The sequence below is a fragment of the Mustela erminea genome, chromosome 6, assembly GCF_009829155.1.
Source record: "Mustela erminea isolate mMusErm1 chromosome 6, mMusErm1.Pri, whole genome shotgun sequence".
In the NCBI taxonomy this organism is placed as follows: Eukaryota; Metazoa; Chordata; class Mammalia; order Carnivora; family Mustelidae; genus Mustela; species Mustela erminea.
The window spans coordinates 105388758-105460846 of record NC_045619.1 but is presented as its reverse complement, the minus strand read 5'-3'; the positions used below and the strand labels follow the sequence as shown (position 1 = coordinate 105460846).

At 41.6% G+C, this 72089-nt stretch overlaps 2 protein-coding genes and 1 non-coding gene across 5 annotated transcripts in view; all 3 read right to left on the bottom strand.

Moving 5' to 3' along the window:
• LOC116594150 (maestro heat-like repeat-containing protein family member 7) overlaps window positions 1–964 on the bottom strand; it is a 22894-nt gene extending 21930 nt beyond the window's left edge. The window contains 2 exon segments of the mRNA XM_032349142.1: window positions 232–329; window positions 792–964. Coding sequence (XP_032205033.1) covers window positions 232–329; window positions 792–927 — 234 coding nt within the window. The 5' untranslated portion in view covers window positions 928–964.
• A 22932-nt stretch (window positions 965–23896) lies between these two features.
• On the bottom strand, window positions 23897–59842 carry LOC116594149. 3 transcript variants are annotated; one of them, XM_032349138.1, is made up of 21 exons: window positions 59798–59842; window positions 59502–59630; window positions 51799–51911; window positions 51434–51466; window positions 51093–51182; window positions 50037–50196; window positions 48868–48960; window positions 48287–48433; window positions 47762–47916; window positions 39191–39289; window positions 38545–38623; window positions 37922–38032; window positions 36708–36781; window positions 35248–35292; window positions 34293–34437; window positions 32196–32239; window positions 31339–31498; window positions 31056–31190; window positions 30773–30825; window positions 30060–30164; window positions 23897–23954 (listed from the first exon to the last, which is right to left on the bottom strand). In XM_032349138.1, the coding sequence occupies exons 3-20, from the start codon at window positions 51895–51897 to the stop codon at window positions 30096–30098; spliced, it is 1791 nt and encodes a 596-aa protein (XP_032205029.1). In that variant the 5' UTR covers window positions 51898–51911; window positions 59502–59630; window positions 59798–59842; the 3' UTR covers window positions 23897–23954; window positions 30060–30095. The 3 variants fall into 3 exon arrangements, with proteins under 3 accessions (XP_032205029.1, XP_032205030.1, XP_032205031.1); XM_032349139.1 differs by lacking the exons at window positions 51093–51182; window positions 51434–51466; window positions 51799–51911; window positions 59502–59630; window positions 59798–59842 and having other exon boundaries at window positions 36606–36781; window positions 47776–47916; window positions 50037–50125; XM_032349140.1 differs by lacking the exons at window positions 39191–39289; window positions 51093–51182; window positions 51434–51466; ... (1 more) ...; window positions 59502–59630; window positions 59798–59842 and having other exon boundaries at window positions 36606–36781; window positions 47776–47916; window positions 50037–50125.
• A 9203-nt stretch (window positions 59843–69045) lies between these two features.
• On the bottom strand, window positions 69046–69178 carry LOC116594619. Its single transcript, XR_004287324.1, has one exon. It is a non-coding gene; the product is annotated as a small nucleolar RNA SNORA70 (small nucleolar RNA).
• Window positions 69179–72089: the final 2911 nt, after the last annotated feature.

The window sequence follows — 72089 nt, the reverse complement described above, 5'->3', positions numbered from 1 at the left end:
TGGGGGAGAACAGATAAGGAAGGCGCATTAGGGCCCAGGATGTTTAGGGGAGGGTGGTGGGAACAAGCAGAAAACATCCCCCAAGGCAAGAGTTCACAGGCCAGGCGGCAAAAGAATAGAAAGGAAGTTGGGCTGGAAAGGACCATCCCCCTCCCCACCTCAGGGTCTAGAACCTGACGCAGATGAGAGGCTGAGGCTCTTCCCACTTAGTCTCTGGCACCGCCCTCTCACCTTGGCAATCTCAAAGGTGTTGTTATAGAACACGTTGGGGCTATAGACTTCACTCGTGCCCTCTTCTTCCCACAAGCCCTGTTTTTTCCTTCCCATCTCTGAAACAAAGACACCCGACCCCACCCCTCAGACACTCAGAAGGTGTCTCAGGTTGCCCGCTTTCCCATCTGCCCAACCCAAACCACCCACTGAACTGAGTCAGCTTAGCGTAACGTGCGGCTTGTAGGGAAGGGAGTAGAGAAAATGGGCAGCAAGATCACAAGGAACAGTGAGAGCCAGTGTCAAAGGAGCCCCCGTGTTGCCTGCCTCAGGTCAGAGACAGAGCGGGGTCAGGGTATAGGGCTTAGCCAGAGGAGGACAAACTAATTCAAAAGAACTGTTTGCTTAGTAGCTATTTTGTCCCAGGAGGGAATATGCTGGGGTCTAGGGGCAGGCTCCTCGTTGGAAGAAAGATGCTCAGGGAACTGCTTAGCTCTCACTCTTCTAGGACAGCGTGTGAGAGAATGACCAAATGGAGGTGGGAGGCCGGAGCAGAAGTGAAAAGAGGAGATTCTCCCTACGCTTTTGCAGCAGGAGGATACAGTAGAGGTTGTAGACAGCCTCTGCAGACAGGAAGCAGATGTTGTCCACTGGGTCCTGGCAGTGCATGGCCAGCAGCCTTACCAAACGCCCCAGCCGAGTGAACTCGATGTCCATCTGGGGAGGGGAGCTGGAAGTCACAGGTTACCCCAGCCACTCTCTCTGGCCGAGTCAAAGCAAGAAGAGAAGAAGAGGGGATGCATGAGAGATAGAAGAGGTGAGACTAGGTGAGGTTAATGGAAATGGACTTAGGTGTGTTGGGTCATAGTTTTGGAATGACCTTACACTGTCCCTCTTCTTTGCCTCTTGGCACGGCACTGGTTCTTGGAGCCTAGCTCAAATGTCCCCTCCTCTAGGAAGATTTCCTTTCACTTGTACTTCATTTGTGTTGTGATCTTTTATTCCTACTGTATTTGGAGTTTTTACAATCATTATCGCCTTCTATTTAAGTTTGTTCTATGCATGCCTCTCTCCCCAGTTGGACCGTAAAGCTCCACGATGCATAAATGTCTCGGTCATCTATGCATCCACTGTAACACCTGGCATGGTGCCTGGCACAAGGTGAGTATTCAGTAACTGCTTGTTGAAACGAATGGAATCAAACTGAACCCAGTGGAATGGAACCGAATTGGTGAGTAGGGAAAAAGTCCAAGGGAGAAAAGAGAGACAATAGGATGCACAAAAGAAAATAGAGGATGGGGCCAAGGAAATGGAAGGTAGGATGAGTAATTGAGGCTAGGTAATATGTGATGAAGTTTGAAGTAAGGGTAGGAATGAGGCCTAGACTCCAGGGCAGGCTCACACCTACTCCAACGTTTTCATTTTTGCAGTGAAGTCAAGAATACGGGCAGCACACCACATGGCCTGTTCCCTCTCATTGTCCTTTTGGGAATTCAGCCATGTGTCCAGAACCTAAAGGAAGAAGAGAATGAAATGAGGGGTGAGGGGTCTGTTCAGCTGTGTTCCAGAGGGTAGAAATGTAACCTGAACTTCTGCAAAGGATCAGGACAACACTTCTGAGAATAGGATTTCTTTTGCTTATAGGCTAGTTATATATGGCTTTGACACCAGAAGCTTCATTCTTCTAGCCCCCAATTTTGCCTTACCTAGGTGCTAGAAACATCTTCAATTAGTATCTCCTTTCAAATGAAGGCAGTGGCTCTGAAATTATATTGACTGTAATTCATTTTAATGGTTCAACATACACCAATGCTTCCCCTACTGTTTTCCCATTCTTCAGTAGAAAGGGAACTTGGTAATAACAAATTACAAAAATAACAAATAACAAATAACAAAAATAACAAAAAATAATCACTGTATTCACAGACTTCTGGCTGAATTATGTATAAATATGTTTAAGAAATATAATTTTGGATGATTTCTATTTGGAACACAATCTGTAAGTGTCTCACCATTGGTAAATTATGGGCCCTAAATACCACTGATCCAAAGATGCACTAATATGTCCACCTACAGCAATCCATCTGGCAATGATGCGTCTTACCAAACAGCAATTCATAATTGAAAAAGAAGAGTAGCAGATGAAAAATCTACAACAAATGGAAGAGAAGACTAATGCTGCATTGATAAGAAAACACATTCTTCTGAAGATATAAGCAATTCTAGTGGGAGGGCCGCAAGTCTTCCTCATAGCCAGACTCTGACGAAATGTCCCAGCGCAAAGATTGTGATCTCTAAATGCCATTTTTCTCTAAGAGCAATCATTGCTCCTTGGAGTAACAGTTCGTTCCAGGACTGAGACAGGAAATATACAAGATATTATACTGGAGAGCAAGTCTATGGAAGACTATGGAAGTCATGTTAAAGGGATTCAGGAGCCAACCTGAAGAGGCTCTCATTGACCAAAGATGGGATCATTAAGAATAATAGTTGTAACTGATCAAAATATATGAAGCATTTCAAAATTCATTTTAAATTCAAATGATACTAGAGAAACAACCCTTGGTAGTCATCCTTGGAGAATATTAGGAATTACTTCATTACTTTGATAAATGATAAAGAAAAATGATCCAGCATTTATCTTGTCTTTCTTAGATGAGCTATACCTCAAACTAAACAAATAACTTATAAAGGCAATTTCTCTTTATAGAAGAATTCCTGATAAAAATGAGTAAGGAGTGAAAGAACTACAATGTCATCATTTTGCAAAAATAAGTAGAGGTATGTTCATTCAACAGAATACTACATAGAAATAAAAAATGATCTGATGCTACATGTAACAACATGGGTGAGTCTCACAGATAAAATATTAAAGGGAAATAATATAGGCACAAGAAAGTACATATTATAAAATTCTATGTATGTGAAGTTTAAGAACAAGCTAAATTAATCTATGTGATAGAAGTCAGAATACTGATTATCAGTATCAGTGGTTATTCAGTGGAAGAGGAACCTTTTGAGGTATTGGAAATGTCCTATATCCTGATCTGATATTTATACATATGTAAAAATGTATCTAAGTATACACACAAGATTTTTACACTTTACTGTAGCAAGTGATATCTCAATAACAAGGTCTTTCTTTAAAAAGAATATCCCCAATTTTCAGCCACTAATGAATGAATGAATCAAAGCAGTGATCACCAAAAGTAATGAACAGTAATGCTACAATACTTTATGTGGAAAACCCAAAAGACCCCCCCCCCTGCATCCTCTCTGCCTACTTCTGATCTATCTGTTAAATAAATTAATAAATTAGTAAAATCTTTGGGGTGCCTGGGGGCTCAGTGGGTTAAAGCATCTGCCTTCGGCCCAGGTCATGATCCCGGGGTCCTGGGATCGAGCCCCACATGGGGCTCTCTGCTCAGCAGGGAGCCTGCTTCCTCCTCTCTCTCTCTCTCTGCCTGCCTCTCTGCCTACTTGTGATCTCTGTCTGTCAAATAAATAAATAAAATCTTAAAAAAAAAAACCAAAAACAAAAGACTCAGTCCCAAAACTGTTAAAATTCATATAGGAATTCAGTAAAGTGGCAGGATATAAAATCAATGCACAGAAATTAGCTGCATTTCTATACAACACCATCAAGACAGAAAAAAGAGAAATTAAGGAGTCAATGCCATTTACAATTGCACCCAAAACCATAAGATACCTAGGAATAAATCTAACCAAAGAGGAAAAGGATCTGTACTCAGAAAACTACAGAATACTCATGAAAGAAATTGAGGAAGACACAAAGAAATGGAAAAACATTCCATGTTCATGAATTGGAAGAACCAATATTGTTAAAATGTCTATGCTACCTAGAGCAATTTACACATTCAATTAAATCCCTATCAAAATACCATCAACTTTTTTTCACAGGAATGGAACAAATAATCTTAAAATTTATATAAAACCATAAAAGACCCCGAATAGCCAAAGGAATGTTGAAAAAGAAAACCAAAGCTGGTGGGATCACAATCCTGGACTTCAAGCTCTATTAGAAAGCTGTTATCATCAAGACAGTATGGTACTGCTTCAGAAACAGACAAATAGATCAATGGAACAGAACAGAAAGCCCAGAAGTGGACCCTCAACTCTATGGTCAACTCATCTTCAACAAAGCATGAAAGAATATCCAATGGAGAAAAGACAGTCTCTTAAACAAATGGTGTTGGGAAAATTGGATAGCCATGTGCAGAAGAATGAAACTGGACCTTTTCCTTATACCATATACAAAAATAGACTCAACATGGATTAAACATCTAAATGTGAGACAGGAATCCATCAAAATCCTTCAGGAGAACACAGGCAGCAACCTCTTTGACCTCAGCGGCAGCAACTTCTTCCTAGACACATCACCAAAGGCAAGGGAGGCAAGGACAAAAGTGAACTATTGCGACTTCTTCAGCATAAAAAGCTTTTGCACAGCAAAGGAGACAGTCGACAAAAGATAACCAATAGATAATCAATAGAATGGGAGAAGATACTTGCAAATGACATATCAGATAAAAGGCTAGTGTCCAAAATCTACAAAGAACTTAGAAAACTCAATGCCCAAAGAACAAATAATCCAATCAATAAATGGGCAAGAGGAGGGTGCCTGGGTGGCTCAGTGGGTTATAACCTCTGCCTTTAGCTCAGGTCATGATCTTAGAGTCCTGGGATCGAGCCCTGCATCGGCCTCTCTGCTCAGCAGGGAGCCTGCTTCCCCCTCCCTCTCTGCCTGTCTTTCTGCCTACTTGTGATCTCTGTCTGTCAAATAAATAAATAAAATCTTTTTAAAAAGAAAATTAATATTAATTATATTTTTTTAAAAGAAATGGGCAGAGACATGAATAGACATTTCCACAAGGAAGACATCCAAATGACCGACAGACACATGAAAAAGTGCTCAACACCACTCAGCATCAGGGAAATACAAATCAGGACCACAATGAGATACTACATCAAACCAGCCAGAATGGCTAAAATGAACAAGTCAGGAAATGACAGATGTTGTGAGGATGAGGGGAAAGGTGAACCCTCCTACGTTCTTGGTGGGAACGCAAGCTGGTGCAGCCACTCTGGAAAACAGTTCCTCAAAAAGTGGAAAATAGAGCTATCCTATGACCTACTGAATATTTACCCAAAGATACAAATGCAGTAATTTGAAGGGGTACCTGCACCCGAATGTTTATAGCAATAATTTTCACAATAGCCAAACTATGGAAAGAGCCCAGATGTCTACTGACAGACGAACAGATGAAGAAGATGTGGTGTATATATACAATGGAATATTATGCAGCCATCAAAAATTGAAATCTTGCCATTTGCAAAGATGTGGATGGAACTAGAGGGTATTATGCTAAGCGAAATTAAGTCAATCAGGGAAAGACAATTATCTTATGATGTCAATGATATGTGGAATTTGAGAAACAAGGCAGAGGATCATAGGGGAAGAGAGGAAAAAAACTGAATCAAGATGAAACCAGAGAGGGAAACAAACCATAAGAGACTTTTAATCTCAGCAAACAAACTGAGGGTTACTGGAGGGGAGGGGGGTGGGAGGGATGGGGTGACTGGGTGATGGACATTGGAGAGGGTATGTGCTATGGTGAGTGCTGTAAATTGTATAAGACTGATAAAACACAGACCTGTACCCCTGAAACAAATAATACATTACATGTTAATTCTTTTTGAAAAGTCTGAATACCACCAGAAGACAACTGGACATTATGTGCCTCTTAAAAGAAGACAAGACTACTTCTGAAGTAATCTTGCCAAAAATTCATCAGATTCATGATCTAGGTCTGATAATCAGAATCGGAATCTAACATATCCTAGATTTAGCAATTTATAGGAAAGATTTGGGCAGAGAAATTTGTTATGTGGCCCCTAAAGAATGTAATCTGCCCAATCCAGAATGTGGAAAATTCAGAGAACAAATGTCTAGGTTTCTTCAACAAATAAATTTCAAGGAAAAAATGATAGAAGGACGATCTATAGATTAAGAGAATTAAGAGAAAAATCAATCAACTGGAATTTCTGAATATTTAATGACATTAAGAAATGAAATTAGTTTCTTTCTTCCATGTTTTATAGTTTTCAGAGTACAAGTCTTTTTACTTCATTTGTTGATTCCTAGTTATTTTATCATTTTTTTGGTGCAATTGTAAATGAGATTGTTTTCTTAATTTCTCTTCCTGCTACTTCATTATTAGTATATAATAATGCAACAGATTTCTATATATTAGTGCATCCTAAGACTTTACTGAATTCATTTATCTGTTCTGTAGGTTTTTTTTTTTTTTTAATGAAATCTTCAGGGCTTTCTATATATAGTATTGTGTCATCTGCAAATAGTGAAAGCTTTACTTCTTCCTTACCAATTTGGATGTCTTTTATTTATTTTTCTTGTCTGATTGCTGTGGCTAGGACTTCCAATAATATGTTGAATACATGTGGTGAAAGTGGATATCTTTGGATTATATCTCACAGATACAATCAGATAACACTGACTTCATTGTAAATAACCCTGAAAATGACCCAAAGGCTGGCAGAACTACTCCACAACTACCTGTAAAGAACAGCCAGATCAAAGAGGATAGGAACAGGAGACATATGGTGGGGAGCTAAACAGACCTGGGGGACTGTCTACTGGAGGAAGGGATTCCTGGACAGAGGAGGGAAAGGAATAGACTATCACACCAGGAAGCCCACACAGAGAAGGCAAACCACATAACATTTGGGTTTGAAAACCAGAGAGGCCAAATTTCCTCAATTCTTACAACCAGCAGACCTAAGACCTGGAATTTTAAGCATCAGCAGGACTTGCCTGTGGGAGAGCTAGAAGGGTGCTCTTAAAGGGACAGCACAAAAAACAGTCCTGCAGAGATGGAGCTAGAAGCAGCAGTTTGAAAAATGCCTGGGGCACTTGGGAGGGAGCGTTTACTAATCTCAGAGTGAGTCCTAGAGGGACAGAGATTGTTGGGAAATTTCTCCAGGAACAAAGGAGTGGACAGGTGCCATTTCTCTCCCCTGCCTCCCCCCAACCCAATAAACACACAGCCGTCTGTGAAAACCAGTAAGGCACCACTACCTACCTCACTTGCTAAAGTCACACATTCTGCTCCCTCCCCAATGGGTCTGCAGATCCATTATCTCCAGCCAGGCCTGCCCCAGTCCCAGTGCTATGGGTCCCCTCCCCCAGAGGACCAGTTCACAAAATCTGTGAACACTGCACTTCCTGCCCTGAGCACATTTCAGACCCACCTCCTCCAATGTACTCTTGGCCTGACCCTATCCAAAGTAGTGACGCAAGCTTGGCAGTGTACAAGCAGCTACAACAGGGGCCAGCACTACTCCAAAGTGACTTCAGCCCTGGGAAGAGGGAAAGATCAGCACACACACCAGTCAAACTGTTGCCCCAGCTGTGGGTGGCAGGCGGGCAGCTGGTGGGACTACAGGCCCTACCCATCAACGAAAACTTCTTAGGGACAACACAGGGAATGTACCTTGAAGTTTGGTGCTATTGCATGTCTGAAAAATGCCTGGTCTGATTCAGTTCAAGGCCAAGGTGGAGCCAGACTGGTGTACTAACCAGACAGGGGCCAAACCCCACCCACAACAGGCAAATACCTATCTGCCATTGCAGAGGACTGGATTGAAGGCAAAAGCAACTCAGCCACGACAAACAGGTGCACACATCACACATAGGCATCTCCTATGTGTGATGTGTGCCAAACATTTATCACCAGATTCTGGTGAACTACAGGGCACTGCAAAACACTGCAGGACCTTTTATTCATAAGACCACCACTTTCAAGAGTAGGGGACATAGCTGACTTTCCTAACTCACAGAAACAGACATAGCAAGTTACACAAAAGGAGGGGACAGAGAAATATGTCCCAAATGAAAGAACAGGAACAATCACAGCAAGAGACCAAAGTGAAATGGTAATAAGTAATATGTCTGATAGAGAATTTAAAGTAATGCTCATGGAGCACCTGCCTGGGTGTTTCAGTCATTGGGCATCTGCCTTTGGCTCAGGTCATGATCCTAGGGTCCTGGGATTAAGCCCCACATTGGGCTCCCTGCTCAGTAGGAGGCCTGCTTCTCCCTCTCCCACTCCCTCTGCTTGTGTTCCTTCTCTCACTGTTTCTCTCTCTGTCACAAAACGAATAAAACCTTTCAAAAAATGATACTAATAAAAATAAAGTAATGTTCCTAAAGATAGATTTGATGAAAGAGTGGAGGACATCAGTGAGACTCTTAACAAAGAAATAAAAAAGAATGAATTAGAGATGAATAATATAATAGATGAAATTAAAAATACACTAGATGGAATTAATAGCAGACTAGAGGAAGCAGAAGAACAAATCAGTGACCTGGAGGACAGACTATTGAAAAGCAATCAAGATAACCAGGTGAAAGAAAAAAAAATTATACAAAATGAAAGTAGAGTAAGGGAACTCAGTGACAATACCTAGTATAATAACATTTGCATTATAGTGCTCTCAGAAGAAGAGAGAGAAAAGGGGGCAGAAAATTCGTCTGAATAAATAATAACTGAAAACTTACCAATTTGAGGAAGGAAACAGAAATCCAGAGCTAGGAGGCACAAAATCAAAATCAATCCAAGGAGGTCCACACCAAGAAACATAGTAATTAAAATGGCAAAAGTAGTGATAAAGAGAGAATTTTAAACACAACAATAGAAAAGTTATATACAAGGGAAATCCCTTATGGTTCTCAGCAGACTTTTTAGCTGAAACATTGCAGGCCAGAAGAGAGTGAGAGGCATGATAGACTTAAAAATGCTGAAAGGAAAAAATCTGCAGCCAATAAGAATACTCTATCTAGCAATGCTACCATCCAGATTAGAAGGAGAGATAATTTCCCAGACAAATAAGTGTTAAAGGAATTCATGGCCCCTAAATCAGTTCTATGAGAAATGTTAAAGGAAACTCTTTGAGTAGAAAGGAAAAACCATAAATAAGAGCAAGAAAAATAAGATACACAAAAGCAGTAAAAATAAGTATATGTGGGGGTGCCTGGGTGGCTCAGTGGGTTAAAGCCTCTGCCTTCAGCTCAGGTCATGATCTCAGGGTCCTGGGATCAAATCCCACATCAGGCTCTCTGCTCAGCAGGGAGCCTGCTTCCTCCTCTCTCTCTCTGCCTGCCTCTCTGCCTACTTGTGATCTCTGTCTGTCAAATAAATAAATAAAATCTTTTTTAAAAAAGTATATATAAAAAAAGTATATCTGTAAAACTCAGTCGAGGATCTCATAAAGTAAAAGGATGGAGGAGTTCAAACTTAAGCGACCATCAACTTAATATAGACTGTTATATGCAGAAGATTTTATATACAAACCTAATGGTAAACACAAATAAAAAACCAATAATAGACATGCAAAAATAAGGAGAGAAGAATACAAGTATATCATGAAAGAAATCCAGCTTATTATGAGAGAAGAAAGGAACAGAGAAGAACTACAAAAACAACCATTAAAAAGTGATAAAAATATAGTAAGTAAGTAAGAGTCAATAATTACTTTGTATGTAAATAAACTAAATGCTCCAATCAAAGACATAGGGTGATAGAACGGTTAAAAAATAAGACCCACCTATAGGCTGTCCACAAGAGACTCATTTCAGACCTGAAGACACATGCAGATTATAAGTGAAGAGATGGAGAAACATTTATCATGCCAATGGATGTGAGAAGAAAGCTAGACTAGCAATACTTACATTGTACAAACGGACTTTAAAACAAAGACTGTAACAAGAGGCCAAGAAGGACCCTTTATAATCATAAAGAGGACAATCCAACAAGAGGATATAACAATTGTAAACATTTATGCACCTAACATGGCAGCACCCACATACATAAAACAATAACAAATATAAAGGAAGTAATCACTAGAGATACAATAATAGTAAGGAACTTTAACACCCCACTTATATCAATGAACAGATCATCCAAACCCAAAATCAACAGGAAACAATGGCTTTGAATGACATATTGGACCAGATGGATTTAATAGATCTTTTCAGAACATTCCATCCTAATACAGCACAATATGCACTCTTTTTAAGTGCACATGGAACATTCCCTAGAATAGATAACATTAAGCCACAGAACAAGAATCAACAAATTAAAAAAGACTGAAGTCGTACCATGCATCTTTATTTTTTTTTCTTAAAGATTTTATTTATCTGAAAGAGAAAGACAGAGAGAGGGTGCACAAGCAGTAGCAGGGGCAGAGGGAAAAGGAGAAACAGACTCTCTGCTGAGCAGGGAGCCTGACATGGGGCTTGATCCCAGAACCCTAGGATAAGGCAGATGCCCAGTTGAGCCACCCAGGCATCCTCCATGTATCTTTTTTGACCACAACTCTGTGAAACTAGAAATCAGTTACAAAAAAAAAAAAATCTAAAAAGAACACAAATACATGGAGGCTAAATAACATGCTACTGGGGCATCTAGCTGGCTCAGTTGGTTAAGCATCTGCCTTCTGCTCAGGTCATGATCCCAGGGTCCTGGGATTGAGCCCCACCTCGGGCTCCCTGCTCAGCAGGGAACCTGTTTCTTCCTTTCTGCCTTCCTTGTGTGCTTGCTCTCTCTCTCAAATAAATAAATAAAATCTTAAAAAAAAAAAAACATGCTACTATGTATGACCCAATGAAAGGGTCAACCAACAAATTGAAGAAATCAGAAAACACAGGGGAACAAATGAAAATGAAAACACAATGGTCCAAAATCTTTGGGATGCAGCAAAAGCTATTTTAAGAGGGAAATTTATAGCAATACAGACCTACCCCAAGAAGCAAGAAAAATCTAAAATAAACAAACAACGTAAACTCATACCTAAAGAAGTTTGAAAAAGAAGAACAAAAAAACCCCAAACCAGTAGAGGGAAGGGAAATAATAAAGACTAGAGCAGAAATAAATGAAATAGAAATAAGAGATAGTAGAACAGATCAATGAAACCAGGTGCCAGCTTTTGACAAGATTAACAAAATTGATAAACCTTTAACCAGACTCATCAAAAAATTTTTAAGTGAGAGGACTCAAATAAACAAAATCAGAAATGAAAGAGGAGAAATACCAACCAACACCACAGAAATACAAAGGACTGTAAAAGAACATTATGAAAAATTATATGCCAACAAATTGGGACAACCTAGGAGAAAAGGGTAAATTCCTAGAAACATATAACCTCCCGAAACTGAATCAGGAAGAAATAGAAAATTTGGACAGACTGAAGGCCAGCAATGATATTGACTCTGTGAAAAGACAAACAAACAAACAAACAAAAACAACAAAAAAAAGTCCCAACAAATGAAAGTCCATGACCAAATGGCTTAACAGGTGAATCCTACCAAATATTTAAAGAAACTATTTTAAAAAATAGAAGAGGAAGGAAAACTTCCAAATTGATTCCCTGAGGTCAGCATTACCCTGATACCAAAACCAAGAAGGACATTACAAATACAGAGAATTATAGGCCAAAGTCACTGAACATAGATGTAAAGATCCTCAACAAATATTAGCAAATGGAATCCAACAATACCTTAAAAAATATAATTCACCATGATCAAGTGGGATTTATTTTGGGGATGCAAGAGTGGTTCAATATTTGCAAATTTAATCAACATGATACATCACATCAATAAGAAGAAGGATAAAAACCATATGATCATTTCAACAGATGCAGACAAAGCATCTGACAAAGTACAACATCGACTCATGATAAAAACCTTTCACAAAGTAGGTTTAGAGAGAACATACATCAATATAATAAAGACCATATATGAAAAACCCATAGCTAACATCATACTTAATAGTGAAAAACTGAGAGCTTTTCCCCTAAGGTCAGGAATAAGACAAGCATGTTTGCACTCACCACTTTTATTCAACATACCACTGGAAGTCATAATCACTGCAATCAGATTAGAAAAGAGAATAAAAAGCATCCAAAAAGGTAAGGAAGAAGTAAAGCTTTCACTATTTGCAGATGACATGATACTATATATAGAAAAACCAAAAGACTCTACCAAAAAAACAAAACAAAACAAAAAAACCTACTAGAACTGATAAATCCATTCAGTAAGATTGCAGGATACAAAATCAATGTACAGAAATCTGTTGCATTTCTATACACTAACAATGAAACATCAGAAAGAGAAATTAAGAAAACAACTTAATTGATAATTATACCAAAAAATAATAAAAAAATAGAAATAAACCTAACCAAGGAGGTGAAAGATCTGTACTCTGAAAACTATAAAACACTGATGAAAGAAATTGAAATAACACAAACAAATGGAACGATAGTCCATACTCATGGATTGGAAAAACCAATATTGTTAAAATGTCCATACTACCCAAAACAATCTATAGATTTTATGCAAGTATTTTTCATAGAACTAAAACGAAAGATCCTAAAATTTGTATGGAACCACAAAAGACCATGAATACCCAAAGCAAATTTTAAAAAGAAAAAGATTGAAGTATTATAATACCAGATTTCAAGTTATGCTGCAAAGCTTTAGTTATCAAGACAGTATGGTTCTGGCACAAAAACAGACACACAGATCAATAGAACAGAATAGAAAGCCCAAAAATAAGTCCATGATCATACAGTCAGTTAATCTTCTACAAAGGAAGCAAGAATACGAATGGGGAAAGATCGCCTCTTCAACAAATGATATTGGGAAAACTGGACAGCTACATGCAAAAGAATGAAACTGGACCACTTTCTTACACCACATAGAAAAATACACTCAAAATGGATTAAGGACCTAATGTGAGACCTGAAACCATAAAAATCCTAGAAGAGAACACATGCAGTAATGTCTCTTACATTACCCATAACAATATTTTTCTAGATATATCTCCTGAGGCAAGGGAATCAAAAGCAGAATTAAAATATTGGAGTGACATCAACAAAACAGAACAAAAAAACAAGCTTCCACACAGCAAAGGAGACAAGAAAAGGAAAAGGCAACCTATGGAATGGGAGAAGATACATGTAAATTACATATTCCATAAAGGATTAGTATCCAAATTTTATAAAGAACCTATACAACTTGACATACACAAAACAAATAATTCAATTAAAAATGGGCAGAAGAAAATATATGTTTATAAAAAATAAAAAATTTTAAAAAAAATGGGCAGAAGAGGGGCGCCTGGGTGGCTCAGTCATTAAGCATCTGCCTTAGGTCATGATGCTCAGGTCATGATCCCAGGGTCCTGGGATCGAACCCCACATCAGAGTCTCTGCTTGGTGGGGAGCCTGCTTCTCCCTCTGCCTGTTGCTCCCCCTGCTGTGTTCCCTTTCTGGCTGTCTCTCTCTGTCAAATAAATAAATAAAATCTTAAAAAAAATAAAAAAGGAAAAGACATAAACAGACATTTCTCCAAAGAAAACATGCATATGACCAAAAGAAATATGAAAAGATGCTAAAATCACTCATCATCAGGGAAATGTAAATTAAAACAATAATAAAATATCACCTCACACCTGTCAGAATAACTAAAATAAAAAGATAAGACACAACAAAGTGTTGGTGAGGATGTAGAGCAAAAGGAACCCTCAAGGACAGTTGGTGGGAATGCAGACTGGTGCAGTCACTTGGAAAACAGTATGAAGGTTCCTCAAAAGAATGAAAAATAGAACTACCTTATGATCCAGTATATATACTGGGTATATACCCCCCAAATACAAAAACACAAGTTGGAAAGGTTATATGCACCCTATATTTATTGCAGCATTATTTATACTAGCCAAATTATGGAAGCAGCCCAAGTGTCCACTGATAGATGAATGGATAAAGAAAATGTTAGATACACACACACACAAACACATGCACACATGCACAGTGAAATATTATTCAGCTATAAAAAAGAATGAAATTTTGCTATTGGCTATTTGCTATTTGTAACAACATGGAAGGATCTAGGGCATATAACACTAAGGAAAATAAGTCAGCCAAAGACAAATACCACACGATTTCACTCACATGTAGAATGGTATGTCTATAAACCAAGGGACACCAGGGGCTGCCAGGAATCACCAGAGTCTAGGAGAGTAGCTCCTTCACAGCTTCCAGTAGGAAGCAGCCCTGCTGTTACCTTGATTTTGGACTTCCATCCTTTACAGCTGTTAGAGAATAATTTCTGTTGTTTGAAGCCACTCAGTTGTGATACTTTGTTACGGCAGCCCTAGGAAACCAATATACTGATTTCAAGGGCTTCTTCTCACTGACCTCCAAGAAGTACTGGATCCAAGAAGGCATCTCAAAAATAAGTGTCTCTAATAGCTTTAGAAGGGATTGCAGGGTCTCCCTGTACAAATCCTGAGGGGAGAAGAGAGAACTCAAAGAATTGCGGAGATGTCAGCCCCATCCCTCCTTCTAAACTTAGCTCAGTGCTCTAGCTCTCCCAGGAAGCTTTTCCTTGAGAAATTCTGCTCCACAGTTTCCCCTAAAATTTAAAGTGCCATTTGCCTCCTATTAACTTGAACCAATTCTTCTGTTGTTTTCAGCAGAGCACAAATGTCTGCCTGATGTTTAGTTTGTCCTAGTGGACTGGGAGTTTCCAGCTTACCCCAAACATGGGCAAATCCTGTCAAAATACCTTCCCTCTCTAACTATACCTACACTGAGGAAGGCCTCATGGGAATACAACCAGAGGAAACCCACCTCAGCCTTCTCTATATGTACCATACAGAGAATGGTACATAATATAAATAATACAATATAAATAAATATGAACTTCATAATATAAATAAATATGAACTGACAAAGAAGGATCACCAGACAGCTGAAGAAGAGGCCCAAACAGACCAACTGACCCTCAAAAAAGCTAACCTAATTCAGAAAATAGAAACTTTTATTTTTAAAGATTCTTACTAATACCCTCAAAAAAATCAAGAGTTTGTGGCATTAATAAAACAAGCACAATCAATCAAGATAAAGGAGTAATCAAGGAACATGAAAGAATTCCTAAGAATTAAACATACAAATGCAAATTAGTAAAGTGAATTGCTCTTCCTTCCCTCAAGGAAACACTAGAGGCTCTGTGTGAGATGGATTCAGCTCTCTTGCACCTGGGATTCTCTAAACTTATTTATCCATGCGCCTTTAGTAAAATCATGTCTGAACCTTTCAAACTGGTTTCAATTGTATAACAGTTAAAAATTAGATTTGAGGGACGCCTGGGTGGCTCAGTTGGTTAAGCAGCTGCCTTCGGCTCAGGTCATGATCCCAGCGTCCTGGGATCGAGTCCCACATCGGGCTCCTTCCTCCACAGGGAGCCTGCTTCTCCCTCTGACTCTGCCTTCCACTCTGTCTGCCTATGCTCGTTCTCGCTCGCTCTCTCTCTGACAAATAAATAAAATCTTTAAAAAAAAAAAATTAGATTTGAGTGTCCACTTCTGGGCCAGAATTTTAAAGTATGACAGCAGTAATCAATGAGTGCTCTCAAGAAAGAAGTACATATCATGAGGAACATTCAGACAATATGACCTGGTAACCTCTTCAGATGATCGCATTTTTATCAAAGAAGGTAGAAGAGCCTTATGTGTAACTGCCAAATCTATATTTCTCATCCTCTCAATAAAAAAAAAAAAAACAAAAAAAAAACCACACAACTTACAAAGAGACAAACATCAAAGAGTTCATTACCACAGTGTCTTCGGCCTCCTGGGAACTGGATGCCTCCTTCATCAAAACTTCTGTGGGTGGCAGGCAGAGCACACTCTTACAGCATGTTCGGAGAAGATCTGTTCTTTCTTCCACCTCTGTGAGGGGACTGAGATTCCTACAATCCAGGAGGAAGTAGTAAAAATGTAATGAAACAGTAATGCCCAGGAATAACAGCTGAGGAAGGTTCAGAGAGGGACAGGTGGCAGTAAGAAGTTACCAGAAGAAAAAGAAACAAAAGAAGAAAAAGGAAACAGTAAATAAAGTTTATCAATGCCAGGAACAGCCCTGAAAGCAGAAGAAAGCCTGAACCAGAAGCAACAGCAAATGCCTGTGAAGATGAGAGAGGTGGTCTCTGCCAGGAGCTCCAAAATCCCATCTAAAAAAATCTTGGTGAAAGGAGGTGGCAGATATTGTACGGTGGATGTATACTACTGCCTGGGGCCCCCTGTGACTAGAAGCAGAAGCAGAAAATGAGCTGGGGACAGACTAGGGAATAAAGGACTGAAATCTACTCAAAGCACGGAGACAGAGTGACTGGAACACCCATTACCTGTGATGATATTCATGGCCCTCAGCCTAAGGGAGCTGGAGATGGAATTCAATGGCTCCTCCCTGATTAACTCCTGTAATACACCTACCCAAAGACCAGAGACCAAGAGGATATGAACATATTTTTCTTGCCTCCTTCCGCCTCTTCTCACCCCACACTGTATTCACAAGAAACTAGAACCTAGAATTTTCAGGGACTTCCAAAAACTCAGAAGGATAGGCCTTTCTCTCCTACTCCCAAGCATACCTTCCCCACAGTACTCACACCCACCCTAAGGATAGGAAGAGGAACAATAAAGTAGGAAAAGGACACTAGAAAATCTGGACTTTTCTCCTCCAGGCCAAGCCCAGGAGCACTGCCCATGGTTTCCCTGAGGACCCACCCTCCCTCCTCCGTGCATTTCCACCATCATCCTCCTGAGTTGTACTTACCACCATGAAGGTTACAATTTCTAGTTTCTGAACGAACTTGAACTGAAAGGCCATAGACTGACTGCTAATGATGTTTGTTAGCTTGCTCAAGGTGCCCAGGTACTCCAGCTTCAAGTTCTTATCCTGAATCAATCGGTATGCTCAGGGGTTTCCAAGGTAGGAATGATCTTGGGTTAAGGGAAAACTACGTACACAAAATCTGGGAGACAAGAAGCTGAGGCTTCCATAGCTTTCTCTAGGCTGAGATCTTGACTCTTCCCTCTGAGGACCGCTTAGGAAAGCAAAGCCTGTGGCCTCTTTATGGGGAAGAGGCCACCCCTCTTACCAACCTCTTTCTGGAACTTCATACTTACTCTTAAGTTAGGACCGACCTAGCTAGATTTCTTATCACTCAAGTTATTGTCTTTTTACCAAGTAAGTTCTCCTGAAGGATGTCTAGTTGGATGGTAAATGAACAGGAGTTGGGAAAGGCTTCTTCTCCTACCCTAGGGGCACATTCTCTGGACAAATGAAAGAGGTAGGAAAATTCTTTAGGGACTCCTTCTTACCTCCCCTAAAGGAACTGCAATAGTCCCACCCCCCTTGTTCCATCCAAGGCCAGGCATTTTCTCGGAGGGGAAGGGTAAAGAAGGCAGGGAGGGGACACTGGAGAAGTAGAGTAAACAGGAAGTACCTTTTCAACAATGCAGTTGCGGTAGTGTTGGAGCGCCAAAGCCAGGATGTTGTCCAAATGCGTGACGATGCCTCCCTTGCTCTTGAAAATAATCTTGCTATAGCTTAAGTAGATGATGTTACAGACCAACCCCCATTCTCTTTGCTGATGTTCCTGTAGGAGGAAGGGGGAAACTTGCCTTCTCTTCCTCTTAACCTCCTTGCCTGATGGGGAAATGGAGGTTCAGAGAGGAATGGATTGGCTAGATGGTCCAGAAGGGAAGCTGGGGTTGTGGAATGGTGAACAGCTGGGAGGAATGTGGTGCCTCTGGTGATACCAGGGCCTGAAGCATGAGCATAAGAGAGCACAGGAAAGGGAGAAGAAGATGAAACTTCCCCACAGTTGATCAGAGGGAAATACAAGCATTTATAAGTGAGTCACAAGGCCTCAGAGAAGCGGGAAGTCTGGAGTGATGGAGATGCTTCAGAAGGCTCTGTGTGGGAGGCTGGCAGAGTTCCCAGGAATGCCATCACCTTCATTAGTTTGAGGATGAATGATGAGCCCTTGTCCATGAGGATAGCACTGTACTCTTGAAGTTGGTCCAGGACTATCTTCAGATACTTCATGGACATGATACTCAGTGCCGTAGCAATGCCCTGTAATGGGGATAGCCTCAACCTCGTGCCACAGCTAAGAGTTAGCCAGGCACCCTTTATGCTCTCCCAAGGGATTTAGAGAGAGGAAGGGAAAGAGAGGGGAAAGAAAAGAAATGGAAGGAAAATTGGTTCCCCTGATTGAACTACTTAAAATCCAGATGGAGAACCAAACATCCTTTCAAGAAATAATTCAAGAAGCAAATTACAAGAAACAGACTCTTAAATACAGAGAACAAACTGATGACTACCAGAGCGGAGGTTGGTGAGGCAATGGGGGAAATAGGAGATGGGGATTAAAGATCAGACTTATAATATTTTTTAAAAACCTCCAGAAAATAGATGATTAGATAGATAAAGAGGCACAGGGTATGTCAAAATTAAAGAGTCTGATTTTTTTTATTTTTCATACTAACTGACAACATCCAGAAAAGCCTTTCCTGAGTATCATGGACCAGAGGAGAACCATGCCCTGCATAATGTTTGTGAACAGTGGGTCCTTGTGTATATGAATTCATCTGTGAATTCAGGAGAGATTTGTTTGGTACTTAATGCCTGGGGGCGGGAAGAAGCAAATTATCCCAGACTGTGAAAAATTAGAGTCACAGATTTGCAAAACCTTAGGAGTATCAAATCAAACACTGCAGAATAGAGAAGATTTATATGCACTAGTAATTCAGAGAAGGGTTTTGAGGAGGGGAGAGGAGGGAAGAACAAAACCAAGGCATGTTACCGACAGGACTGGATGGATAATCAGAGGAAATGGAAAAGAGAGAAGACATACAGATAATGCCAATATTTCTAACTCAGGAGAACAAGAAATAGCAGTAACTGACCAAATGGGGTAGGTGGAAAGGGCACCTGTCCAGGGCTGGGGAGAGAGGAAGGAGGGAGTTCCTGCATGTGTCTTGTGGGACATAGCGGAAGGACAACTAAGTGAAAAATACTGTAGGTGGATACTGAGCATCTCCACCTGGCTCCCTACCAGGGGCACCCTGACGTCTCCCCATCAAAATCTGAATGCGTCATCTTCCTCCCCATTATGTCTTCCTTTCCTGATCTCAGTGAAGGACACCACCTCCCAGCTGAGCATGCCAGAAACCAGGGAACTATCCTGAACATCCTCTGCCCTCTTAATCATTACCCTTTGTATCCAATCTGTCCCCAGGTGTTGGCAGAGATGTCGTTTGTACTTACCTGGTATAGTCCCATTATATCACTGACTATTCTGTAGACATGCTCCCAAAAGTTCTTGTCTTGGAATATTATGTCAAGTAGAAATACCCACTTCCCTTCTCCTAATCTAGACCCAACTAGCCCAAGTCCTCACCCTCCCATACATCAGCCACTATATGTCTCTGTTACCACTCATGTTGCCTTTAGTAAGGCTATTCTGTGCAGCCAGCTCTCTTCTTCCTATATAAGTCTGTCTCCTCAGTGATACTGTTCCAACCTTGGGCTTGGAATATAACTGATGATAGTCCTGATGGTGATGGGTGCTTCTGTGAGAATTCTGTGAGAATCTGGCGGGGAAGGGGCTTTGGAGAGGGGATGCTTGAGAGGACGGCCACCAATTCTACCAGTAAGCAACACTTAGAGAGGGCTTGTGTCCCAGGCATTGTTCTTGGAGCTTGTACATTTTTAATACTGAAAAACACCCCATGACACACAGATTCCATAGTATTCCCACACGAAATAGATAATCTAAACCTAATCATGAATAGGAGACAAACAAAAAATGAGCTACAGTCTTCAAAACAAATGGTCCATACATTTTTAAATGTCAAGATCATGAAAAGTAAATGTTGAGGAGTGGTTCCAGATTAAAAATATTAAAGCTAGCCAATGAGGTTTATCCTGTCGGAGGCAGGCCCCTGGCCAGGGCGGCCTCCGCCATTAAAAGATGGCGCCTGGCTAGTTGCCAGGTTAGGATTGCCTCATGAGACTAAGCGGAACGCCCAAAGAGGAAGTAAACAGCATTGGTTGCTAGCGAAGTTGTTCGTTTAGGTGCACAGCCTGATTCGCTCCCTCCTGTACCCTGCTCGATGATTGGTCATGTAAGCCTATATAAGTGTGTAGACTTGCGGAAATAAAGAGAGAGAAGAGAGAGAAGATGCATCCGAACTGGGGCTTCTTGTCGTCCTTGCGGGGCGAGGGCGATAAATGGCGCCGGCACCCAGGAACTAAATAAAGGAATCTTGCGAGGTAATCCGCAGGAAAGCCGGGAGTAAAGGTCTGCAGGTAAGCGGGAACATTAGCCACGTTCAAAAGTGGGAATTCCACGGTAAAGCGGGGAGTAAAAATAGAAAAACCTTGCAAGGGAGAAGTCCGCAGGTAAGCGGGGTAAAACCACGACAAAGGTGGTGGGAAACTTGTACAAGACTGCAACAAGAAGTGGGGCGGCCATAGAACCGGGATTTTCTTATCGAAACCGCAGGTAAGCGGGGAAGGGACCACGATCAAAGTGGTGGGAATCTTGTACAAGTCCGCAATAAGAAGCGGGGCGGCCTTAGAGCCGGGATTAACTTGTACAAGTCCGCAATAAGAAGCGGGGCGGCCTTAGAGCCGGGATTTAGTGGCGAGTCTTTAACGTCTGCGTAAAAGCAAAAACTGCTTGGGCCTTTTTGAATACAGTGGAAAAGGCGGCTCCATGGTTCCTAGATGAAGGCTTGCTAAACGTACCTCAATGGGACCACTTAGGGGAGAATTTGAAGAAACAATGCTTTAACTCTTTGCCTCAAATTTAACATAACAAAAGCACAGGCATGGGACATAGTAGTCTCCTGCAGAAATTGCGTGATCTTACTACCTGCACCGTCCTTGGGGGTTAATCCTAAGGGTTTGTTACCTAATCATATATGGCAAATGGATGTCACATATGTTTCAGAATTTGGAAAGTTGATATGTTCATGTCTCTGTAGATACCTGCTCTGGAATAATTTTCGCCTCAGTGCATGGGGGGGGGGGGAATCCAGAGATGTTATCGCCCATTGCCTACAGGCTTTTGCGGCCTGGGGAAAGCCACACCAATTAAAGACAGATAATGGTCCAGGCTACACCTCACAACCCTTTAAAGCCATCCTACAACAACTTGACATTCACTTGATACATGGAATACCCTATAACCCACAAGGACAGGGTGTTGTGGAGCGCGCGCATCTTACAATAAAAAATGCGCTTTATAAACAAAAAGGGGGAATAGGGGACACCTTCAGGTCCCCTAAAGATAAGCTCAACACCATTCTCTTTATTTTAAATTTTTTAACGTTGGACAAAACGGGTAAATCAGCTGCAGACATGCAAGTGATGCTGCTGCTTCCCCTAAGCCTTTAGTACTTTGGAGGGACATCCTCGCAGGAAAGTGGAATGGACCAGATCCAGTGTTAGTATGGAGTAGGGAGTCTGTATGTGTTTTTCCACAGGAAAAGGAGGCTCCAATTTGGGTCCCAGAGTGGCTGGTGCGTGCAGCCTTGCCTCCGAACACCAGTCATGATGCTGAAGATGCTGATAACTCTGGGGATGCTACATCTCCTGCGGCAGACTCAAGCCAGAGAGCTGTGGGCAGTGGTTAAAGCATGGCCATATCCTTTACCAGTGACTAACTCTTCTCTCATATTCCCTCCTCTCCCTTTGATGCATGGCAGGTCTGTAACTTGCTAGGAGCATGTACTGATATCTCAGCAGTGTCCATGTTAAATGGTGGCAAATCCCTCAACTGTTCTTATAAACAAAATGACTCTAGTACCTTTGAGACAACAGTTACTGTGTCTTGTCCCAATAATATTACTTATCAGCCCACTCCCATATGCGTCTGGCCACCGTTCCTTTTCCTCGTAACAAATGCTAGCGAGCTGAATGATTGCACTAAGAATTGCTATCTTTCCCAGTGCTGGAATGTCACGGCCTTCAAGCTGGCTGTGATTATGCATATCCCTACCCATGTTCCTATCCCAGTTTCCATTCCAGAGGATAATTTACCGGTGGTGCTATCCAGAAAGAAGAGAGATTTTGGTATCACAGCCGCCGTTGTGACAGCATTGGCTATATCTACAGCAGCTGCCACAGCAGCAGCAGTCTCGCTTGCTGCAACTATACCCACTGCGGAAGCTGTGAACACCCTTGCAGAAGGAACGGAGGCTGCCCTTCAAACATAGACTCAGATCAATGCACATCTGCAAGCAGGAATCCTGATAGTCAACCAGAGAGTGGATTTGGTTCAAGAACAAGTGGACATATGGGGGGCCCTATTGGGACTGGGATGTATAGTACCCTTCCCGGCAATTTGTGTAACTCCCATAGCCTATACTAATATGAGTGACTTACAGAATGTCTCCCGACAGCTCTCCCAAAACTTGTGGGGGAATTAGTCCGCAGAATTCCAAAACTATACTCAGCACCTGGTACTAGGAATAACAAGGATAAATAACACCAGAGGTGAGCTTGCAACCCTCCCAGAGATAATCAAAACATTGCAAGATGTGTTAACCTTTACAAAACAATGGGCTAGCGTAATTGGTCTGATGATAATCCTCATAGTGGGCTTGATTCTGCTAGTAAGGAAACTGCAAATTTGGAGGTGACAGCAACATAGGCAACAGCAAGCCATGGTGCAGGCCTTGTTAGCCATTGAGGCTGGAACATCCCTCCAAGTGTGGCTAAGTATGTTGGATCGGTAGTCAACAACGGGTAAGATTGGTGGGGGAAATATACCAACCTAAGACAGGACGCAGATCATTGATATCTGCCGTCTGATGACGGGTAAGGATATTCCCCGCCACTGACAACCTAAGACAGGTACGATCCCTGCCATAAAAGAAAAAAGGGGGAGATGTCGGAGGCAGGCCCCTGGCCAGGGCGGCCTCCGCCATTAAAAGATGGCGTCTGGCTAGTTGCCAGGTTAGGATTGCCTCATGAGACTAAGCGGAACGCCCAAAGAGGAAGTAAACAGCATTGGTTGCTAGCGAAGTTGTTCGTTTAGGTGCACAGCCTGATTCGCTCCCTCCTGTACCTTGCTCGTTGATTGGTCACGTAAGCATATATAAGTGTGTAGACTTGCGGAAATAAAGAGAGAGAAGAGAAAGAAGATGCATCCGAACCAGGGTTCTTGTCGTCCTTGCGGGGCGAGGGCGATATATCCGAGGCGCGATTATTGCTAATTGAAAAATATTAAAGCTAAATGATAAATTGATTCTAAATTGGATCCCAGACCAGAGGGAAAAAAATGTCTTTCTTTTGCTCTAAAAAAACATGGGCAGGACAATTGGCCATTTTCAGATCAGGTCTATAAATTAGATAATAGTACTGTAGCAATGTTAACTTCTTAATTTTGATCACTGTGCTTTGATTATGTAAGAGAATATCATTATTTTTACATAGTACACCCTGAAAATGGGTAAATGCGCATAACTGCAACTTCCTGAAATGATTCAGAAAATAAAATAATAATAGTAAATAGCTTGCCCAAGGGCACACAGTGAGAAAGTGGCAGACCTAGGATTCCAACAGGTTTTCTAGCTTGCCAGATCTCAGCTTTTAACTACTTTGTCATCCTGCCTTTTAAAGGAAAAATGTTTCTTTCCCCTTTGTCAATTCCTCCACCTCACCTCCCTCTCCTGCAGGTCTTCATGGACACTTTGTAGGATAGAGGAAAGCATCGTTTTCACCAGTTTCATATTCCTTGAGGTCCGCAAGGTAAATCCAAAGAATTTATACAGAAAATCCTAGGAGGGGTGAAAGGGCAGGGTCATGCATAGCTTGGAATGAAGTTAGGGTAGCTTGGGGAATAGCCATTACCCAAACTGGTTTTGAAATGGTCAACCAGCATTTTCCCCACTGCCCTATCCTCCACACTGGCCCTCCTGTTCTCTGGGGGTCATCTGGATAAGACAGTAACCCTAACAGCAGGGGCTAAAGCTAGAGATAAGAAAAAGCTGTATTTCTAATTTCTCAGCATCTTAGGGTACAGATCATCCCTTTAGGAACTTTCTCTGATCCATATAATTCCTATTTCCAGCTAGGAAATAAAACGTTCCTTACATCAATGTTTTACCATTTTCAGAGTACAGATCTTTCACCTTCTTGGTGAAGTTTATTTATACATATTTTACAATTTTTGGTGCAATTGTAAATGAGATTATCTTCTTAATTTCTCTTTCTGATGCTTCATTAAGTGTAAAGAAATGCAACAGATTTCTGTATATTGCTGTTGTATCCTTCACTGAATTCATTTATCAGTTTCATGGAGTTTTTAGGATATTCTGTATATAACATCATGTCATCTGCAAAGAGTGGAAGTTTTATTTCTTCCTTGCCAACTTGAATGACTTTTCTTTCTTTTTTTTGTCTGAGTGCTAGGGCTAGGATTGCCACTACTATGTTGAATAAAAGTGGTGAGAAAGTACCCCCTTATGTTGTTTTTTGATCTTAGGGGGAAAGCTCTAAGTTTTTCACTATTGAGTATGGTGTTAGCTCTGGGTTTTTCATGTATGGATTTTCTTATGTTGAAGTATGTTCTCTCTAAACTTACTCAGCTGAGAGTTTTTATCATGAATGGATATTGTACTTTGTCAAATGCTTTGTCTGCATCTATTGAGAGGATCATATGGTTTTTATCCTTTCTCTTGTTAATGTGATCTATCATGTTGATGAATTTGTGAATACTGAACCACCCTCACATCCCTGGATTAAATCCCACTTGTTTATGGCAAATGATTTTGGATTCTGTTAATATTTTGCCGAGCATCTTTGCATCTATGTTCATCAGAGATCTTGGCCTGTGGTTTTCTTTTTTTATAATGCCTTCATCTGACTTTGATCAGGGTCAGGTACTAAAAATGACACTAAAAAATGAAAAGATAGCCCATGCTCATGGATTGGAACAATCAATATTGTTAAAATGTCCATATTACCCAAAGTAATCTACAAACTAAGGCAACTCCCATCAAAATACCAACAACATTTTTCACAGAGCTAGAATAATCCTAAAATTTGTCTGGAATACAAAAAACAGACAAATAAAAAAACAAAAAAGTAAACAAACAAAAAAATCCAAATAGCCAAAGCAGTCTTAAATAAGAAGAACAAGGCTAGAGGTATCACAGTCCCAGATTTCAAACTTTATTACAAAGCTGTAGTAATCAAAACAGTATGGTACTGGCCAAAAACAGACACATAAATCAATGTAACAGAATAGAAAGTCCATAAGCAAACCCATGCTTTTTATGGTGGGTCAATTAATCTATGACAAAGGAGGCAAGAATATATAATGGGAAAAAGACAGTCTTTTCAACAAATTGTGTTGTAAAATCTGGATAGCCACATGCAAAAAAAATGAAACTAAACCACTTTCTTACACCATACATGAAACTAAACTCAAAGTGGATTGAAGACATAAATGTCTCCATTTGATGCATAAATTCTTTTTTTTTTTTCAAGATTTTTATTTATTTGACAGACAGATCACAAGTAGGCAGAGAGGCAGGCAGGGAGAGAGAGGAGGAATCAGGCTCCATGCTGAGCAGAGAGCTCGATGCAGGGCTCCATCCCAGGACCCTGAGACCATGACCAGAGACGAAGGCAGAGGCCTTAACCCACTGAGCCACCCAGGTGACCCTGGAACCATAAATTCTTAAAAGAAAACATAGGCAGTAATTTCTTTGACTTCAGCCATAGGAACATTTTTTTTTTTTTACTATGTCTCCTCAGGCAAGGGAAACAAAAGCAAAATTAAACTGTTGGGACTACACCAAAATAAAAAGCTTCTGCACAGTGAAGGAAACCGCCAACAAAACAAAAATATAACCTATTGAATGGGAGAAGATATTTGCTAATGTTATATTTGATATGGAGCTAATATCCAAAATATATTAAAAAAAAAAAAACTTGTACAACTTGACACCAAAAAAGCAAATAATCCAATTAAAAAATGGTCAAAGGACCTGAAAAGACATCTTTCCAAAGGGGACGTACAGATGGCTAGTAGACACATGAAAAGATCCCCAACATCATTAATTATCAGGAAAATGCAAATCAAAACCACAATGACATATCATTTTACACCTGTCAAAATGGCTAAAGATAAAAAACGCAAGAAATAACAAGAGTTTGTGGAGATGGAGAGAAAAAGGAAACCTGTGTCCTGTTGGTGGGAATGTAAGCTGGTACAGCCACTGTGGAAAATAGTACAGATGTTCCTCGAAAAACTAAAGATAGACTAACCACATAGTCCAGCAATTTCACTACTGGGTATTCACCCAAAGAAAATGAACACACTAATTCAAAAAGATATATGCCCCCGATGTTTATTGCAGAATTATTTATTTACAATAGCCAAGAAATGGAACCAACCCAGTCCATTGACAGAGGAATGGATAAAGATGTGGAATGGAATATTATCAGTCATGAAAAGAATGAAGTCTTGCTGTTTGCAACCACATGGGTCAATCTAGAGGGTATAATGCTAAGTGAAATAGAAAAAGACAAATACGACACGATTTCACTCAGATGTGGAATTTCAGATATGAAACAAACAAACAGAGAAAAAAAGAGGCCAACAACAACAAAAAGTCTTAAACACAGAGAATAAATTGGTGGTTGCCAGAGGGAAGGTGGGTACGGGGACTTAAGAGTACACTTACTTTGATGAGTACCAAGAAATGTATAAAATTGTTGAGTTACCATATTGTACATCTGAAACTAATATAACATTATTGGTTATACTTGAACGAAAAAGTAAATTAAAAACAAACAAACAAATAAATAAATAAATTTTAATAGCAAAGATTTCACTTGAAAAAATTAAAAATAAAAAGTTCCGGGCGCCTGGGTGGCTCAATGGGTTAAGCCTCTGCCTTTGGCTCAGGTCATGATCTCAAGGTCCTGGGATCAAGTCCCTCATCAGCCTCTCTGATTGGCAGGGAGCCTACTTCTTCCTCTCTCTTTCTGCCTGTCTCTCTGCCTACTTGTGATCTGTGTCAAATAAATAAATAAAATCTTTTTTTAAAAAAGTTCCTTAAATTCACATAATTTAAAAATCAAAATAGCATAATCAAAAAAAGTATTTTTATGTAGTCTTTCTGTCTCCCTCTTCTGAATTTTAGCAGCCTTGATTCTTGCTTACTGTGCATTGCCCTGTCTACCTTGTAATATCCATATTTATGCACTCAAACACTTTCCTGCCTCACGATTTCCATATTTCCCATTTCCCCTGTCTGGAATCTTCCCTGGGTTCTTCAAAATGCTGTCTCACTCTCATCTTTCTGATCCTGGCTCAGTGAACCTTCCTTGACCTCCTAAATCCTCTCTAAGCTCACCATCCTGATACTTTCATTCAAGGCTTCATCACAATCACTTGTCATCTTGTTTATGCATTTGTTTGGTTAATTCTTAACTCGCCCCAACCTCTCATCTCCAGTGATAAATAAAGCTCAGGAGCAGTGTACGTCTTGTTCTTTGCTCTTACAGAGTGCCTGACACAGTAGACAAAAAGGGTATACCACATGTTCAAGGAACGTTTCAGCTCTTGCCCTAGAACCCCCTCTCGTCTCGACGGGCACTTTTTCTTCCTCTAGCAGATGCTCTTCAAGCCTTATCCAGAGCCGAAGTTTCCTTCCCTTCCCTGGCTGTGGGCACCATTGTGAGCAGTTCCCACCTGCAGTCTTTTTGGGTCCCTTTGTCTGGAGACGCCTGAAGAGTTATATTCTTCTCTCTCCCATCCCTGCCCCTTAACAACCATAGAAGCCTGGCACTGGTGACAGAGGTGGAGGGGTGGGGAGGTACAAAAGCCATCCCCTCTCACTTGTCTCTAAGCAGGATAGACTCTACAGTGTAGTTTCCATCCAGATCTCCCCACGTCCTTTCTTGGCCTCTCCTCTTCTATCCTGTGTCCTTTACCTGACCACAGCTTCTTTCTTGCCAAATCACTTGACAAGGACCCTCACCTTGGGCTCTGCTTCTATGAAACCTGACCTGAGGCACCTGTCTCTCTGCTTAGCTGGCACATTACTCATCTTCCCAGACTTAATCATTTGTCTGTAGAGTGACAAATCTTCCCAGTTTGCCCAGTACTGAGGCATTTCCTAGTATGCTGGACTTCTTCTGCTTCTTCTTCTTCTTTTTTTTTTTTTTAAGATTTTATTTATTTGACAGACAGAGATCACAAGTAGGAAGAGGCAGACGGGGGGGCACGGTGGAAGCAGATTCCCTGATGAGCAGACAGCCCAATGCGGGGCTCGATCCCAGGACCCTGAGATCATGATCTGAGTCGAAGGCAGACGCTTTAACCCACTGAGCCACCCAGGCGCCCCAGTATGCTGGACTTTTAAAGCTAAAACCAGGACAATTCTAAGTGAACTGAGATGGTAGACCACCTTTGAGAAAGGTTTTCCGGCCAGTCCCATCAGGCCAAGAAAATAGCTCTCCCCTCTGCTCCCAAGCATACAGTGCACATTCCAATCTCGACAATTACCGCACTTATAATAATCCACTCTCTCCTATGTTCACTCAAGCAGTGATTTCCTGAAGGCAGAGTCTGTGCCTTTTATGTGAGTACCCTGTGCATAGTCCATGCCTGCTATGCCATAAGCATTTGTACATATTTTTAATAACTTAATTAATAAGATCAGGATCCCTGCTTGCTTCATTCTTCTATCCACAAAGCCTTGCACACAGCAGGTGCTTCATAAATATTTGTTAATAATTAGAGAGCTAATATTCAGTCTTGGAAATAAGGCCTCTTCCCTGGAGATCCCTCAAAGCCCAAATAAAATGTTGCTTGGTGACAGGAAAACAAGATTAAAAATGAAGAAACCTGGATTCAGTTGCCAATTTTACCAATAAATTGCTTAAGGCTCTAAATCCCTCTAGATTATGTTTCTCCATCTGGGAGTCAGGATAATGAGTTGTCTGTTACTTGGTCTTTTGACTTTTACAAAGCAACTGCACAGGTGTCTTTGTCTATCCTCACCCACTCTCCTGTGATCGGAAGTCATTTCTGCCACTGCCCAAGTGAGGTGACTAAAATCTCACAAAGGCTAAGACAGTTGACCCAGACTGCACCAGGAGTGCAGGAAAAGCCAGGACGGGAACGAGGCCTTCACCAGAACAGACCTTGAGGTCTGTGAGCAAAGGAGCTCCTTCCCTAGTCAGCTCTGCAACCCCAACATCACATATACTCCTGAATCCATAGTATGACCTCAAATATTACTTGAACTAACTTGCTTCAATCTGACCTGTAGGTCAATGATCTTTCCACTGCACCAAATTACCAGCTCTATTCTTTGACCTCTGAATGACTGGGAGGTTCAGTTAAGACAACAGATGGCAAAGTTCTTGATAAAACCTTAAACAGGGGATGCCTGGGTGGCTCAGTTGATTGGGCAGCTGCCTTTGGCTCAGGTCATGATCCCAGCACCCTGGGATCGAGTCCCACATCAGGCTCCTTGCTCAGCAGGGAGCCTGCTCCTCCCTCTGCCTCTGCTTGCCATTCTGTCTGCCTGTGCTCTCTCTCTCTCTCTCTCTGACAAATAAATAAAATCTTAAAAACAAAAACAAAACAAGACACCTTAAACACTAAGCAAATGTTAAGATATTGATATTTTTGCGATTTCTGTGTGACCGCCAGCTCCTGGTACACTCCATCCTTCCATTCCCCGGGGCCCAGAAACATGGGCTGGCTTTTCCCACAAGGCCTGTCCTTCGTGTACATTTCTGTATTCCTTCCCCACCAAACTCCTTCACACCAGCCTCCACCCCCACTTCCCTCCTTGCAACTACCACCAGCTGCCTGATATGCCCACCTGCGCGCGCACGCACGCACATACACACACCTTCTCCTCACCATCGCTGAAATAATTTATCCTCTCCTAGACAACCTTGATGAGTTGCTCCAGCCAGCTGTCATCATTGATGGCCACTAACGACTGACTTGAAAACTAAGAGAAAGGGAGAAGAGGACCACACAGAGCAGTGGCTGGGCTTTTCTGCCTCATGGAAGTGGGTCAGAAAGAAGCAAGGGACAAGGGGGCATGGTCTGTGAATATGAAAAAAGAGCTCAAGAAATGGGGAAGAGCTGAAATACATAGGGGGGTTAGTCAGGGCTGGAGAATAATATAGGGACAATGATGGTAATGCCAACTCTATGTGTGAAACCCTTTACAGTTTGCAAGGCTCTCCTTTTCCTGTATTATCCTATTTAATTCTGGGAGATGGAAGTCATTTCCATTTTGCAGATGAAGGAGCTGAGGCCGGCAAAGGCTAAATTACTTGCCCAAGGACACAAAGCTAGGGCCCCATTCCCATACTCTCTCTGGACAGTACAATTTTGAGGGTGTGGAAGGTAAGATAAGGTCTAGGATATAGTCAAAGATTCCAATGTAGAGGCCGGGAGTCCTCTCAGAACCTCAGAAAGAGGTTCTCTTGAGTAGGGAGGTCCCTTGATCATGTCTCTAGCTCAGGGGGTCTGGGGCCTCCTCTCCTTAAGGATCCTAAAGAGGGGAAGGAAGGCAAGTGTGGAGAATGGCATGTCTCTTAGAGTGCGTACCTGGAGCAGCCTGTCCTCCCACTCCTCCTGATCCAGATTCTTCTCAGTGTGATCTAGGAAAGAAGAGAGTTATAGGGACCTGCTGACCAGAAGGCCCCAGCCAGGGAAAAAGAACCAACATTGGAACACCATTCCAAGGGGTTTTTGCCCATCATCTCATTTAATTTGGATCGTGATCCTACAAGATAATTGTTCCCCCTTCTTTACAGAGGCTCCAGGAAATGTATGACTTTTCAAAGGTCAAACATACCCCGCTGGCAAATGTTAGAGCAAGGATACGAACCTGGGTCTCTGGTTCCAAAGCCCACACTCTTTGCCGATCCTCTGAGCACAAGAAAGAGTGTTCTCGGAAATCTGGAGGCACAGAACTCTGGGCTGCATATCTGCTCAGTGCAGAACATGGTCCAAACAAACAGACCTACCCAAACGGCATCTCAGAAAGACAGAGAGACTGGTCCTGGTTCTCCTCACCCCAGGGAAGATCCATCCTGCACCTCAGGACTTCATCTCGGATTCTGCCCCAATGCCCCAGCTCCATTCCTCCCACCTCGCAGCCAACCGCTCACCATCCAGAATCTGCAACATCTGGGGGATCTCCTTCATCCACAGCTGGCCCACATTTGAGTTGATAACAGGGTGCAAGGAGGTGATAGGATGCAGGGCATGTAGTAGCCTTAGAGAGCTTATCCCAAGCTCCCTTTCACTATAGGACTTCAGGGCAAACACCTGGGAAACGAAAGAAGCAAGCAGGAGGCAGAGAAAGGACTGAAGGGAAGAGAAGGAAGAAAATCAGAACAAACCCATAGAATGGTAGAGCTGAGGCTTGGACCCTTCCTATTCTTTTCCACCTGTGAACTCCTACATGTTCTGCATGGTGCTCTCAAAACATTGCCTCCTCTCTGAATCCTGGAGACCAAGTCTGCCCCTTGCTCTACTAAGATCCCATCGTAACTTACGTGTTCCTCTACTAGCATCTATCACACTGCATTCTGGGTGGTTATTCCCGGGCTTGTTTTTCCCACTAATTCTGTGAACACTTCAAGGGAAGTTCTATACCTTGTCTTTCCAAGTGTTCATAATGTCTAGAACATTCTCACAGCATTCTTGCTGAGAAAATGAGATCCGGAAAGGCACGCAGACTTGCCCAAGATCAGCAGAGAACAGCTCACTATAAGGCCACGTAGGACACAGGTCAGGCCTTCCCCAGCCTCACCACTTCCTCACTTCAGGTCTCAGCACTATGGTCCCAATTCCCTGCTCCAAGCTGTTTGATCATCTCTCCCCAAAGCCCCTATGCTCTTTGACCCTGCCCCTTATTACATGCCCAGCTCAATGCCTGGAATAACCTAGTACTCAACTATTTGTGGAATGAAGAGATGGAGGGATGGATGGACAGTATTCATCCTCTACATTTATCACTTACCACAAGATGGGTCAGAAGTTTCTGTGGGGAGATGAACTGGGTAGCTAAATTAAAGAGAGAATAAAAGAAGAGGACAGAGTCAGTATCAGCTCCAGGATGCCCAACCTTCAGCCCCTTCTCCCACCCAACAGCCCACCACCCATTCTTCAGGGCAGGAGAAAAAGCAAAGTGGAGAGTGATTATTGGTGATATTGCTCTGGGGATTGCGACATTCTGACTTACCCTAAAAACAGACCATTTTCAGTATTAAACACACACACACACACACACACACACACCCCTTCTACCTGTCAGAATGGCTATCATCAAAGACAAAAATAAAAAGTATTGGCAAGAATATGGAGAAAAAGGAGCCCTCATGCACTGTTGCAGGGAAAACAAACTGGTGCAGCCACTGTGGAAAGCAGTACGGAGTTTCCTCAAAAAACTAAAAATAGAAATCTCATACAATCTAGTAATTCCACACTGGGCATTTACCGAAAGAAAACAAAAACACTAATTTGGAAAGGTACAGGTGCCCTTCTGTTTACTGCAGTCTATTTACTGCACGAGCCAAGACATGGAAGCAGCCCAAGTGTCCGTCAATAGATGAATGGCTCCAGAAGAGGTGGTCTGTACACACAGACAAACACATACAAGGAATATTACTTGGCTATAAAAAGAATATCTTGCCATTTATGACAACTTGGATGGAACTCGAAAATGTTATGCCAGGTAGAAGTTTGACAAAGACAGACAAATACCGTATGATTTCACTTATGTGCGGAATCTACAAAACTAAACACATGAACAAACAAAAATAGAAACAAAAAAACCCATAAATATGGAGAACAGACAGATGGTGGTCAGAGGGGAGGGATGGGCAAGACAGGTAGAGGGGAGTAAGAGATACAAACTTCCAATTATAAAATAAATGTCATGGGGATGAGAAGTACAGAATAGGGAATGTAATGAGTAATCTTGTGATGACACTTGTGGTCACAGAGCGTGACAACACTTATCATGGTGAGCATACAGTAATGTATAGATTGTCAGATCACTAATATTTTTAAAGATTTTTTTTAAAAGATTTTATTTATTTATTTATTTGAGTGGGGGAGAGTACAGAGAGAGAAGAAAAGGGAGAGGCAACCTCCTTGTTGAGCCAAGAACCTGACACGGGGCTTGATCCCAGGACCCTGAGATCATGACCTGTGACAAAGGCAGACACTTAACTGAGTGAGCCACCCAGGAGCCCCCATACAGAACACTGTATGTCACTTATACCACAATAAAATGATTCAAACAGAGAGACAGACTAGGGAAGAAAGGCATTGTCCAGCGGAAGCATGGTAAACAGTCACCACTCGTGAGTGTGTCCTATTAGTTTATACCTTGAAAGGATCTCCCACTATCCTGAGAAGTTCTTATCCAGGCACACATTTTCATGCCTTTCATATTTGAAAATCCTAGGTCGACCTTTTAAATGTCTATTGTTTACACTGATTATAATCAGGACTCTCAACACTGGGAAAGTCATTTGCTACCTCTCCACCTTTTAAACCCTAACAGAGAATGCTTATTTTCCAAACACACAAACTCCTGCACACCCCAAGTAATGTGCCAAACAGATAGCCTCACCCCGACTCTGACTCTCCCTGGAAGTAGCAGTCAGGGATTGGGTGAGCAAAGAGTGAGGCTCAGAGTTGGGGCAAAGAACTAAGGGTCAGGAATGTCTGTGCACGCATTACTTTGTAATTAACAACAAAGTTTGTGCATCTCTACTCCAGTGTTTCAAGACGAGGAATAGAGGAAAAAGGATCTGTTGGGGTGGGGCCGGGGGGGAGGGGCTCTTGCCTCTCTTCCAGAAGAATCCCCTTTTCATCCATGTGAAGAGCCAAATGGAATCAAGCTGCTGCCCTAACCCTTTGCCTTCCTCCTCCGTCCAGGCCCAGGCTCACAGCTGTGCCCTCGTGGCCCTCCCAGCAGATCTGCGCCCTCTCCCCACACCCAGGACCCCTCCAGAGTCCCAGTCCCTCTCCCACCCTCCCCTCCCGCCTGTGGAAGCCTGTTTCACAACTGCCCCCTCTCCACGGCCTCCTCGACCTGTGTACTTACGGCTGAGGTGGAAGCTGCTTAGATAGGGAACCTGGCCCAGGGACCGGGCCTTCAGAGCCATGTTTGTGGCTATCTTACTCAGCAGCACGAAGGCCAAGGTGTTGCTGGGCTGGCATGCCAAGGTGATCAGTTTGGGCAAGGACACCTGGCAGAAGAGGTGGCAAGGGGATTCGATGTCAAGCTCCAAATCAGTCCCAATCATAAGTTCTCTAACCCTCTGGCTTTGTCCTCCTTTCTTGGAGGGGCATTTGAGACCTGTATACCCAGCCCCCTCCATCTCACTGATAATCCCCCTTCCTCTCCTCCTTCCCCCCACATGTTGGTAAAACACAACCAAGGTCCTGATGAAAATTACAACAGGATGGACTTGATTAAATAGAGGGGCTTCTTGAAATGTGGAATTGTGTGACTTGTCATCGCCTTCACAGGGGGGCATTCCGGGGGCAAAAGACATGCTAGCCGTCGGGAGACAGCTTGCTGGGAGGGAGAGGGGGGTGTCTGGGAAGAAGAGTAAATCACAGCAGTCCTTTGCTTCTCATGGCCCCTGACTCAGCTCTGACCCACACAACAACTCGTAGAGTCTCCAAGAATCCTTAGAGGCTGCTAAGAGCGGGCAGGGTGGATAATTGCCCATCTTTTTTTATGGGAGAAACTATAGCCTGGAGAGCAATTTACTCGAGATTTTATAGCCAGAAACCGGCTGAGCAAGACCCAGGCTCAGGCCTCCAGGTTTACCACCCAGTGACCCTCTGCTCTACTGAGCCACTCCTCAGAGGAGCCCCAGACACTCGAGTGGGAACAGACAGAGGTGGGGAGGGTAGAAGGGACAGTACAGGGGGTTAGATGGAGTGGGGGGAAGGGGGGAGACAGAGAGAATGCAATCTGGTGGTCAGGGTATCTGGGCAGCCAGGAGAGGAGGAGATGAAGGAGCCTCTTTGACCCTAGCTGCTTGTACCATCTGTAGGATTTCGGAACACATTTGTTGGATGTCCTCTTCATTCTGGAATAGGAAAAGATTTAAATCTGAAACCAATGCTAGCTGAGTCTTCTGATTCAAGGCCTCCCCTGGCTCACTGCTCAGAGTTTTAGACACCAAAGCCCCTTCCCACTGTGCCAACGATGCCCTCTTCTTCTTTCCCTCGTGCTCCCGAACCTGCCCTTCTCTTGCTGCCACCATCTGTCTCCTCCCTGCCTGGTCCCTGCTCACAGAGCAGGCAGACTCGCTGAGCTTGATGACATAGTTGATGATGATATTTCCCTAGGGCATGGCCAAGTAGTCATGCCGGCCCAGCATCTCGATGAAGTGCAGGAGGGCCTTCCGTACCTGCAGGGGGTAGTTTTGAGGGGGGAGCATCACCTATCATGTGACAAGATAGGAAGGCACACCAGTATGACCCTTCATGTTCCAGGTAAGAACACAGAGGACAAGAGCCTGTGACAGGAGTCTTCAAGGGACTCAGATCTCCCAACTTCAAGCCTAATGTGACTCTTCACTGGTCTCTAGGTGATGACAGACAACCCTACTCGACCCTGAAGTTCTAGCCTATTTCAGTTCTTACCATTCTCCTGAAGAACTGTAAGCACTGAGCTTGCCCACGCCTTACATAAGTAATGGACAGAAGAGTTGGGTAGGGAGAAATCAGAGTCCAGGAGAAGTCCCATGTTCTGGCCTTCATAAGGAAAGCCAGAAATGAATCCCACAAGTCCGAGGGCCCAGCCCTCAAGATCCAAGTCTCTCCATCAACCTTCTGAAGATTTAGGAATTGGTTTTTAGGGATGGTGCCATAGTTGTCCACCTGGTCCCAATTCAGAGCTGGGAGCAGTATTTGCTGCCTCCAATCCGGGCAGAGGTTGCTAAAAATATGGTGCCATGGACCCCATGCTAGATATGATGTTTGAGGTCTTCTTTCCCCAAGAAAACTGAATATTTAGGGGGAAGAATTAGTATGCAGCGTGCCTGGGTGGCTCAGTGGGTTAAAGCCTCTGCCTTCAGCTTGGGTCATGATCCCAGGGTCCTGGGATCGAGCCCCGCATCAGACTCTGCTCCGCAGGGAGCCTGCTTCCTCCTCTCTCTCCCTCTGCCCACCTCTCTGCCTACTTGTGATTTCTGTCTGTCAAATAAATAAATAAAATCTTAAAAAAAAAAAAAAGAATTAGTATTCTTTAGAGCTCTGTGTCCCCACTGACAAGGCTCAGAAAATAGGTAGGAACCACCTGTCCACTTCTCAAATCCTTCTCAGGCTCCGAAGAGCTCACATGTAACCCATGGGCAGAGTCTGAGGCCAGGGTGGGCTTGGTAAGGGGATGCCTTACCTCTCTCATCCATGAACAGCCTCCCCTCTCCATTTTATACAACTTCAAGGTCTCAAGAAAGCAACTGCCCTCCCAGCTCAAATGTCCTGCCTTTCTGCTCACTGGTTTGAGATCGTCCTGAATCATGATGATGATGGAATGCATCACTTCATTCTTCAGTTGCTCTGTCTGGGGCACTAGAGAAAAGACACACACGCAGCTGGGGATCAGTCTCCTTCCGCCTCCTCTGTCGTACTGGGAGGCACAAAACAGGTGAGAGGAATTCCAGGTACTGTCCTGGTCTTCGAGGACCAGATAGAGTGCCCAGAGATTATCTCCACCATCCCACTGCTTCAAACCAGACTGAAGAATGACAAAAAAAGGGATTTTCATCAAGCTGGCTTTGGAGCCCCAGCTCTTTTCAGTCTCCTACGACCTTGACCCCAGTCAAGCTGTTCCCGCAACCCCCACTGCCCCATACACCACCACCTTTAAAACTATGACAACTGTTCTTCTTTATGTAAATTCCGTCTCCTAACTCACCATTACAATCTCCTTCCCTGCTCCAGAGCCCATCTCATCTCCCGACTGACCCCTTCTCCATATTCCTATTGCAAATAACCACGGTCACATTTGAACAACTTTTCACGTATTATCTTTCATTGTTTCACACTCCGAATGCAATAGTGAACTCTTTGAGAGCAGGGACTATGTCTTATTTGAGTGTCTGTTTTCCGTGCTAGACAGCAAAGGTCTAGCAAACGCTGGATTGGAGTTGATGCTTGTTCCCCAAGATCATAATCACAGACTAAAGCACTACAAAACTCACTGCATATTGGGGAATAGTCTAAGTACCTCACATCCATTTTCTCATCTAACCTTCACGAAAAAATCCTAAAGGAAGCATTACCTTCATTTTCAGGTGAGGAAATAGAGGCACAGACTAAAAGCAATCTGCCCGTTTACACAGCTAATAAGAAGTGAAGCCAAGATTTAAACCTACTGAATTTACTTTGAGTTTACATTAAGTTTAAAACTGTGACTTGAGGGCGCCTGGGTGGCTCAGTGGATTAAGCCGCTGCCTTCGGCTCAGGTCATGATCTCAGTGTCCTGGGATCGAGCCCCGCATCGGGCTCTTTGCTCAGCGGGAGCCTGCTTCTCTCTCTCTCTCTGCCTGACTCTCCGCCTACTTGTGATTTCTCTCTCTGTCAAATAAATAAATAAAATCTTTAAAAAAAAAAAAAAACTGTGACTTGAACTATACGTGGGACTGTTTCCCAGACAAAAGAACTCTCATAGGAAAGAAGATCCCCAAGATTAGGCCAATGGTCACTCACCTTCTGGGAACACATCCATGAAAACTTGAAGGGCTGATACTATCTTGGCTGGATCACTGGTTTTCATGGTCTTTTGTATTAAGAATACCACCTGATCATTGTATAACTTGGCTATCAGAAGGGGGCAAATACAAGGGAATCAAGAGTATGTTTACCTAGCGAGTGGTAAGTAGAAGTAAATCATGCTTACAGAAAACCATGATGTCATGAACCAGATAAATTAGGGTCCTTTAGGCTGGAGAAAAGGAAGAGGATTGGCATCTAGCTAGATGCTTTCCTTGAGCTGGGCTCTGTCCCTCCCCTGCCCCACCATGTGCCCTCCCATAGGTCAGCTTGCCTCACATGATCACTAGTGTTGTAATGACAAGATCACCCTTCTAAGCTGGGATTCATTGAAGGGGAAAGGGAAGCCAGCTTCAGGTGAAGGGAGTGGAGCTACGTCTTTGCCCCTCAAGATTCCTTGAATTTCAAGCAAAGCTCACATGGATTATTTTGCATCTGTTCTAGAAGGATGGAAGCCCCTAATGGGAACCTAGGTCCCTGCTCTGGTCCAGGGAGACACGAAGGTTACTCTAAGTGCCCACCCACACAAATCCTAGGGTTAGGGAACTGTGTTAACTTACAGAGGATGTAGAAAGCCTTCAGGGCAATGATATGGTTCCGTGCAGAGTGAGGATCTGACTCCTTGACTGTTTCACTCAGCTGTGAGGAGACAAAGGCCATCAGACCCAGGAGGACTGAAATTAGGGGCCATGGGTATGGATGGAGGAACCAAGGTACCATGGAAAGTGTGGAGCTTAGCCATAAAGGGGAACAGGAAAACAGACCCAGGAATCCAAATTCCCAGCCCCAGAGAGAAGACAGTGGCAAGCAAATTAAACATACAGAAGGTAACACCCATTTGCAAAATGTTCAATTACCTTCTTCTTACTCTAGGCTGCAACACAGAAGCTGTGACATTTCCCACAGACATGATGGGGTGCTTTGAACCTCTTGCCCTTTAGCAAGAGATTAGGGGGAGCAATAAAGTTCTGTGACCTTCAAGGAACACACAGAACGTACCTAATTTATCTCATGGAGAATATTCAAGTCTATGCCCAGAATCCAGACATTTATCTATTCCAGGGAAACCTGAGATGTGTATGGTTAAGGTTCCCATGTGAAAGACACCTGCCTTTATGGAGGTTGTGACCTGTGCTGTGGGAGCCATCACCTCCAAAGAAGAGAGAAAAAGCAAGCCCAGGATGCTTCTAGCCTGACAGCACTCACCTGATTGAACAGCATGTCTGTAATATTTTCCATCTGGGATTCCAAGTTTATACCTCCACAGCCACTAAGAGCCAGAGCATCAATAAGTTGGTAAATACACTGTGTGCATAAAGACAGAGTAAGCATAAGTTAGCCCAGACTTGCCACAGCCTCTGCAGAAATCCTCTGTCCTCACATCTTCTCTTCAAGGATGGGCCAAGTCATCATGGTTTCACACTGCCCTCTTGGATTCTTCCAAAAAAGGCTCAGGGTCTAATTCTTTCATAGCCAAATACAGCCATGACCTGCCCTTCCCCCTGACCCAGTAAACTACACTTACTTCCAAATAATCTCATTACTCCACAGAAAACTTTAGAAAAGTCAACATTTCAAGTATTGGCTGACTTCAAGGAAGCAGGATAAATTAATCAGAGCCAAAGCAAGAACTGATTCCATGGTTCTACGACTTTCAAAGTTCTGAAAACTGAGTCTAAAAGACTACATTTCTACTCTCTGCCTGGTGGTTTCTTTCTTTTTTTTTTTTTTAAGATTTTATTTTTATTTTATTTGACAGAGAAAGAGAGATCACAAGTAGGCAGAGAGGCAGGCAGAGAGAGGGAGGGGGAAGCAGGTTCCCTGCTGAGCAGAGAGTCGGACGTGGGGTTCGATCCTAGCACCCTGAGATCATGACCTGAGCCGAAGGCAGAGGCTTAACCCACTGAGCCACCGAGGTGCCCCTACCTGGTGGTTTCTTATTATTTTGTGAATTCTTCTTATCACTGGTATACAAGAGTTCTACAGATAACCTTAGTTTTCACATGTGTAAACATGCCATTTGATTTTCTGAAAAGAGGTTTATTAACATCTGATACCAAAAACGATATATATCTAAGGTGTCCAGGGGTGCCTGGGTGGCTCAGTGGGTTAAGCCTCTGCCTTCAGCTCAGGTCATGGTCTCAGGGTCCTGGGATAGAGCCCCTCATCAGCCTATCGGCTCACCAGGGAGCATACTTCCCCCTCCCACTCTGCCTGCCTCTCTGCCTACTTGTGATCTCTCTCTCTGTGTCAAATAAATAAATTAAATATTTTTAAAAAATAAAGTGTTCAATTTATTAAGTTTTGATAAATGTATACACTCAGGAAACCACCACAATTAACGTAAGGTACATACCCACTACACCTGAAGTTTCCTCTTAGGTCTTTGTAATTTCTCCTTCCCTCCCCTTCTAGCACATTTCCTTTCCCCAGGCAAACATTGGTCTGCTTTCTGTCATTACAGAACTTCACTTCCTTTTTAAGAAACTGCCAAACTGTTTTTCAAGGTGGTTTGCCAGTTTACATTCTGACAGATGTGTAGTGGCATCTCGTGGTGATTTTAAAGTCCCTCACGTCTATGCAATGTTGAGCAACTATTCCCGTGGTGGCTGTCTTGTCATCCTCATATCTTCTTTGGTGAAGCAGCTGTTCAATTTTTTGGTCTGCTTTTTAAATTTTTTTTTAATGGGTTTTGTGTTTTTCATATATTCTGGGTGTGTGTGTGATTTGCAAATATTTTCTTCCAGTCTGAGACCTGTCTTTTCATTCTAACAGAAGTTACTCACTTTGATGAAGTCCACTTTATTTGTTTTGTTCTTTAATGGATCATGTTTCTGGTTTGTAGCTAAGACATCTTTGCCTACCCCAACTGCACATTAATTTCTCCTGTTCTATCTAGAACTTTGATAATTTTAGGGCTTACATTTAAGTATGAGCCATTTTTTTAAAAAGATTTTATTTATTTGACAGACAGAGATCACAAGCAGGCAGAGAGAGAGGAAGAAGCAGGCTCCCTGCTGAGCAGAGAGCCCAATGTGGGACTCGATCCCAGAACCCTGAGATCATGACCTGAGCCAAAGGCAGAGGTTTAACCCACTGAGCCACCCAGGCGCCCCAAGTGTGAGCCATTTTGAGTTAATTTTTATACATGGTATGAGGTATGGATTGAAGTTTATCTTTTTGTGTATAGATATACAAATGTTCTAGCGCCATTTGTTGAAAAGACTATCTTTTCTCCAAAGAATTGCCTTTTCACCTTTGCCAAAAAAATCACTTGGCAGTAAATATGTAGGTCTATTTCGGGAATCTCTATTCAGTTCCATTTATCCATTCATCTGTCTTAATACCAATACTACAGTCTCCATTGCTGTAGTTTTATAAGTTGTCATTCTTTCTCTAAACTGTTTTGGCTGTATTGGGTCTTTTTCATTTCCATGTGAGTTTTAGAATCAGGTTGTCAATTCCTATTAAATAAAGCCTGCGTGGGGGGCCTGGGTAGCTCACTTGGTTGGGTGACTGCCTTCGGCTCAGGTCATGATCCAGGAGTCACAGGATCAAGTCCCACATCAGGTTCCCAGCTCAGTGGGGAGTCTGCTTCTCCCTCTGACTCCCTCTCTCATTCTTTCTCTCTCAAATAAATAAAAAAATAAAACCAGAAAGAAAACAAGCAAGACTGCTAGGTTCTTTTTTTTTTTTTTTTTTTTAAAGTAGGCTCCACACCCAGTGTGGAGCATAATATGGGTACTCTGAACTGACTGACCAACCCAGGCACCACAAGGCTGCTAGGATTTTGGTTAGACTTGCAATGAATCTGGGGCACCCACCTGGATCAATCAGTGGAACAGGTGAGACTCTTGATCCCAGGGTTGTAAGTACAAGCAAGCATCATGTTGGGTGTAGAGATTTTTTTTTTAAGATTTTATTTGACAGAGATCACAAGTAGGCAGAGAGGCAGGCAGAGAGAGAGGAGGAAGCAGGCTCCCCGCTGAGCAGAGAGTCCAACATGGGGTTCGACCCTAGGACCCTGAAATGGTGACCTGATCTCAGGGTCCTAGAAAAAAAATAGAGACCTGAGATCACCTCATGATCTCAGGGTCCTGGGATGGAGCCCCACATTGGACTCTCTGCTCAGCAGGGATCCTGCTTCCCCCTCTCTCTCCGCCTGCCTCTCTGCCTGCTTGTGATCTCTGTCAAATAAATAATATCTTTTAAAAAAATGGCTCATACTTAAATGTAAACCCTAAAATTATTAAAGTTATAGATGAAAACAGGAGAAAATGTTCTTAAAAATGAGATTTTTTTTAAAAAGAGGATTGCAATGAATCTAGATCAACTTGGGAAGAACTGATAACTTATTAATATTGAATCTTCAGGCCCCTGAATACTGCACATGTTTCTGTTTACTGAAGTCTTCTTTAATTTCCTCTAGCTATGATTAGTAGTTTCCAGTGTACATGTATTACCTTTTATTCAGATTTATTCATAAGTATTTCATATTTTTATACAAATGATCATGTTGCCTGTGAATAAAGACAACTGTACTTCCTTTCTATTCTGTGCGCTAATAGGGTCGAGTTGTTTGATAGTCCTCAGATCTTCTGTACTTTCTGATCATCTACTTGTTCTATTAATTGTTGAAAGAGGGATGTTGAAATCTGATTGTAATTATGGGTTTTTCTGTTTCTCCTTGCAGTTCTATTAGTTTTTGCTTTATATAGTTTTAAAGCTCTGTTATAATAACAGACACATAATAGCAGGTACATAAACATTTAGAATTGTTAGGTACTGTTGATAATTGACCCTTTCATCATTATGAAATGACATTTTTTAATACTTGATGATATTCTTTGCTCTGCAATCTACTTTATCTGATATTAATACTGCAGAAACAGCTTTTTTCCATAAATGTTAACATGGTACAGCCATACTTTGTTTTATTGCTTTACTTTATTATGCTTTGGAAGGGTTTTTTTTTTTTTTATAAATTTAGGGTTTGTAGCAACCCTATATCGAGCAAGTCTGTCTGCACCATTTTCCCAACCGCATTTGTTGACTTTATGTTTCTGTGTCACATTTTGGTAGTTCTTAAAATATTTGAAATTTTTTCACTGTTACTATTTTTGCAATGGTGATATGCTGTAACTGATTATAAGTCACTAAGGTCTCCAATGATGCTATCTTTTAGAAATAAAGTATTTTTAAAGCACTTATATTGTATTTTAGATAAATGCTATTGCACGCTATACTACAGTGTAGCGTAAATATAAGTTTTATATGCACTGGGAAACCAAAAAATTCATTTTACTTGCTTTACTGCAATATTCATTTTATTGTAGTAGTCTAGAACCAAACCTGTAATATCTCCAAGATATGCCTAAATATTTTTATTTATCCTTTTACTCTTAATCTATTTGTATCTTTATGTCTGAAGTGCATTTCCTATAGAAAATATAGGATATAGGTGGGTATTATTTTTTTAATCCCTCTGACAATTTCTGCCTTTAATTGGGGTATTTAGACCATTTATATATAATATGATTATTTATTTATTTACTTACTTATTTATTAATTATGGTTAGGCTAAAATCTATCATCTTGCTATTTGTTTCCTACTAGTCCTAATTATCTGTTCTCCTGTCCCTCTATCTCTGCCTTCAAATTAATTGAATATTTTTTATAATTCCATTTGATATCCTTTGTTGGCCTATTAGCCATAACTCTTTGTTATTTTAGTGATTGCTATACAGGGTTTGTAGCACGTATTTTTTAAAAAGATTTTATTTATTTATTCGTCAGAGAGAGAGACAGTGTGTACAGGCAAAGGGAGCAGCAGGAAGAGAGAAAAGCAGTCTCCCCACTGAGCAAGGAGCCTGATGCACGACTCAATCCCAGGACTCTGGGATCATGACCTGAGCTAAAGGCTGGCACTCAAAGGACTGAGCCACCCAGGTGTCCCTATAGCACACATTTTTAATTTATCCCAGTCAATCTTCAAGTGATATTATACTACTTTACATACACTAAGTATAGGTATACTAATACTACACTTTGTGCTATTGTCATAAATTTTACTTCCACATACAACAAATTCCATACTACATTGTTATGTTTGTTAAAATAGTTACCTTATAAAGAGATTTTTAAATAAAAAAATATATATTCGTTCAGATAATTACCATTTCTAATGGTAATTTCTTAACGTTTCTTATAATATGGGTCTACTGGTGATGAATTCTTTCAGCTTTTTTTAATGTGTGAAAATGTTTTTTTCTCTTAGTCTGAAAGAAATTACCACTAAGCACAGAATTCTAGGATATAGTGTTTTTCTTTTAGTACCTTGAATTTTACTATGTTTTCACTTGCATTGTTTCCAATTAGAATCTTTATTCCTCTCTTTGAAACATGTTGCTTTTATTGTTTCATTTTTTATTTTTACTTTCTGCATTTAAGATTTTCTCTTTTCCACTGGTTTTGAGAAATTTGAATATAATATGGTTTGGTGTGGTTTTATGTTTCTTGTGTTTGGGGTTCACTTAGTGCCTTGGAACGGTGAATTTATCAATTTCTTCAGATTTAGAAAATTCTCAACCACGATTTCTTCAAATATTTTTCTGTCTTTCCCCTTTTTGGTGGAACTCCAACTGAACATAAATGAGGCTGCTTGAATTTGTCCATATTTCACTGAAGCTTCCTCTTTCTCCTTCTTCTCCTCCTTTTCTCCCTCCTCCTCCTCCTTCTACTTCTTTTTATCTTTGTGTTTCATTCTGTATAGTTTTTATTGCTACGTCTTCAAGTTAATCAATCTTTTCCAATCTAGCTTTCAAACCTACAGAATACAGTTATAATACCTGCTTTAGTGTCCTTGTCTACTATTTCTGTGTGAGTTCTGGGTCAGTTTTGATTGATTTTTCTCCCTATTACACATCATAATTTCTTGCATCTTTGTGTGTCTGGTGATTTTTTATTTAACGCCACTCATTGTGAATTAACCTTATTAAGTGCTGGGTATTTTTGTATTCTTATATTCTTGAATTTCTTCTGGGATTCAGTTACTTGAAAATAGTTTGATTGTGGGGGGGAGGGTCTTGCTTTTAAAATGTGTTAGACCGCGTGCCTGGGTGGCTCAGTGAGTTAAGCCACTGCCTTCGGCTCAGGTCATGATCTCAGGGTCCTGGGATCGAGCCCTGCATCGGGCTCTCTGCTCAGCAGGGAGCCTGCTTCCTCCTCTCTCTCTGCCTGCCTCTCTGCCTGCTTGTGATCTCTCTCTGTCAAATAAATAAATAAAATCTTTTTTAAAAAATCAAGGACATATTTTTAAAAAATAATAATAAAATAAAATGTTAGACCAAAACAGCATTCAGCCTGCTCTTAATTTTGCCCCACCTTCTCAGTGCTCTCTACCCAATGCCTGTGAGTTATGAAGTTTTCAAGCTGATTGGTGTGAACAGGTACTATTCCTGGCACCATGTGAATTCTGGCTACTGTTCTCTCAATTCTTTGTTCTTTTCCTCACCTGAAACAGTTTCCTCGTATTCATGGACTGTTTAATATTCTGCTCTGTAAACTCTAGCTGCATTGGTCTCCCTGGATTTTCACCGCCATCTTGTCACCTCAGGAAGTCCACTAGACTCTTCCTGGGTTTTCTTTCCCTATGCCACAACCTGGAGACTCTCTTAAGAAAATTAGCTGGGACAATAAGAGGGCTCACCTCATTTTTTTCCTGACTGTCAGGAATCACTGTTCTTTGTTGCCTCCTATCCAATGTCTTAAAAACAATTATTTCTATACTTTGTCTAGCTTTTAGTTGTTTCAGGCAAGAGAGTAAATCTGCCCCAGTTATTCCATCTTCACCAGAAGCAGAAATCCCTCCACTGGATTTTGAATATTCAACATTTCCTCCTTTCCTTCCCCTACCTGATGGATTCCTATTAGGGACAGTTTGCTTAACTAGGGCTGGTTAGTGCTGGTTGATGTCCAACCAAAATTATATTATAGGCTGATAAATATCTTGATTCTCAATCACTATGCCCTGGAGTGAGAGAGGAGGAAGAAGGAGAGGGGAAAAGGGAGTAGTCAAAACATTTCCACTGTCGGTCAAGATGGAATGGGGTGGAATCGACACATGAACAATCTGCGGACTAGTAGTTGGGGAAAAAATCTCGTCCTCCAACTGACTAATTGACTACATAGAGCAAACCTTTGTTCCAAATTCACAGACCCTACCCTAGGCAACATGCAGACACATGCCAGGAGGGAGATCAAACAAGAGATTGTGTGGGTGGTCCACTAATCGGCAAAACTAGAGTAGCTATGTGAGAAAGTTCATCTCTTTCTATGACAAGGGAAGTGCATTTGAGATGGTGGTGTAATGGTAGACTGCAAACTGTAGTCCCCGGAAACTCGATGCTAACGAGTGTTGCACTTAAAAAAAAAAAATTCTCATCTTGGAAATTCACAAATGTACATTAGCATATTTAGCAACCCTGAAAAATGGGCCTCTCAGATGCCTATTATGAGGTGCATAATTAACCAATATCTCCAGCTGTCATGCTCTAAAATCCTCACTGTGTTAAAACTGAAACCAGAGTCCCTCAGGTTTCTTCTAGCCAATGACTGAATATGGCAAGTCCACTAAGGCAGACCTACTCCTTCAAGATATGGGACTTTTCTGATGGGTGGCTTTGATTCAGGGACTCCCTGTTGGCCTTACTGAAACATTTTTAGAACCTCACTGTCATCTAAGGCCTTCCTTACTTTTCCCCTCCTTCCCTTTCCTTCCTCCTTTCCCTTCTCCTTGCCAAGGTTCAGACATATATCGCCATCTGAGTGCTCCCAGCCTCCTCTGGCTCCCTCCCTATTTTCCCTCACAGATGTTCCTCCAATAAATCTCCTGCAACTCTAACACCATGTTGGTGTTTGCTTTTTGGAGGACAAGACTAGCCTATGTATTGAAGGCTCTACGTAAATTCTACATTTAAGATACTAATTTTAACTCAGTATTTCCCACCCATTTTGCCAATTAACACAGCCTATTTTTGTGAAATACCCATTAAAAGTCGGATGGAACTTGGTTGGAGGAATGCCACTGAAATGGAAGGACTAAAACAACAATCAGAAATTTTTGGTTCCAGTACTCTGTCCTCTGCTCCTAAAAATACTTAACATTAGTATAATAATTCTAAGGTAGGCAGAATTCTGTGATGGCTCCCAGATTTCAGGCCCTCTTTCCCAGTTATTGAATCAAGCAGCAATCTAGATGTTGATATGAAGGGATTTTCACAGATGTAACTAAGGTCCCACATTAGTTGGCCTTAAAACAGATTATCCAGGTGGGCTTGGTCTCTCTCATGAGCCATTTAAGTCTGAATCTAGAGGTCAGAGATGGGAAAGTCAGAGAGATTCAAAGGGCTATTCAACAAATTCAACAAATGTGCAGAGTGGAATTCCAACAAAACCTTATTTTACAAAAACAAGATTCAGGCTGGATTTGGCCTGTGGGCCATGCTTTGCCAACCCTAGCATTAATTACTCAATAAATGTGGAAAGCAGGGGCGCCTGGGTGGCTCAGTGGGTTAAGCTTCTGCCTTCAGCTCGGCTCATGATCCCAGGGTCCTGGGATCGAGCCCCGCGTCGGGCTCTCTGCTCAGCGGGGAGCCTGCTTCTCCCTCTCTCTCTGCCTGCCTCTCTACCTACTTGGGATTTCTCTCTGTCAAGTAAATAAATAAAATCTTGAAAAAAAAATGTGGAAAGCAAAAACTAATTAAATTATCTTTTTACCCCATTCCAATCACCTGGGAAATGTAGAAAGGTGTCACTTTTGCAGATACCAAAGTCATAAACCATCGGGTTAACCGGTTCACTTGGTTCTTGAGTTTGGAGGATGGCATGAGGAAGAAGAGGTGACCAATTATCACCATAGCTTGCTCTGTCACCTGTGCCCAAGGAGACACAACAAACTTGCCTCAGCTCAGGGATGAAGACAAGACAATCCCTTAGGGGCTTTTCCTTTTTCATCTTTGTATCCCCAGGGCCTAGCACAGTGCCTGGATAATAACAGTAATCAGTAAATTTAAGTTGCTTAATTGTGTATTTAACAAATATGGAGCTGGACAGTGGCATTTTCTGACATACCCTTTTCTGGAGAATGGGAAGCAGAGCCCAAGGAAAGTCACCCTGCTCTTCTGGAAGAACCATTTAAGTTATCCTTCCACCATTAAATAATCAGACATGGCCCTGCCCTATCTTTGGCTCAAGACTTACTCCTGCAGCCATCCATTCAATCCCACTACCTCCAAATCCCACCTTGTTGCTGGTCTTTATGGACCAACAATTGAAGAGAAGCCAGAGGGTGAGATAAGCCTTGAAGGACACGGCCTCTTTTGTGATGTCCATCATCTGTAGTGGACAAACCCACATGTTTCCGGGCACTGATGACCAGTCCTTTGAGCACTGAGAGGAATGCAGGGAGTATGAGTTGCCCATCACCTTTCCCTTCCCGTAATGGGAAACAGACACATATGTGGGCATAGTCTTCTCATCTCCAACCCTAAAAGTGTTTCTGGGGTCCTATACTGGGAAACACCAACTCATTCACCACGACCCCAACTATTTTTCCTTTGTGACCACACCTGGAACACCCAGCAGGGAAAGGAAAAGTGGTTGAGGGTATCAACGCCCATAGCATCCCTATCAAGCTTGCCCCATCCAGGCCAAGAAGTTTGATGCAGAAGAGCAGCTGTTCACACCTGGTCTGCTCTCAGTCATTTCCTGGCCCTCCCCAGCCTTCTTGGATCCCTACTTAGAGGGACCAGTCTCTTTATTTGCCCTTCTTTCCTCCCTCCCTGATTCCAACAGTGTCTTCCCCAGACCCTCCTGACCCTTACCATGACATAATGCCAACATATCATCCTCTGTTTGGGCCATCCTCAGAAGGCGCAGGATATATTCCCATGTGACCCCAATGTATGAAGCTGCATCTAAGAGGGAAAGTACAAGAAAGACATCCCTATCCCAGGGAGGGGAACATCTTTCACTAAGGCCAGGAACATCCTTCACTAAGGCCAACTTTATAGACTGGAGGCCAGGATACCCGGGTTCTGATCCTTGTTCTACCTCCAGAGTCTGGGCAACCCTGAACTAGTTACTTAATTTATCTGAGTTTCAGCTTCTTTAACTGTTAAATAGAGGAGTCCAGTTCCTGACGTGACCACTGCGCAGGGATGCTGGGAGGATCAAGCTCGATAATGGATATTAGCATAGCACAGAAATGCAAATTATTAGGACAGGCTACACATGAACACTCCTTTACAAAAACCCTTAGGAAATAGAGAGCTATGCTGTCTGAGATGGATGTGAAGACATTTGCCCTGATTAGATCAAGCGACATGCTTCCAGCTTCTGTTGCTGTGTCCTCTGTGCTGGCTGGGTCATGCCTTGTCATTTTGAGCCTAATGCTCCGAAGGCAAACTTACTCCCCCCAGACTCTCTTTCCCCCAGTTCCAAGTGGTGGAGAAAAGGTCACTAGTCCTGTGACTTGACTGCCTTTTCACACTTTGCGATAGAGAGAGGGGAGCAGAATGGGTAAGCGAGCCACCACCATCACCACGAGCCACTAGGGCAGAGACTGAATGGTGAGTCTCTGCCTCCTCCTGCCTACTCTATTAACTTCCAAGACTCTAACCAAATTCAACACTGCAGGTTCCCCTAAGTAAAGCCCTCCTTGCTTTCTCCTTGCCCCTACCCACCACTGCTGAATGGGGGTTTCTATTCTGCCTTCTCTCTTCACCTGGAGTCTTCTTTCCAGCTCTGTGGGTCTCCCATGCCCTAATACATCCTATCATGCCATTCTTGGTCTCCAGAAATTCCCTCCTGAGGTCCCAGGAGCCCAGTAGGGATCCTAGTTTGTTCTCCCACCTACACATACACACCCATGACTGAAATAAGTGGAGATGTCCAATGAGAGAAATCAGGAGTATAAAGCTGATCTAGAGCCTATACAATGTCTCCACCCCCTGCTGCCCCTGTTCTCTTCTCAGACTAACTCAGGCTATACCCTGGCGGTGGATCAGTCTCCCCACTGCAGTCAGGAGGCAGTTTGGGGGCAAGGTGTTGTGCCATCTGTCCCACAGCTTGAAGATGACTATTCCTAGAGACTGGAACCCCAGAGCCATTAGGACCGTAGTACACAGCTCCTCCAGTTCTCCCTCCGGCTTCTGGAAAAGAAAGATTAACTATTCAAAGGCTAATCCCCAAGATGAGTCCCGTAACTTCTAAGAATCAGCTTTGGTCTCTTCCAAAGAGATTCTCTTCCTTCTAGAAGGCAAGAACCCCACTATCACCCCATCCAACAAATGCCTTCCCAGTGATGGAGGGCAAGACCTTCCTAGAGCATGCAAAGAACAGGTAGACAAAAAATCTGCAAAGTCTCTGTGTTGGGGGCAGGGAGGTTGTGGGGATTGAAGATTTTAGAGCAGAGAAATTCCCCTACAGCACCTAGGGAATCATCAGGAAGGTGGGTAGATTATGGAAGCAACTCTGGAAATCTCTGGCAGGTCAAGAATCTTGAACAGAAGACAGGCATGCCAAGGAAGGCAGGTAAACCAGAAGAAAGATAATTCATAGGTAACCAAGAAAATAAGAAACGAGATTAACCAGTGTCACGAATGTGCATGTAAAGTACGTGGGTAGATAGACAGGTAGACATTATGAACGTTCAGTCTAGAGGTGGGCTGGCACACGGGTAAGTGGATTTGAAAGACAGTGAGATGATTAGTTGAATTGCAGTAACAAAGCTGACTAAGGACACAGTCTGAAAACCAGGTCAGACTTGGAGCCCAACAGCCCAAATCCTTCCCCCCTTTCCGTCTCCCTTCTCCTGCCTCACCACTTTGCTTCACTGCTGTAGCTTGCAATTCTGTCTAGGTCATGGTCCCTGAGATATGCTCAGAGTATTAGGTATGGACTCCAGCAAACTGTTTAGAAATGAGACACTCACATCCCAGATCCCAGTTGGTTTCCAAGTGTCATCATCCACCAGAAAGAACTACTGGGCTCAGACCTGCTGTTTTCTTCCCCCAAAGTCCCCAGCCCAGAGGCACAGGCTCCTCACCATGGTCCTCAGGTAGTCAACGAAGATATCGGTCACCTTCTGGCATAGTGGAGGTACCATCTTGTTGTTTAGAATTTTAACTTTCAGCAACTTGAGAGTTTTTTTTTTTTTTTTTTAAAGGAAAGGTATTCTTTTTTTTTTTTTTTTAAGATTTTTTATTTATTTATTTGACAGAGAGAAATTACAAGTACACTGAGAGGCAGGCAGAGAGAGAGAGAGAGAAGTAAGCAGGCTCCCTGCTGAGCAGAGAGCCCGATGCGGGACTCGATCTCAGGACCCTGAGATCATGACCTGAGCCGAAGGCAGCGGCTTAACCCACTGAGCCACCCAGGCGCCCGCAACTTGAGAGTTTTAAAGACATTATCTGTTGACAACTACAGGAGAGAGGGGACTCAGGAAGAAAGGAAGGTTGAAGGGTAAAGATAATAAAGAGAATAAAGGGCCCGTGGTAGAGAAAGGAAGAGGAGGAGTGAATCCAGGAAGAGGGTTAAAGCTGGATCAGGGATTGAGGGGATGGAGGGAATATGGGTCAGACTAGGGACATGGGAATCAGACCTGGAGCTATGATGGCCTGGACCAAGTAGTGCTCTGCTAACTGGAGATTTCTCCTACTCTCCTGGCACAACAGGTATGTACCCAACCAGCTCCCTGGATGGAGATGGTCCTGTGCTCGTTGGAGCCAGTAAAATGTCTGAGATGTCCTCACCTGATCAGCAGCTTGGAGTACCTCCATAATGTCCTCAATGTTCTTTCCTGAAGTATCCCATTCCTGGTTCCTCTCAGTGATCTCTGAGGACTGTATCATAGCTATAAATATATCTGTAAGAAGTAAAGAGCATGAACTGGAGGAGTTGTTTCTCTCATGCTGCAGGCGGGTATTTCATCAGAGGGGGATACCATGCTACAAACAAAAACATACAAGGGGCACTGGGTGGCTCAGTGGGTTAAGCCTCTGCTTTCAGCTCAGGTCATGATCTCAGGGTCCTGGGATGGAGCCCCACATTGGTCTCTCTGCTCAGCAGGGAGCCTGCTTCCCCCTCTCTCTCTGCCTGCCTCTCTGCCTACTTGTGATCTCTGTCAAATGAATAAATAAAATCTTAAAAAATAAAAAAATTGTAAAAACATTTTAAAAACTATAAAAGTTATAGTTTTATTATATTTTATATATTTTTATTATATATTATATATTACATAATATTATAATATTAAAAATATTATAGTAATGTTATATTATATAATATTAATATTATAAAAATATTATAAATCAATATTATTTATATTAATATTAATTAAATATTATTTAAATTAATATTATTAATATTAATTGTTATATAATATATTATATATTACATAATACATAATATAATAATATAATATATTATAATATTATAAAATATATGTTTTATTATATATATTATATAATACGATATATTACATCATATATTATATATATGATATATATGATATATCAAATATATGATATATATCATATATATCATATATATCATATCATGATATATCATATATATCATACATGTCAATATAATATATATTTAATAATAATATATTTATAATATATTTAATATTTAATATTTAAATATATTTAATTTATATTATAATAATATATTTATATGTTTAATAATAATATAATATTATAAAATATATAATATTTTATTATATATGATATAATATATATGATACTATATATTATATATGATATTATATATTATAATATAATAATAATATATTATATTATATTATATATATATCAGGCTCCATGCTCAATGGAGTCTGTTGGAGATTCTCTGCCCCTTTCCCTCTGTCACTTCGGCTGACCCCCTCAAATAAATAAATAAACCTTTGAAACTGATTATGGAACTATAAAGAAGAGTTATTCAAGTAACTTTTAAACATAATATTCTAAGTGTGTGCCTTTAACGGGATATCTCCTAAGGATAAAAAGACCTGCAAAGAAGTCCTGAAATTTATCTAATGAGTTTGTTATTGGTAGTGTTATTGGGGAGGTAGTTATGAAACCATTGCGTATGTTGTAGTAAATATACTGTTTTTCAGCAAACAGGATTGTTACCATGGAAGAAGGGAGATGCAAATATGGAATGGGAGCCCATGATGTTTAAATTTTAATTAATTTTAAATAAATTAAGACTTCGCGATTTAAAGCATTTCTGTCCATTTGAAGATGCCCAAAAACCAATGAGCACCTGAAACATACCATTTACACTCTGCTCTTTTTTTAAAAAAAAGATTTTATTCATTTATTTGAGAGAGAGAGTGTGTGCAAGCACAAATGCGGAGATGGGCATTTTTTTTTAATGTTGAAATCATACTTATATTATTTTACACTACTTTCCCTCATTACATCCATGTCTTTGGCTCTCCAGGCCTTATGTGTCCATGAAATGGAAGCTTTTGCTTCCTTAAGAATGTCTTGTCTGTCCTGCTACTGTGATTATCTCTGAAACTCTTCTCAGGCTATGTAATATCCATGCCACTTCTTTGCAGATGCTTGGGAAGTGGTGGTGGATCTAAAAACATTCAGTTAAGAATCAAGAAAAACATAAGGCTTCAAGCCATGCAAGTTCTCTGACTCTTCTCCACATTTCTGTTACCATCACAAAATTAATTAGATGATTCCTTAATGCCCTACAGATACATTTTATTGCTAAAACGTTTAATTCTACCATTGCAATTTAAGTTTAAAAAAGTTACTTTTAAGCTGGAGGGCTCTGGGGTGGGGGGATGGTGGCGTCAAGATTGCCTTGATTCGAAACTGAGATTAGCCATTCTCCAGTTATGCATCCTGGTGAGCTTCATCATTGCCGGATGTAATATGGGGCTGGATCATGACCTGAGCCAGTACAAAGAGTTGGATGATCATCCAACTGAGCCACACAGGCATCCCTATAACCCACTCTTTTAAAAAAGAAAAAAAAAAAAAAAGGTCTTCTTGAAGAAATGGCAGATTTCTGGTTATAAATGATTGGGAGTAGAAAGAGTACAAGAGGGGCACCTGGGTGGCTCAGTGGGTTAAGCCTCTGCCTTCGGCTCAGGTCATGATCTCAGGGTCCTGGGATCGAGCCCACATCAGGCTCGCTGCTCAGCAGGGAGCCTGCTTCCTCCTGTCTCTCTGCCTGCCTGTCTGCCTACTTGTGATCTCTGTCTGTCAAATAAATAAATTCTTAAAAAAAAAAAAAAGAAAAGAAAGAAAGAGTACAAGATAGGTCCCTATACTTTTGTACCAAAAACAGACACGTGCTCAAAAACCCAATGGGTATACACTAAAAAGGCAAAAGACCCAGATGAAAGGGGTCTCCCATTGGTCAAATGAGCAACATTTTGAACATCAAAAAGAATGACAATAATAATTTAAAATCCATTGAATAAAAAATAAAGAAGAAAAAGAAAGGAACCCATGGCCCCAAAGTGGAACTTAAAAATGGTAGTGGTACACCTGGGCTGCTTATTCAGTTGAGCGTCTGCCTTCAGCTCAGGTCATGATCCCAGGGTCCTGGGATGGAGCCCCTTGTCAGGCTCCTGCTTGGCGGGAAGCCTGCTGCTCCCTCTCCCACTGCCTCTCTCCCTGGCTTATACTCACTCTCTCTCAAATAAATAAATAACATCTTTTTTAAAAATAATAAGATAAATTAATAAATGCTTGGTAGTTATAGTGGGGGAGGAGGGATTCCACTTTAAAAGATGCCAGCTAATAAAAGAGAAGGAATGACAGAATTGCAACTATAGATGAAATAACTGTTGCAGGCAAGAAGCACCAATGATATTGACATGGCCTGAAGCATCACCACGCGTATTATACATTAAGTTACAATAGGAGAAAAGCTCTTTTACAACAGAGAGATCTGATGAATACCCCCTTCACCAAGCTATCAAGCGTAAAATCACCAATAACAGAACTGACCGATATTATATGTTTCCTGATGATGCAATGGAAGACATGCTTCCCCATGCAGTATTTTTGCCCACTACGTTTAATTTAAATCTAAAATGAGGAAGTGATCAGTCAAATCCAGATTATAGGACAGTCGACATGACCACTAAAGACGGAAATGGTGGGTGGGCTATCTTAGATGAAAGGAGAACGCAATGGATCATCTTTGATCGGATCTTAGGTGGGCTGAAGAATAGCTAGAAAGGAAATTTTAGCTAGAAAGAAAATTTCAAGGACACTGGGGGAAATTTGACCACAGGCTATGTGATAATGATAATATTGTATCAATATTACGTTCCTTGAGTATAATAAGGTTATAAGAATTCTCCTGGAACACTTAAAGTCCATAATATAAGTGTGAGCTTACTCTGGAATGATTCAGGTCTATGTGCATGCGTCTGTATATGGATTGAGAGAGACAGAGTGTGAGATGAGCACAAACATGGCAAAAGGTTTAGCAAATTGGAGAATGTAGGTTGAAGAATAATGGGCGCTCACTGCACTATTCTTTTAACTTTTCTATAGGTCTGGTATTTTTTCAAAATAAAATGTTAGGAAAGAAATCAAGATTCACCAGTTATCAAAAGACACCATTAGGTGAGTAAAAAATGGCAAAGCTCAGAGTACAAAAAGATATATATCACCCATAAAATCAACAAAGTATCCATATCTAAAATATATAATAATCCCCTGCAAATCAAAGAAAAATGGGTAAGAGACTTAAAGGAATTTATAAAAGAGTATATCCAAATGGCTCATAAACACATTTAAAGGTTTGCCTCAATCTAACTAGGAATTAGGGAAGTAAAAATTAAAACCACAGAAGTATATTGCAACACACCCACCAGAATGGCTTAAACTTAAAAGGTTTACAATAACTAGTGTGGAAATGATGTGGAACAGTGGGGATTTTCATATACTAATGGGATATAAAAGAATATAGCCGCTTTGGGAGACAACTTGGTATTATCTACCAGAATGTTTAAGATACGCTTACTCTGTGATCCTTTGCCAGGTAAACACCTAACGGAATGCATGCTTACTTATGATAATAGACATGTGCATGAATGTTCACAGTGTCATTATTCATAACAGCCCTAAACTGCAACTCCTATGTCCAATATCACCATAATGGAGAAATTGTTATTATTCATATAATAGTCATATTGTGGAATACTATATAGCAATGAAAATGAACAAACTATAATGTCCTGCAACAATAGGGATAAATCTAACAAATATGAAATAAGTGAAAGATGCCAGAAATAATAGATATTTCACGATTATATTTATTTTTTAAAAACCCTCAAAAATAAGCAAATATGAACTACCATGTTCAGGGATTCAAACTTAAGTAGTAAAAGTTTCAAGAAAAGCAAGAATACGATTTTTATTTAAAAAATGTTTTTGGGGGGATGCCTGGGAGGCTCAGTGGGTTAAAGCCTCTGCCTTCAGCTCAGGTCATGATCTCAGAGTCCTGGGATCGAGCCCCACATCGGGCTCTCTGCTCAGCGTCGAGTCTGCTTCCCGCCCCGCCCGCACCCCCCCCACTGCCTCTGCCTGCCTCTCTGCCTACTTGTGATCTCTGTCTGTCAAATAAATAAATAAATCTATAAAAAAAATTAAAAATAGAAATGAAAAATGGTTTTTTTACTTATATGTGGAATCTAAAAAACAAAATAAATGAACAAATAGAAACATACTCATAAATACAGAGAGCAAACCAGTGGTTGCTAGAGGAGAGGGGTGTAGGGGACGGATAGTGAAGGGGATTGAGAGGTACAAACTTCCAGTTTTAAAATAAACAAGTCACATAAATGAAAAGACAGCATAAAGAATATAGTCAATAATATTGTAATAATGCTGTATGGTGACAGATGGTAACTACACTTACTGGAGTGAGCATTGTATAATGTATAAAATTGTCAAATCACTCTGTTCTGCACCTGAAACTAATATAACATTGTATGTCAACTATAAATCAAAAGTAAATATTTTTTAAATCAGTGGTTATCTTGAGAGGAAGTAATGACTAGGAAGGATCACAACAGGGAGAGCTGGATGGTGGTGACACAAATATTTGCTTTGTGGTACATCATTGAGGTCTACATACTTGTTGATGCACTTCTCTGTGTGTCTTTAACAAAACAGATGTTTTTTAAGTTAAAAATAGAAAAAAATAGAAACTATAAGAAAAATATAGGATTTTATGTAAAAATACTATAGGATTTTATGTAGAAATACTATTTTTAGGGCACCTGGGTGGCTCAGTTGTTAAGCGTCTCCCTTCAGCTCAGGTCATGATTCCAGGGTCCTGGGATCAAGCCCTACTTCGGGCTCTTGCTCAGTGGGAAGCCTGCTTCTCCCTCTCCCACTCCCCCTGCTTGTGTTCCCTCTCTCACGGTGTCTTTCTCTGTCAAATATACAAATAAAAAATCTTGAAAATAGAAGAAGCTATATTTTTAAAAGATAATACAGAAAACAAAATTAGAAATTGAACAACTCAATAAATAGGTTTCAGAGTAGACTAGATGCTGCTGAAGAATGAATCAGTGAATTGGAGGACACACTGGCAAAAGTGACCCAGAATCTAGCACAGACACATGGAGAAGAAAATAAAAGAGAGACATTTAGAGACATGGATGAAAACCTCCAACATATGCTTAATGGGAATGCCAAAGTAATGTAGTGAATGGGCAAAAGGTCATAGTTGAAGTGATAGTGGCTGCAGATCTTTCAGAATTCAAGCGAACATGAATGCTCAGATTGGAAAAGCACACCAAGTCTTTCACAGGATAAAGAAAATCAATCCATTTCTAGATACACTGGAATAAAATAAAAGACCAAAGAAAACAAGAGAACTTTAAATCACTCAGAGAAAAAAAGATTACCTGCAAGAAAAAGACCACCAGACCAACAGCAGACTTGCCATCAGCAAGAGTAGAGAAGACAATGCAATAATAGCTTCCAAGTTTTGAAAGAAAGTAACTATCCATCTAGAACTTTATACACGGCTCCATCATTCAAGAGTAAGAGTTTGGGCGCCTGGGTGGCTCAGTGGGTTAAGCCTCTGTCTTTGGCTCAGGTCATGATTTCAGGTTCCTGGGATCGAGTCCCGCATCGGGTTCTCTGCTCCACAGGGAGCCTGCTTCCCCCCGTCTCTCTGCTTGCCTCTCTGCCTACTTGTGATCTCTCTCTAAGTGTCAAATAAATAAAATCCTTTTTTTAAAAAAAGAGTGAGAGCAAAATGAAGACATTCCAGATAAGCTAAGAAATTTATTATTCATAAGCCCCCACTGAAATAAATACTAATAATCTTCCTTCTTTCAGCAAGGAATGAAATAAACCCGGAAAGGAAGAGAAGAATGCAAGAAATGTATTAATCATGTACTCAGAATTAGTAAAACACGTGGTATCCTGAGTATCTTCTGTTGGCTCTCCAGATGCTCCCTACCTTCTTCCTCATTCTGTTAAATGTTTTGGAGGCCATATCCAATAAACCCCCTTGTCCTATGGCTCGCAGTTGGGTTTTGCATATGGGGAGCCCTGATAGGAAGCTGCAGAAAGAAAGGATGGGCAGGTCACAGTATATATTCTCCTGGTTCCTCCTGGCCGTGTGATTCTTGGCTGGGTGCATACCTTGAGGTCACTGCTTCTCTCAAGATAGCCCTGTGTGCACAACGCTCCTTCCAGCTTTTCACGACTTCTCCCTCCCCACATCCCTTCAGGCCTAGGGGTGCCTCAACTCTGGCTGTTACTGGCTCCAGCATATTTACTATCTCTTGTGGGTTTCTTAATCTTTACTCACAAATACTCATCCGAAATAGTTGCTTTAAACTGTTAAACTCTCCTCAAATATTCCTAATTTGAATGTGTAGTTTGTTTTCTGGTAGGTGCCTGGGAAGGTGGTAAATTTAAGGGAGTATTGTCGGTGAAATATAATAATCACCACTAAATCGAGGGAGTTAAAGCCCTGATGGAATGAGACCGTTAGCACAGCACAAAAGATGAGCAGGCTGAGGTTGAAGGGCAGGGATGGAGTGTGATATCGTTATTTTCCTTAGAAGGAATATAGAGAATCGGTGCACTTTAAACTTTATTTTTTAGAAAAATAAAGAGGATAAATGCTTATTATTTTTAGAGTAAAAAAATCTCTCCAGGTGTTGAGTTGCAGAACCTTATTTCAATATTTTAGACTTCTTCATTTCTTATACTACTTAAATTCAATACATCCAACATTGAATATACTATCTTCCCTCCTTCCCTAAATTAATCCCTAAATCTGTGCAGTTCTTGAATCTTGGTCATCTTTGACTTCTCTCTCACACCACCCACAGCCCTGCCAAGACAGAGGATTTTACTTATTCAAGGTCCCTTGAACCCAACCCTTTCCTACCCTTATACAGCCACTGTTCGACTTCATTTCTCATGTTCAGACTCACCTCCTTTTTAGGCCTGACCCTGCTCCAGTCCCTGTTTTTGTCCTTCTCACCCACACCAGACAAACAGCAGCACTACAAGGAAGAGGTTGAGATGACACAGAGGTAACGTCTCCTGGGAATACGACCCAACTGTTGAGAAATAATCATATCTTAGCAACCAAACTGAGAATGCTTACATTAGAACTAACCCACCAGCTCCTTAATTCTAAAGAACCTAAGGTGGAATAGAGCTTCCCCTCCCCCAAAGACAACTCCTGGAGAGAAATGGCTTTATTACAACTTCTTCTTTAAAATACCTGCTGCAGGGGCGCCTGGGTGGCTCAGTGGGTTAAGCCTCTGTGTTTGGCTCAAGTCATAATCCCAGAGTCCTAGGATCAGTCCCGCATTGAGCTCTCTGCTCAGCGGGAAGCCTGCTTCACTCACTCTCTCTGCCTGCTTCTCTGCCTACTTGTGATCTCTGTCTGTCAAATAAATAAAATCTTTAAAAAATAAAAATAAAATGCCTGCTGCAGAGTAGCTATTCAACAAATGTGTTGAGAAAATAAATGAGTGAACGAGTTATATTTTTTAAACTTGTTATGTTGACTCAAAGGTGCGCACAGGGTTTATATATAAATATATTTACCATGGCACTATTTATCTATAAGTAAAAATTCAAAATTCTCTTGACACTCAACAATACACAGATACTTACATTACAGTTCATACATATGTGCAGTTGTTAAAATTAATTTTGTAAAATATTTAATGATATGACAAAATGTTCACATAGATTAAGTTAAAAAAAGACAAGTTATAAAATGTGTATAATACTGTTTTATATATATCCAACTATATATTTTATATATATACATATATACACACATATGTGTATATATATACATATATATTTTATATATATTTTATATATATACATATACATATATATACATATAACCAGACTATTCACATATACACACACACATACGAATGCACAGAACATACATCAAAGTGGTAACATATCCAGATGGTAGATTTATAAGGAATTTTTATTTTCTTCTAAGGACTTCTCTATAAGTTCCATGCAGTTTAAAATAAACATATGTTACTTTTGTCATCCAAAAAGTGTTACTTTTAAGTATGTTCTTTTAAAAATGTAAACTGATGATTCAGAAAATGTTTTATTAAAAGCAAGGAGGTTTATAGAAAAAAGCCTAATTCAAGTGACGTCAGCAAATTTTTTTTAGCTTTGTCTATATGATGGGTGTTGTGAGGGTATTCGAGATAAAGGTAACATGATTGCTGACCTCAAAGAACTTAGAGTGAGAGTAAAGAACATATGACAGTTATAAGATAAGACAATACACACAATATTATAGGCATGTACAATGTTCTAAAAAACAGAGATGAGAGTATATAATTAAGTCTGTAAGAGCCAGAGAAGGTTTCCGAGAGAATGGGCTGGTGAGTGTGGCTTTTCAGGATGAAAAAGGGTAGAGGGCATGATGTGGAGGGAGAAGGAACCTCTCAAACAAAGAAACAGGATATACAAAAAGCACTCAGCCATGAGGCAAGGCAGGAGACATCATGTTAACGGACGTACACACAGAACCAGTCAAATAATGTAGTGATTTCAAATGACGGAAGTGTCATGTAGCTGCTAAAATTAAGATTTTATTTTAAGATTTTATTTATTTATCCGACAGACAGACATCACAAGTAGGCAGAGAAGCAGGCAGAGAGAGAGGACAAAGCAAGCAGGCTGAGCAGAGAGCCCGATGTGGAGCTCCATCCCAGGACTCCGGGATCATGACCTGAGGCGAAGGCAGAGGCTTAACCCACTGAGCCACCCAGGTGCCCCTAAAATTAAGTGCACTTGTGAGTTCAATATTTGGTAGAAGTGTACAGAACGCAAGTGAGGAAGAGAGGCCTTGTCACAATGCTGTGGCAACAGGGAGTCCTTGAAAGGCTCACATATCAGAGGGCCTGGGATTTGTGATTTAGAGGAACCACTCTGTTTGTAATGCAGAAGATGGGCCTGAGGAGGACAAGACTGCAGGCAGGGGGGAGAAATGATAGTTACCTGACCTGAGGTAGTAGCACAGGAGATGAAGAGACAAGAACAGATCACAAAGATACTCTGGAGGTTAAAATAGGCAGAACTTGGCAATGGATTAGAAGAGGTGAGAGAAGACGCCAAGGAAAAGCAGGCACGTGGGATCTCTCCCAGGTTCAGAATTGAATATGGTAAATGGAAGAAACATTCGATATTGAAAATACAGAAAGAGGAACCCATGTGAGAGGACAGGGGATAATGGGAAGTTTTAAGAACATGATGGGTTTGAGATTTCTCTAGATATCCAAGGGTAAAACTTGGAAGCATTAGGATATACTAGAGTTTAAGGGGAACTGGAGATGTAGATTTTGTAGCTCAGAGGTGATGGTCAAAGCCATTCTTTTGCCTCAGAAGAGAAGAACAAGTGCAAATGGCCAAGAATCCTTAAGAAGATAAACATTTAACAAAATGAGCAGAAGAAGGTGAGAATATAGAGGAGGAGACCGAGTGAAAATAATGAAGTGGAAGGGTATGCTATAGAGCTAGCACAGTGATTGAGAGCTTGGTCTTTAGACAATCATCATACGATCTCACTGATGTGTCGAATTTAAGAAACAAGGCAGAGGATCATAGGGGAAGGGAGGGAAAAAGCGAAACAAGACAAAACCAGAGAGGGAGACAAACCATAAGAGACTCTTAATCTTGGGAAACAAACTGAGGGTTGCTGGAGGGGTGGGGGTGAGGAGATGGGGTGGCTGGGAGATGGACATGGGGAGGGTCCATGACGTGGGGAGCACTGGGTGTTGCACAAGATCAATGAGTCACAGACCTATACCCCTGAAACAGTTTCCTTATTCATGAAACTGGATACAGATAACATCTACGCATTCGTGAAAAAAAATCCTCAACAAACTAACAATAGGAAGTTACTTCCTCAATATGGTAAAAAGCATCTGTGAAACCTACAGCTAGAGTATTTAATGGTGAAAGACCAAGAGTTTTCCCCCTAAGATTGGGAGGAAGGCAAGGATATACATGCTCACCAACCCTATTCAACAATGTACTGAGTAGGCAACAAAGGTATAAAAGGCATCCAGATTGGAAAAGAAGAAATCAACTATTTTATCCACAAATGACATGATCTTGTATACAGAAAATCTGAAGAAATCCACTAAAAAAAAAAAAAAGCTAGAATTAATGAAGGAGTTAATTAATGAAGGAAATTCACAAAATCAACATCTAAAAATCAGCTGTACTTCTATACACTAGCAATGAACAATACAAAAATGAAATTTAAAAAATTATTACATTCACAATAAGATCAAAAAGTAAAATACTTAGGCATAAACTGAACGAAATGGGCGTGAGTTTTACAATGAAAACTATAAAACATTGCTAAAAGAAATTAAACAAGACTTAAACAAATAAAAAGACATTCCAGGTTCACGGATGAGAAGACTAAACATAATTAAGATGGACAATCTCCCCTAATTGGTCTACAGATCCAACATAATCCCTATCAAATTCCCTTCTGCCTTTTTTGTGGAAATTGGAAAGTTAATTGTAAAAGTTATATGGAAATGCAAAGAATCCCAAAATAATTCTAAAAAAGAAAGGATGGAGGACCTATACTTCCTGATTTCATAACTTACTACAAAGATAATCAAGACAGTGTAGTACTGTCATTAAGACAGACATACAGGTTGATGGAATATCATTGAAAGTCCACTAATAAATACTCACATTTATAGTCAATGGATTTCCTACAAAAGTACCAAGAAAATCCAGTGGGAAAGAAATTGTCTTTTCAAAAAATGGTGTTGGGGCAATTTGGATAACCCAAAGGACAAAAAAATTAATTTGGGCCCCTACCTCAGACCATACAAAAATTAGCTCAAACGGATCACTAACCTAAATGTTAGAACAAAAATTTAGGAGAAAATCTAAGAGTAAATTTTTGTGGTCTTACGTTGGGCAAAAAGCAAAAGCACAAGGAGAAATCAAAATGGTGAATTTAAAACTTCAGCACTTCAAAAGACACAATCAAGATAATGAAAAGATAACCATAGAAGAGAAGAACATATTTACAAGTCATAGAGATATATGCGACTTACCTCTTACAATTTAGTAAAAAGCACAAATAACTCAATTTAAAAATGGGCAAAGGAGGGGCGCCTGCGTGGCTCAGTGAGTTAAAGCCTCTGCCTTCGGCTCAGGTCGTGATCTCAGGGTCCTAGGATCCATCCCCAAGTCAGGCTCTCTGCTCGGCAGGGAGCCTGCTTCTCTCTCTGCCTGGCTCTCTGCCTACTTGTGATCTCTGTTTGTCAAATAAATAAAGAAAATCTTAAAAAAAAAAAAATGGGCAAAGGATCTGAATACACATTTCTCCAAAGAAGATATATTAATGACCAATAAGCACATAAAAAGGTATTCAACATCATTTGTCACTAGAAAATGTAAATCAAAACCACAATGAGCTACTACTTCATATCCCCTAGAATAACTATAGTCAATAAGACAATTAACAAGTGTTGGTGAGGATATGGAAAAATCCTCATACATTGCTGGTGGAAATGTAAAATGGTACGACCACTTTTTTTTGAAAATAATATGACAGTTTCTTAAAAGGTTAAATATAGAATTATCATAAACCCAGGAATTTTACTTTGGTTATCTGCCAAGGGGAAACGAAAACATAGGTCTTCACAAAGATTTATACATAAATGTTCATAAAAGCACTATCCACAAGAGCTAAAAGGTGATAATAATTCAAATGCCCATCACCTGATGAATGGATAAACCAAGTGGTATTTCTATGCAATGGAAGAGTATCTATCCAACAATACCAAAGAAGGAAGTACTGAGACATGCTGTCATAAGCTCTATGAAAGAAGTAAAACACAAGAACACACATTGCACGATTCCATTTTTAACAAATGTCCAAGATAGGCAGATACATAGAGACAGAAAGTAGGTTAGTGGCTGCCTAGGGCTGGGGGTGAGAATGAGGGACTCTAGTAAGATAAAGTTCTTTTGGGGTGATAGAAATGTTCTAAAATTAGATTTTGGTGGTGGTTGCAAAATTCTGTAAATATGCTAAAAATCAGGGTGCCTGGGTGGCTCAGTGGGTTAAAGCCTCTGCCTTCGGCTCAGGTCGTGATCCCGGGGTGCTGGGATCGAGTCCCGCATCGGGCTCTCTGCTCCGCAGGGAGCCTGCTTCCCCCCCTCCTCGCCTGCCTCTCTGCCTACTTGTGATTTCTCTCTCTCTCTGTCAAATAAATGAAAATTTGGAAAAAAAGAAAAAAAAAATATGCTAAAAATCATTGAATTGTACACTTAAAATTGGTGAATTTTATGGTATTTAAATAATACTTTGATAAAGCTATTAATTTTTTAAAGTATTCTTTTAAGATTTTATTTACTTATTTGTGAGAGAGAGAGGGTGAGCTTGAATGGGGGGAGGGGCAGAAGGAGAAGAACAAGCAGACTCCTCGCTGAGCAGGGAGACCGATCCAGGATACCTTCCAGAACCCTGATATCATGACCTGAGCCGAAAGCAGATGCTTAACTGACTGAGCCACCCAGGTGCCTCAATTTTTGTGCAGACTCCTCGCTGAGCAGGGAGACCGATCCAGGATACCTTCCAGAACCCTGATATCATAACCTGAGCCGAAAGCAGATGCTTAACTGACTGAGCCACCCAGGTGCCTCAATTTTTAATTTAAAAAGAAATATGTCTATCACTGGCACCAAGATTCTGGCCTCCAGATACCCTTTCCCACTAAAAGGAATGAGGACTTCTTAGAGAAACTGTTGATCCCAGGTCTGGGGACAATAATGTTTAAGATGAGCCTGGAACGTATTGCCACCCTAAAGAGCAAGGAATCTATCAAAGATTATTTGTTTCAAGAGACAATTTCAAGAACTCCTTCTGGCCAAAGATGAGACATTTTAAACAGTAATAAAGATAATAATTAAAATATATTGAAATATATCAAATGCATTTACCCACCTGAGTTCATAATGATTCTTTTTTTTTTTTTTTAATTTATTTGACAAACAGAGATCACAAGTAGGTGGAGAGGAGGAAGCAGGCTCCCCGCTAAGCAGAGAGCCTGATGTAGGGCTCGAGCCCAGGACCCTGAGATCACCACCTGAGGCAAAGGCAGAGGCTTTAACCCACTGAGACACCCAGGTGCCCCAGTTTATAATGATTCTTTTTTTTTTTTTAAGATTTTATTTATTTATTTGACACAGAGAGGGAGATCACAAGCAGGCAGAGAGGCAGGCAGAAAGAGAGGGGGAAGCAGGCTCCCTGCTGAGCAGAGAGCCTAATGCGGGGCTCGATCTCAAGACCTTGAGATCATGACCTGAGCCAAAGGCAGAAGTTTAACTCACTGAGCCACTCAGGCGCCCTGCATAATGATTCTTAAAGGGGAAAAAAATTGGTCATATTTGAAAAAATGTATATTATTTTGAAAAATGATAAATAAACAGAACAAATCAAGCAATTATTCAGACTCTTCTATATAAATTGTACCACTGGATAACAAAAACAGTTTATTAAGTGGCAGTATCTCTTTACAGAAGTATGCCAGTTAATGAAAGAAGAAGCAATGATATAATAATATCATGATTTTTGAATTCATAGTTGATCAAAGGGTGCTAACATCTCCCCGCCAAAAAAAAACCAAAAAACCTCTAATCTGAATCTGATCAAGCCTCCAGAACGAACTAGTAATTCACAGTAAACAGAGGAACATGTTAAACAATTCATGAGGCTATAGTTAGCAAAACCCAAAATGTGGGAAAACAGCCTTGTTCCTTCAATAAATAAATCTCAAGAGAGAAAAAAAAGATGAAAGGGGAAATCAAAGGTCAAAAAAGCTAAGAGACAAATCAAACAGTCATAAAGTAGGACTTCACTTGGATCTTGGTCCAAACAAACACACTGTAAAAAGAAAATATGAAATAATTGTAAATTTCAGGATAGCAATATTTGATGATATTGAAGAATAATTGTGTTGGTGGTTAGCGTGATAACGGTATTTGCTTATGTTCTTTTAAAGAGATCATATCTTTTACAGATATATACTGAATATTTATGGATAAAATTATATGTCTGGATTTGCTTCAAAATAATAAGGGATGGGGAGAAATGGTGGGAGTAGATGTGAAACAAGATTGGCTTTGAGTTAATAAATAGTGCATTTGGAGATGGGTACAGGAAAGCTCATTGTGCTATTTTCTTGACCTCTGCATATGATTAAAATTTTTTGCAACAGAAACTAAGCTCTCCCAGGCACCCTCTATTATATTCCATTTCCCCTTCTTCATAGCACTTCTTACTCTCTGAAATTATCTTATTTGTTTATTGTCTGTTTCCTCCCCGCAAACAGGTAAGCTCTGTGAGATGAGGAAGCTTGCTCATCTCGCTCATTTCTGTATTTCTGGCCTAGATTAGGTCCCCAGTCCCCACGTCTTAAACAAAATGAACAAATGAATGAGTTGCCCTCTTTGCTCTGGGCTTCCTTCCCCGAACTACCCTTCTGCCTCTGCCCCTTCCAACTTCTCCCCGAAGCCTTCAGAAAAGCCTCTGCACTGCAAAAACTTCCCTCCATCCTCAACTCTTCATTGACTGCCCTTTTCATCTCGTTTCCTCGGTGGAAACGCGACACCATGGTTTCTCCTGTGTACTCTGCCGTGCAGCCTGCTTGTTTCCTCCTGTGCTGCGTGACTCAGGGTCAGGCCCCACGCAGCCTTGTTTAAACACTTTCTCCCCATCCCCAGCTCCACTGCCACCCACTCCCGCTGCAGGCAAGCCTCTACTCATCCAGCGGACCCTTAGTGTCATTGCTCCGGGAAATGTCCTTTGGTCCTCTGGCCCATACTGCCGCTGTCCAGGGTATACGTGCCACCCCACTGAACGTCCTCACCTATGAGAGCATTTTTCACACTACATCGCAACTATCAGCTTCAGTTACATGGCTCATCCTTCATCCCCATCCCCGCCCCGGCCATAAGCTCTGTGGGTGAAGGAACTTCTCACAGTGCCGGCACATAATGGGCTGTCCGTAGACATGGATTAAATGAAGGAAGTCAGGAGATTCCAACAGTGAGAGAGACTGAACATGGAGAGACCCAACAGGAAGTCTCTGTCACAGAACCAGTGGGAAGTGTTAAGAGTCTAGATTGGGGGAGTATGGCAGAACCAGATGGAGACCTGGACACGATGCCGCATAATTATCAATAACACAATCTTTCTTGCCAGATCACCACTCCTCCCTTCCGTTCACCTCACTGGCGGCCACCGCACCCACCCCCACCACTGGAGCCAGAAACCTGGGACACTTCTGCCCTCATCCCACTCCATCTAATCAGAGACCAAACCTCATGTCCAACCTTCCTTCCTACCCCCACTGCTTCTGCTTTCGTTCAGACCGCCATCATCTCACATTCTGCTTGTTTCAAGTAAATCTTATGGGGCCATCCACCTTTAGGTCTGCCGTCCTACATCCCTATGCTATCTTTCCCCCGCACGGCTAGAAGAGTGAACTTTAAACCACCAATCTGTATGTTATTCCCCTAATTAAACCCCTATGATGGCTCCTCATTGCCTTCATGGCTTTAGCCCAGGCTCCTCAGCATGGCGGCCAAGGATCGCACTCCGTGATCCATCAGCTTCCTGAGGCTCTTGCCCTGCCCCTTCTCTAGGGGCACTTCCCTTACCCACAGTGTGTGTCATGCTCATCCTGGTTTCCCTCCCTGGGATGTGTTTTCTATCTGTGTACACTGCAAAAAAAAAAAAAAAAAAAAAAAAAAAAAACCATCATCTTTCTTTTTTGGTTTTGTCTTATTTTGTTTTGACAGGAAGTAGGATTTATTGGTGAGCATGAATGGGAAGGGTGCAGTGCCGAGGTTCTCACGAGTGCAGAGCCTGCCATTTGTCCTAGGGACCATGATTTGGTGGCGGGGGTGGGGGGATGCACAGAACTCTCTCTTTAAAGATATTTATTTATTTATTTGACAGACAGAGATCACAAGTAGGCAGAGAGAGAGGGAGAAGCAAGCTCCCTGCTGAGCAGAGAGCCTGATGCAGGACTCAATCCCAGGGCCCGGAGATCATGACCTGAGCAGAAGGCAGAGGCTTAACCCACTGAGCCACCCAGGCGCCCCCCAAGGGACCATGATCAGGGATATATCTGACCCACGGCCATCTGTGATGAGCCACTTTTCAGCTCCCATGTCTTCAAGTTCCTCCCCATTAAATTTAGTAAGGCCACTTCTTGGAAATGTGGATCTTCTGGAGGCCAGGGAACTTGACCTTGGCCCTGCATGGGGCCTCAATCCATGCTCCTTGTTCTGCAGCTTGGTATGGATGGACACGGTGACTTGGCCAATATGGACCCTGACCACTGTGCTCTGGGGCTTTCCAAAGGCACCCCACATACCTGTCTGGAGCCTAGATTAGAGATAACATGAGGTCAGACATCAATGTCCACTGGGAAGGGCTGTCTCCAAGGTTCCTTAGGGCAATCCTTAGGGCAACAGGCTGCATATACTACCAAGGAGGTTCCTGTTTGCAGCCATTGTGCACTGGGCCCCCATGGGGAAAGAGTACAGTCAGCTTAACTGGCTGCAGACCCATCATCTTTCAAGACCCAGTTCAAGCCTCTCCTACTTTTTTATTTTTTTAAAGATTTTATTTATTTATTTGACAGAGAGACAGCTAGAGAGGGAACACCAGCTGGGGGAGGGGGAGAGAGAGAGAGAAGCAGGCTCCCTGCTGAGAGCCCGACTCTCAACGGGACTCAATCCCAGGACCCTAGGACCATGACCTGAGCCTAAGGCAGATGCTGAACAACTGAGCCACCCAGGCGCTCCTTATGAGGAGCTTTTTAATGCCCCTATTGTCCCCACCACCCCTCAAGACACAGCAGTCCCCCAAGGAGCCTTCTGCCTTAGCACCTCACCACATTTGGCACTGTATGTGTTTCCAAGGCTGTCTCACTCAGTTAAAGCTTGGGGTCCTCCAGAGCAGGGACCATATCTCAGTCAGTTTTGCAATCCCAGTGCCCAGCACAGAGCCTGGCACATAGGAGGCTCTCAGTAACCATGGAAAACTGACTGGAATCCTAGAAGCTTGAAGGGTACACCTGAGTGGTGGGGGAATGATCTGCTGCCCTCTCCTGGCAACGTGAGGCATTGTCCTAACCACAGGCACCACCCCTGGGAGGAAGGGGAAGCTGCAAAAAAGGAGGATGGAGAATGGACTGGATTGAGGTCTTGGGGGGACACCTTTATCAGCTCCCACACAGTTCCCAAGACCATGAAAGCTAGGATGTAGAAGCCAAGTCAGTGCATCCAAAGGACGGCATATCCTTAGAGTGGGTCTATCCCCCACACTAATTATAAATTCCCCAAATTATACCATATTTGTCTCCCACTCTGTCCTGTTGTCCTTGTGGTTGTTCCTATTCCTGCTGCTTTCACTCACTTTAGCAGGCGATCACTAATTTCTTCCTCCAACGTTATAACAGCGTGGTTTTTTTTGTTTTGTTTTGTTTTTTCTTGTGCATAGAAAGGCTGAATTTGACAACTAGTTTCTCTTGATTTTAACTCAGCTTCCCACTGATAGGAGGTGGTCTCTAGTGTTCTGGGTGTCTCAGCTTTCTGCCAAAATCCAACCACCAGCTGGGATCCCACAGCCCTCACTCCCTCCACAGCTTCAATAAGCCATGTGACATCATGGCACGGGAGGGTGGTTCTTGGCAAGGAGAATCATTACCTCACTCCTTTTGGGGCTGCAGGCTTATTGTCTGTATTTTGACATGTGGAAAACTGCCTAACACCTAACATGAGAAATGGAGTTGGGAAGGAGCTTGGGGCTGGAGACAGAGGTTTGAGAGTGACATGCCCCCAGGTAGGTAAAAACTCAGAGCAGCTAAGATAGTCCACCTGCAGAGAAAGTTGACCTATTACTTATTTAGAGGCCTTAACATTTATTGTACAGGATACTCACTAAACATCTACTGTCTGTTGAGCTATTGAGAGTACACACACACACACAAAGAAAAAAGGGACTAGGGTCCAGAAGCCCAATTTTTGACAGTGAAAAATACTAGACCTGCCTGAGAGGTTTGCCCTAAATTTAGAAATTCATACCACTAGAAAGGAAATGCCTTCTTCACTAAACAAATGCTCTCCTCGGGGCTCCCAAAGAAGTCCTCCTCACCTCTTAATTCCATTCCACTCATCCAACCCCTCAAGGGTTTACTGAACAACTTTCAGAATGGCATCATAAACACCCGAAATAAGCCCACAAAAGATGCTGGGCATCATTATTCATCAGAACAATGCAAATTCAAACCACCGTGATGTTTTACTGCATACCCACTGGAATGGTTAGATCAATCAGTGTGGCACAGATGCAGAGCCGATGTAACTCTCCACATTGCCGGTGGAGATACAAATTGCTATACCCAGGGGTGCCTGGGTGGCCCAGTCATTAAACATCTGCCTTGGGCTCAGGTCATGATCCCAGGATTCTGGGATCGAGCCCTGCATCAGGCTCCCTGCTCAGCAGGAAGCGGGCTTCTACCTCTCCCCCTGCTGGTGCTCCCTCTCTTGCAGTCTCTCTGTCAAATAAATAAATAGAATCTTTAAATATAAATAAATAAATTGGCATAGGCAATTTAGAAAACAGGTTAGCAGTTCTTTATAGTCAAACATATATAAGCCGTCTAGCTAGCAGTCCTGCTCCTGGGTATATATACAAGAGAAATGAAAAAATATTTCCAAACAAAGAGCTGTACAAGAACATCCCAGCAACTTCATTCCTAGTAGCCACGAACTGGCAACAACCTAAATGTTTCTCAACCAGTGAACAGATCAACTGTGGTATACAACGGAATACCATTTAGTAATTTTTGTTAAAAAAAAAGAACAAATCACTGATACATACAACAACACAGGTAAATCTCAAAAGCATTATGCTAAGGGACAGAAGCCAGACATAAAAGACACCTATTGGGGTCACCTGGGCGGCTCAGTGGGTTAAAGCCTCTGCCTTGGGCTCAGGTCATGATCTTAGGGTCCTGGGATCGAGCCCTGCATTGGACTCTCTGCTCGGCGGGGAGCCTGCTTCCTCCTCTCTCTCTGCCTGCCTCTCTGCCTACTTGTGATCTCTGTCAAATAAATAAATAAAATCTTTATTTAAAAAAAAGATACCTACTGTATAATTCCTTTTTGTGAAATTCTTAAAAAGGCAAAACTATAGTCAGAGAAGGCAGATTAGTGGATGCTGAGAGCCTAGGAGGAGGACTGCTCGGGGCTCCCTGTAGAGGAGTATAAGTGAACTTTTGGGGATGATGGAAATATTCTCTATCTTGTCAGTCCAGCTGACACCTTCATTGTCGCATGGAGATGTATATTTATCAAACTTTATTAAACTATGCACTTTAAATTGGTGAATTCAAGCACAAGTAAATTATACTTCAATAGAAGCCAGGGGTCCCTGGGGTGCTCAGTCAGTTAAGCAGCTGCCTTCAGCT

Excerpts from the sequence above, each read along its gene's own strand:
- LOC116594149 (XM_032349138.1), bottom strand. The coding sequence starts at position 51,897 with ATGATACAGTCCTCAGAGATCACTGAGAGGAACCAGGAATGGGATACT. Across the intron at positions 36,782-37,921 it reads CATGGATGTGTTCCCAGAAG|TGCCCCAGACAGAGCAACTG; the intron begins GTGAGTGACCAT and ends TCTTTTCTCTAG. Across the intron at positions 32,240-34,292 it reads AAGCAGCTTCCACCTCAGCC|CTACCCAGTTCATCTCCCCA; the intron begins GTAAGTACACAG and ends TCTTTAATTTAG.